Source organism: Camellia sinensis, unplaced genomic scaffold (assembly GCF_055761805.1).
Source record: "Camellia sinensis isolate YWXY unplaced genomic scaffold, ASM5576180v1 Unanchor11, whole genome shotgun sequence".
Taxonomy (NCBI): Eukaryota; Viridiplantae; Streptophyta; class Magnoliopsida; order Ericales; family Theaceae; genus Camellia; species Camellia sinensis.
The window spans coordinates 569098-641186 of record NW_028128989.1 but is presented as its reverse complement, the minus strand read 5'-3'; the positions used below and the strand labels follow the sequence as shown (position 1 = coordinate 641186).

General features: G+C 42.7%; 1 protein-coding gene and 1 pseudogene across 1 annotated transcript; one reads left to right on the top strand and one right to left on the bottom strand.

Moving 5' to 3' along the window:
- Nucleotides 1–55460: 55460 nt before the first annotated feature.
- Nucleotides 55461–61127, bottom strand: LOC145814489 (dirigent protein 21 pseudogene; annotated as a pseudogene).
- A 3773-nt stretch (nucleotides 61128–64900) lies between these two features.
- On the top strand, nucleotides 64901–68650 carry LOC145814488 (pleiotropic drug resistance protein 2-like). Its single transcript, XM_082911318.1, has 8 exons — nucleotides 64901–64927; nucleotides 65320–65403; nucleotides 65500–65637; nucleotides 65743–65969; nucleotides 66089–66286; nucleotides 66351–66624; nucleotides 68280–68338; nucleotides 68486–68650. Exons 1-8 carry the CDS (start codon nucleotides 64901–64903, stop codon nucleotides 68487–68489), a joined length of 1011 nt encoding a protein of 336 aa, XP_082767444.1. The 3' UTR covers nucleotides 68490–68650.
- The last annotated feature ends 3439 nt before the right edge of the window (nucleotides 68651–72089 follow it).

Genomic DNA, 72089 nt, shown 5'->3' with positions numbered 1-72089 from the left:
TAAATGGAATGGTGACTGTTTAGTTTGAATCCAACAGGTATGGTACCTGTTTGATTTAAATTTAAATAGATACAAATCTGTTTGAATTTAAATTAAACAGGTAAGGAAGTGTTTGGACAGATTTGAAATCTATATAGAAATTTGCAAATTTTTGAAACAAAATTTGAGTTTAAACGGTCAGATTTTCATAATTAATTTCCAAATCCTAGACAGATTACGAAGCTGATGTGAACTCTGAGACCACGGTGCTTCCCCGAGCACTCCAAGCACATGAACATGTCGTACGACACTGACGCCCATTGCGGATTCTTTTGAGCATAGTCGACGCAGATCTTGTTCCCCGATTGCGCTTGTAGATCTCGGAGGCGTCTCGATGCCGCCATTTTCTGATTCCGATCAGATCGTAGATAATTAAGAACCCTCTTCAATTGAATCTACAGAAACTGAAATCAAACATTGAAATTGATGTGTGTATAGATAAAGATTTGAGGTGATCAGATCACATTTGGATTTATTCTAGAAGAGAAAGAGAATGAGAGAGAGATTACATCTAAAGGTGGAAGTGAAAAGTTTAGAAATGTGTTCATGTGTGTCGAAGGAGAAAGCAAGAGACTGGAATTTCTCTGGATATATTGGTGTAGGATTAAGGGACCTTAGATATCACAAAATAATATTGTGGATCTCTTCCATCACCAAAACTGAAAGAGCGATCTTAAACTAAGTTTCCCAAATAGTTATTGGAAAATAAAAAAAGTAATCAAAAAAAATCTCTTCAAGTGAATACAAAATGGTTAAATCTCAAATTATCAAAACGAAAAATGATAATAATAATAATACCTTGTCAATTATTTTTTACTGAATATAAAAAAGATTTCATCATTAAATTTACATTTCTTTCATTTTCTCGGTAAAAATAATAAAATAAAAAAATCTCTTTATCAAAATTGTAGTACCCATCAAAATAATCAAAATTGTATGGGGAAATAACAAATTAGGGGCAGTTTGAAAAAATAATTACCAATTCATAAAAAAAATTATAATTATAATTATTAATATTTATATGATTTATCACTGATTGGTATTAATTTTTTGCAAATATCACTGATGTGATATTTTGACAAACTGTATTATACTTTTTTTTCCCAATGTTTATACGGGTTTTTCTCATGTTGCTTCGAGTTAACTAGAAGTCTAATGGAGAATCAAATTGAGTTGGTCGGTTTTGGAAATCTTGGACCCAAAACTGAATTGAGCCCATGCAAAACGCAAACCAAATCAGCCCAACCCATAAGGGTTGGATTTGATTTTAATATGCAAGTGTATCAATTCTATTGTGCAAGCTTTTTTTTTTTTTCTTTTTTTTTTCTTTTTTTCATATGGAAATTCATATTAGGGTAAAAGAATATGTGTTACTCACGACTCGTTTGGAAATAGCTTTCATAGTGTTTTTTGATTAAGTGTATTTTTTTTTTTTTTGGGTTGTTGGGCTTCACACTGGTATTGATTTGGATTTGGGAGGCCTTGTCAAAGACTGGTGAAACTCCTTATAAATCTTATTTTAATTATTTAAATTGTTTATTTTTAAGGCTTTTTACGTATATCATCCAAAAATAAATAAATTGATTGAATAATTTATACAACATTTTTATTTTATCATACTTGGTTTAAAAAATTAAAAATAATTATTTTTAAAAATAAACCTTTCCATATCATAATTATAGATGCAATCCAAAGTACAGCCACACCTAGTTCCAATCCTTGGTTAAGATTTTTGGATAAACTATCAATAGATTCTAATAGTTGAACTTAATTCCCATCAAATCTTATTGAAAATAAAATTTGATAAATTGTCGCTAAAAATTGACAATTAGTGACTTTTTTATCATGACTTTTATAAATTATCACTGAAACTTATAATTAATGACTTTTTTATGACAAATTTTTTTCATAAGACCTATTAGACAATAAGTCCACTAATTAATACCTACACGTAAATACCCCAAATTTCTTTACGCTGTGTTAAAAAGTAAGATAAATGTAAATAAAATATAAATTAAATTTTTCCTCAATTTTCATCTCCTCTATCCAAATCTATGATTTAAAGACAATGGTAGCAAGTTAGATTTGAATCATAGAATTTGATATAGATTTAAAAAGAGTAGAAAAGTAAGAGAAATGAATGAAAAATTTAACTTTAATTTTTTTCACTTTTTGTAAATTTATTATCCAAACACAACCTTAAAAACCCTACAATAAAAATACAAATCAATCAATCATCTCTGAACAAAACAATTAAATATGAAAAATGATTGAGACACCTAATTTATCACTTTTAAAAATCACTTCTAATGATGCGTCTGGCAAGTGTCAAATTTGATTTATCAAATATTTCATCATTTGAGATCTAACCTCCATACTACATCATTAATGTTGTGTTTGGTTGGAGGATTTGGGGAGGGATTTGGAAAGGGAAAGGGAAAAGGTGTTTGAAACTAGGTGAAATGTAGGTATATTTTATTTACATTTCACCTAACTTTTTCCTTTCTCTTTCCAAATCCCTCCTCAAATCCTCCAACCAAACACAGCATAAGGGTGGTCTAGGGATGGTAAATTAAGGGAGGTAGCATTGTTGTTAAAAGAGATTGGACTGCCTCTGGTCTGTAATCAGACTTGACCATCCAACCTAGCCCATTGGGTCTCCTTTTAGGTCTTGTTTCAATAATCCAAATCGTTCACATTTTAGAATTCATTGAGTACATCATTTTTACAAAAAATCAATTCGATCGAATAACAAAAACCATGTAACGTCCTGCCGAGGTCGAGGCCGGCTCTGAAGAAAACTCGGCTGACAAACGGCCGCGTTTATAGGAGCGGATGTGGTTGTGCCTTTCGTCTTTCAACCAAAGATAAAAAACACATGCCAATCTCCTCTGACTCGTCGGCTTTGAAAGACCCAGTCGTGGCGTTGAGCATGGCTTCGTCGATCTCATTGCCGGTTGACAAGGCGGATTTCCAGGCGAAGCCAGATCTGTTGGCTATTGCATTGGCCACTCAATCGGCTCTTCTGGTATATAACTTGATCTTGTCTTTCCCTTTTATACATATATTGTTTTGGTTTTAACTTCCTGTTTTGCAGACGGTTGGAAGGATAGCCGAGATAGGCCGTCGCCAGCATGACGCCATCGAGCGAATTGGCCATTTACAAGCGGAAGTTGAGGGCCCGAGGAGCAAGGCCGAGTTCGAAGCAGCGAGGGTGAAGATGGAAGGCGCAAGGGCTGAGGCTGAGATGGAAAGGGCGAGAAATTCAGACCAGCTCAGGTTGGCTACCGAGGAGAGGGCAAATGCAAGTGAAGAATTGCTCAAGTTAGCCTAACAGGCGATTGCCAAGCCGGAGGCTGAATTGAAAGAATCGAAGAAGGCGAAGGAAGTAACCGACCCTGAGGCTTCCAAGGCGTATGAGGCTGGGCAAAGCGCTCCCCTCACAAATTATGTGAAAAGAAGTCTCCAAATTTGAGAATCGGGGATTCAAACACGGCTGGCTCAAAGCCCTTGTTGTTGCTAATGTGGCATTGGCTATGCCGATTCCATACTAGCAAGTGGATGTTGAGCTGCTGGAGTCTGACTCCGATGATTGATTAAGGCGACACTTTAGTTATTTTTTATTAGGATTTTGAATGTATTGGTGTAACTTTTCGTTTAATAGTTTTCATGTGTAAAATGGCTATAGTTTTTAAGTTTTTGCTAGGCATTTCCATGCAAACTTGTAGCTTTTCGTTTAGTAGTTTTCACATGTAAAATGTCTACAGTTTGTGCCCAATTTACTAATGAAAATTTCCTTTGTACTTTGCTATTATTTGTGTTTGATTTTGCTGCTGATGAATAGTGTTGCTTTTCACTACTTTGGATAAAACATTCATGTACACTTGCTGATTAGGTAACTAGGCAATTTAGTAGTTTAACCTCGTTGAATAGCCGATCGGATTAATAAATCTGCCCTTGCCTTAACCATTGCATGAACTCTAAAAGTCGAATATCATTAGTTCATCCGGTAGCTGCGGCACAGATCGATAGGCACCGAGCCTAGATATTTGGCCGATCAGATTAACAAATCTGCCCTTGCCCCACCCAATGCATGAACTCCGAAAGCCGAATATCATTAGTTCATGCGGTGGCTGCGGCACAGATTGATCGGCATCGAGCCTAGATATTTGGCCGATCAGATTAATAAATCTGCCCTTACCCCAGCCAATGTATGAACTCCGAAAGTCGAATATCATTAGTTCATGCGGTGGCTGCGGCACAGATCGATCGACACCAAGCCTAGATATTTGGCCGATTAGATTAATAAATCTGCCCTTGCCCTTCCAATGTATGAACTCCGAAAGCCGAATATCATCAGTTCATGCGGTAGCTGTGGCACAGATCGATCGGCGCCGAGCCTAGATATTTGGCCGATCAAATTAATAAATATGCCCTTGCCCCAGTCAATGTATGAACTCTGAAAGCCAAATATCATTAGTTCAAGCGGTGGCTGCAACACAAATCGATCGGCACCGAGCCTAGATATTTGGCCGATCAGATTAACAAATCTACCTTTGCCCTGCCAATGTATGAACTCCGGAAGCCGAATATAATTAGTTCATGTGGTGGCTGCAGCACAAATCAATTGGCATCGAGCCTAGGCAATTTAGTAATTTAACCTCGTCGAATAGCTGATCAGATTAATAAATGTCGATCGTCATCGGCCTTTTGGAGCAGCATTAATGAAATAGCCTCGGGGGTGCTCCATGCATTAGGAATAAATACGGTGAGTTCTTCGCACCCGTAATTCTACTTATTGTGTTCAGACTCAATTTAAACCAGTTTGTTGTGGAAGGTTAGACAAGTGCGAATGTCAAATAGACTGTTCCTCAATAGTAGAGGAGAATGACGGACATTGGCTAAACTTGACGCTGAAATCAATCGTAACAACGAGCCCACACGCACGGGAAGTAGGACGTCCAGGGAACGGGAAAAACGTCAGCCACCAAGTCGTCGAAGCAGGTCACCCTGAAGGGAAAAATAGCAACGGGGCAGCTCCCCTCGACCGCGACCGAGAAATGAGTCCGATGCGACGCCGCGACCTTTGAGCTTTGCGGTTTTTGTAGGGAATAAATCGATGATGGAGGTGGATTCTATTTTTAATGACCCAGGTGTAGCAGTCGAGTTCGCTCAACAGATTTTTCTACCGGAAGTTCAGCAGTCGATGGTTTGTCGACAGGATTTCAAAGTTTTTCGGGAGGGCATCCATGGAGCGGTGAGAGGCCTGTATACCGCCTATGAAGTTGTCATACGTCTGCGCGCCACGCAGCGGGAAATAGAGAAGAAGGACGAACGAATTTGACACTTGGAGGCTCGTGCGGAGAAGGCCGAGCGTGAGCTTAGGAAGGCCCAAACTGCCGAGCCGCGTGCAGCCGGTCAATCTAACCCGGTCGTGGAGGAGAGAGTGACCCAACGGCTGATAAGTCATGTGATTGCCAATCGAGATACGGCAAGCATGTTTGCCATAGAAAATGTAAGGTCCATGGGTTATGAAAAAGGCTTCCACGATGACCGAAAAGTTGGGATAGACAAGACCAAAGATAAACTCACAGAGGAGGTCTGCTGATGCGAGAACCGGGGCTTTAGGCACAGGTGGATTAAGGCCCTTCAAGCCGCAGAGGCTCTCCAAGAAGTAGGAGTTGAATCGGCGTCGCCATTATACCAACGTCATCATTTTTCTTTTGGCGCTTTTGAAATTGAGAAGAGCGATGATGAGGATGACGCTGAATAGAATTGAACGTATTGTAAACGCTTCAACGCAGATTGGGCGTCAACTATGTATTTATTTGTTATATTGATTAATTTAATAAAATACTATGTTTTAAATGTTTGCGTGTTTGAAGCATTTAATGAAATACAGTTTGTGCCAGCTCAAAGAAATTAAGCATTTCATTTTGAACGTTTGCATGCTTTAATGTGTATATAGTTTTTGCTGACTCAATCTTAATGAAGCATTTCATTTTGAATGTTTATGCTTTAATTTTCACCGTGTATTACGAAGGACGCTCTGAATCTGGAGTCTTTTTGTCTTGGCCAATCGTGATATCCACGAAGGGCGCTCTGAATCCGGAGGTTTTTTGTCTTGGCCAATCGTGATATCCACGAAGGGCGCTCCGTATCTGGAGTCTTATTCGGCAAAACGCGACCTGCACAGATGGGGCTCCGAATTCTGAGGCTTTTTGTATTGGTCAATCGTGATATCCGCGAAGGGCGCTCCGAATCCGGAGTCTTATTTGGCCCAAACGTGACCTGCACGGGCGGGGCTCCAAATTTGAAGGCTTTTTCGCTTGGCCAATCATGATATCCACGAAGGGCACTCCGAATCCGGAGTCTTATTCGGCCCAAACGTGACCTGCACGGATGGGGCTCCAAATTCGAAGGCTTTTTGTCTTGGCCAATCGTGATATCCGCGAAGGGCGCTTCGAATTCGGAACCTTATTCGGCCCAAACGTGACCTGCACGGATGGGGCTCCGAATTTGGAGCCTTTTTGTCTTAGCCAATCGTGATATTCATGAAGGGCGCTCCGAATCCGGAGTCTTATTCAGTCCAAACGTGACCTGCACGGATGGGGCTCCAAATTCGTAGGCTTTTTGTCTTGGCCAATTGTGATATCCACGAAGGGCGCCCTGAATCCGGAGTCTTATTCGGAAGGCTTGAAGTGAATACGAAACTTTGCATTGCAAAAGTAAAATCTGTACATAGCGAATCATTCGAAACGAACATCATACCCCACAGGTCGGGTCTAATGATAGAATTTACGCAAATGGGAAGAGTTCTAATGGCGTGGCAAACTCCTGCCAGACATGTTTTTGAGCCGATAAGCCCATGTTCCCGCGATTGAGTCGATCTGGTAGGGGTCGTCCCAGTTAGGACCCAATTTTCCATCAGCTAGCTTTCTGACAGCTGGAAGCACCTTTTTTAGGACTAATTCACCTGGTAAATAGTGGCGTAGCTGTGCGCATTGTTTATACGACTTAGCATGCTGCTGCTGGTATCGTGCCATGGATGCAAGGGCACGGTCTCTTCGTTCTTCAATTAGGGTCAAATCCAAGGCCAGCATCATGTTGTTTCGGCCCATGTCAAAAACTTTTGATTTTAAGGTTGGGAGGACGATCTCCAAGGGGATAATTTCCTGCGTTCCGAAGCACAAGGTGAACGGCATTTCTCCGGTGGACTGTCTCGGGGTAGTGTGATGAGCCCACAATACGCTCGGCAATTCCTCTACCCATCGGCCTTTTGCCTTCTCTAGCCTCTTTTTGATACCGTCTAAAATGGTTTTATTGAAGGCTTCGGCTTGGCTGTTACTCTGTGGATAGGCTGGGGTGGAGAAGTAGGGCCGAATACCATACTTGCTGCAAAGCTCTCGATAGACACTGCAATCGAACTGGGTGCCGTTGTCTAATATAAGTGCTCTTGGAATGCCGAATCGTGTTATGATATTTGTCCATACGAAACACTTCACGTCGGTATCTCGGATGTGTGTTAGTGCCTCCACTTTTACCCATTTTGTGAAATAATCTGTCGCTACAATCAAAAATCGCTTGTTACCCAGGGCACGAGGCAGTGGTCCGACGATGTCAAGTCCCTATTGGGCGAACGACCAAGGATTGGTTATAGAGCTTAACTCTTCAGCAGGCAAGTGGGTCAGAGGGGAAAAGTTCTGGCACTGTTCACACTTCTTCACATAGCACTCGGCATCGGCCTTCATTGTTGGTCAGTAATACCCCTGTGTCATAGCTCGATAAGCCAAAGAGCGCCCGCCAGAATGGGCCCCACAACTGCCTTCATGTATTTCAGTTAGAAGTTCGTCGACTTTGTCCAGATGAACGCGTTCCAGGTATGGACCAGAAAGGAATTTTTTATGAAGTTTTCGTTGTGGATCCAAATAGTATCGCAGGGCTTTGTTTCGCAACTTGTGTGCTTCTTTCTTGTTCGCTTGGAGCTGTTCGAAAGACAGGAATGCAGCAATGGGGTCCATCCAAATTGGTCCTGACCTTATGACATTGACCTGGACTTCCACCGAAGGGCCAATGCTCGACTCCGGGATGAAACCAACTTCAATGGTCCATTTAATTTTTGAGTTAATGGCGTAGGCTAGGCAGGCTAGGGCATCTGCATGTGTGTTCTGGTCATGGGTTATTTAGTTTAATTCATGGTGGTCAAATTTTTCCAACAAGGAATTTGCCGCTTTCATATAAGCTGCCATATGGTCATTTTTGGCAGCGTACTCCCCCTTTAGCTGATTGATCACCAACTTTGAATCGCAAAATACAAGCAAACGCCGAGCACCCAACAGATGTGCATTCCGCAAGCCAGTTAGCAGGGCTTCGTATTCAGCCTCATTGTTCGATACTTTGAAGCCGAGTTTAATGGCCTGCTCAATTATTGCTCCGTTGGGAGACATGATCACTACCCCGACTCCACTGCCCCGTTTGTTGGATGACCCGTTGCAATACAACTTCCAAATGCCGCCAACATAAAATCTCCAGTTTGGCTTGGGTTGAATTTGTTCAGACTTGAAGTTGGCAAGACCCCCCGTGAATTCGGCCATAAAATCAGCAAGCACTTGCCCCTTGATCAAGGTTCTAGGCAGAAACTGACCGAGCTCGAGAGCTCACTTTGAAACGTGCCCTGATGCTTTTGCACTACATAATACTGACCGGAGAGGATAATCTGTTAGTACCCTGATGCTATGCCCTTGTACGTAATGCATCAGTTTTCTTGCTGCCATGACGAGGGCTAGGATGAGTTTTTCCAATGGAAGGTAACGTGTTTCGACATCAACCATTGCCTTGCTCACATAATACATGGGTCACTGCTCCCCAAGCTCTTCCTTTAGCAGTATGGCGTTGACGACCCGGTCGAAGACGGCTAGATATAAAATGAGCGGGTCGCTTGCCAATGGTGTTGTTAATGGTGGAGCTGATCGGAGATAAGCCTTTAGACCGTTGAAAGCGGCTTTGCACTCAGAGGTCCATTCAAAAGCTTTACCCTACCGTAGGGTATGAAAGAATTGTCGGCAACGGTCCGTGGAACGACTGATGAACCTATTGAGTGCAGTGGCCATCCCTATCAACTTCTGAACCTCCTTGACCGATCGGGGGGAGCCGAGTTCCAAGATTGCTGTGATTTGCCTCAGGTTTGCTTCGATTCCTCGGTGGTTGACGATGTAACCCAAGAATTTGCCAGAGCCGATCCCAAACGCGCATTTGGAAGCGTTCAGCTTCATCCGGTATTTGCGTAAAATGCCGAATGTCTCTTCCAGATCGGCTTGATGAGTTTGCTCTTCTTTGGATTTGACCACCATATCGTCAATGTACACTTCCATAGTGTGGCCGAGTTGCTCCTTGAACATGACTGTGACTAGTCTTTGGTAAGTTGTCCCTGCATTCTTCAGCCCAAAAGGCATAACCTTATAGCAATATGTCCCTCTTGGGGTGAGGAATGCAGTTTTGTCTTGGTCCTCCGGGTGCATGGCAATCTGATGGTAGCCTCTATAGGCATCGAGGAAACTCATACATTGATGACGTGCCGTCGCATCTATAAGTTGGTCTATTTTGGGGAAGGGAAAACAATCTTTGGGACAAGCTTTGTTTAGGTCGGTGAAATTGACGCAGACATGCCAAGTCCCATTTTTGTTCTTCACAACCACAGTATTCGAGAGCCATGTAGGGTAGGTCACTTCTCTGATTGCCCCGGCGTCAAGCAGCCGGTCAACCTCTTGAACAACGGCGGCAGTTTGCTCTACGGTTGACCGCCGACTTTTATGTATAATCGACTTACATTTGGGGTCAACATTTAAACGGTGCTGTGAGATAGATGGATCTACCCCCGGCATTTCATACGGTGACCATGCAAATACATCCATATTGTCGAGCAATAAGGTAATTAGCTGCTTTCTATCGACTTCATTTAGGAAGGCACCGATCATGAAGAACCTGTCATGATTTCCATCAATTTTCACTCGATCCAGGGCTTCTGTGGCCTTTTTGCTTGAAAGCCGTCCAACTTCGTCGAGGCTCTCCCGATCTAGAACCTCAATATAATTCACTTCCAACTCTCTTGGTGTCTTTGCGGCAAGGAGATAACATGCTTTTGCCGATTTCTGGGAACTGCAAATTTGTTCAACGCTGCGATCAGTCGGGAAGCGGAGCAATTGATGATAGGTGCTCGGCACGGCTTGCATGGTGTGCAGCCAAGTTAGTCCCATGATGAGACTATAGCGAAGGTAGCTTGACAACCAAGAATTCCATGTCCACTGTTCTCAAGCTAGCTCGAACTGGTAGTGTGATTTTGCCCAACTGGCCGAATAGTGGATAAGGAGTTGGGGAAAGATCAGATTTGGTGAAGCCAAGTTTGGTGAATGTCTTGTAATACATAACTTCCAATGTGCTCCCCGGATCAATGAGTACGCGCTCAACGGTGAATCCGTTTACGCGTAACTCGATTACCAAGGGATCGGTGTGAGAAAGTGTCACTCCGGCCAAATCTGAATCATCAAAAGCAATGCTCGCAGCTTCATGGAGTCGTTTGGCCAGAGTGAGTTGATTTTGAAGGTTGGGATGCGACCTAATCGTATGCACCGCGGAGGCCATTGGAAGGCTGTATATCATGTGGATCACGCCGAGTGGAGGTGAATCCTGCCATAAGGCTATTACTTTGGTTGATTTACCTTTTCGGACATACTGTTTTAGCCGTCCGTCTTTTATCAATTCCTCCAAGTGATCCTTCAATGCATAACAACTCTCAGTATCATGGCTGTGATCTTTGTGATACTAGCATCGTCTATCCCATCGTCTCGTGTCGAGAGGTCCCACCATTTTGGATGGCTACTTGAAGAACGGAAGGTATTGGACTTTAGACATAATCATGTTGATCGGCTCTGACAACTCCGTATATTTCTTGTCCGCGTGCCTTCTGCGCCTGCTATCTACTTGAAGTTGTTCACTAGCTCGGTGGGAACATTGGTCGTTTGATCAGCGTGAATCCCGTCTCCTGTCTCGTTTAGCCCGATGCCGCGGTTCGGGGCTTCGAGGGGGTACAAAATTCACTGGCAGAACAATTTCTGAAAGGGCAGTCTTGTTGGCGTTGTTCCCGGCTTTAACCCACAAGGCGTCATCTTCCATTTTGCAGTATTCCTTGACTTTCTTCATCAACGACCAGAATGTTTTGGGGGGCCTTCTGGTCAAGAAACAGCGGAGAGCACTATCAGGATGCAAACCCATTTTAAAGGTAGTGATGGCCATGGAGTCGTTGCAAGCATCATCGACAAGATTAAAGCACTCCCAATAGTGCACCAAATACGCTCTTAAGGTTTCTCCTGGCTGGATTTGTATTGCCCAGAGAGAGTTGGCTTGCTTCGGCTGAACCTCGTTGGTGATGAATCTTGCCCTGAAGGATTTTTGTAAATGATGGAAACTCTTAATCGATGCCGGTTCTAACTTATAATACCATCTGACGACCAATGGTCACAGACTGCTTGGAAATATTCTACACATGAGAGCCTCGTCATCTGCATGCAGCGTCATGGCTTGCTTATAATGACGGATATGATTAGTGGGGTCTGATTTTTCATCGTACAGGGTGAGCGACGGGGCCTTGAACTTCTTGGGTAATACTGTCTTTGCGATCCATCACACAAAGGGATCATGCTGGTCTTCTTCGTCTGAACCATTTCGTCTTTGCTTGTGCCTTACACGTGGACTCTCTTCTGAGGAACTGGTAGTGTCGAGTCGTCCATTCTTTTTGGGCTCTGGGAATAATGAGTCAGAGTCACTGTCACTATCTTGTCTCCGAACTTGAGGTCTTTGATCATCCGCTCTCGAAGGTAGTCCCGAACCTTGGCGCGTGACTTGTGTAAACTTTGCCACTTCCAAAGCCAAATCCTGCCAGAGGCGCTCATTCTCAGCAATCATGTTTTCCAACCTCTGTTCGTTTTGCTTCGCCTGTTCCATGATTGCTTGCATTGTCTCATGTGCTGAAGTTGAGGGTGAGGTATGGGCAACGAGGTCAAAGTTCAAGGCGCGTCTCGCGGTGATGTTCTCCGGTCCCAGCATGTTCATTCGAGTGAGGTCATCTCTCTAGTTGGTTTCGTCAGCGACTATCGAAGGATCTTCTGTTACGCCCGCCATGGATGTAGTTGAGTATTCCCACAGACGACACCAATTGTGGTGATGTGGTTTGGAAATACTCCCTGGATCTAGGGAGACGCTCGTGATCTTCAGTTGTTAACCTGATAAAGAATGAACACTCTGGCCGGCGGTGCCGGAATTAGCACTCCGACGGATAAGTTAGTGTATACTCTCTTGATTGCTTGTATCATAAGTTAAGCACACTAATTCTCACATACCTCTCTCTGGATGATGTCCTTCTATTTATACCTTTTTCTTTCCTGGGCTTCAGGGTTGGGCCCACCTTCAATTCGTCGTATAACTATTTACTCGACTCCTTTTGTTACAAACCGCTCCTCACTCGGCCCTTTACTCAACTGGTTATTTGGCCGAATAGGGTACTCCTGGATGTGTATGTATAAGATGGGGCCAAATGCGATATATCAATTTCGACTCTCCAGGTCCAACTATTCGGCCTCCTTGTGTGTCCCAGTATTCGGCCCCTACAGTTGTAAGAAGTGTGTGTGTGTGTGTGTGTATGTCTTCCAACCCCACGTCTTTGTCCCTTTTATTTAAATCGCTTTTGATGGTTAGATTAGGGACATATTTCGATTAGCATATCTTATGCTTGCATCCATTCATTCGTATTGCATGCACCGAGGCTCGATGCATCATTCAAACTACATTGTCATTTCAATATCTTATTTGAATACGTGTTTAACCGCATGTTATCAAATTGCTTCATATGTCATATTAGTAGCCGAGCATATTAATTGCATATTGTATGCATTGCATTAGACATCTTGTATAGTTAGGAATCATGCATATTTTTCTGACTCATATCTTCTTAGCTTGGAGTACTAGGTGAGTTTTATGCTTTAGCATACTCTCATGAATGTGAGCGTTTCCATGATTAGCATGCTTGCCATGAGGCTAAATGCTTATTTGATAAACTGCTTTGAATGCCTATGGATGAAGGCTTGTTGTTTGAATAGAAACGATTCAACAAATGTAAGTTTTAAGTCCACTTTGTTAAGTGGCAAATCAGTTTTAAGCCCACTATATTTGGTGGCAAATTCGCAAACTTTAAGCCCCCTTGAGGTGAAAAATTCAACCCCTTTTCCAAAACAAACATGAGTTGAATTGTTCCAACTTGAGCAAACTAGTCTATACTTGCTTGTGAGCATCACATAATAAAGCTAGCTTAATAACCAGAACAAGAGTATATAATGTAAATAAAAATCATATCATGATTAGTAGAGTCCAATCTTTGATCGGGTGAGCGGGGTTGCTCAATTCATGACCTTCTTCTCTCGTACCTAAGTTCCCGAGCCAAGGCAACTTTGGTGATGACGGACATGTGGCCTTTGGCACAAGTCATGGGTTTCCTAAATTTTTCCAAAAATAAAATATTTAGGTGGCGAGTCTGTATCTGGCAAAGCAATCCAATTTTGGCACTTTTTTATTCAAAATCGATTTTCCAAAACGATTTGCCGGACTTGGACTCTTTGGTGATTATCAGTTTAACATTGCACTTGTGAGATTAGATTCAGAACCACGGGAGTCCGAATTGTAGGGCTTCTTTCAAGCCTTCCAAAAGGGGGTACGAAAAAGGCGAGCTACACTATGCTACCACTGGTGGTTGCATTGGAACTGCGCACAAAAGGCCCTTTTGCTTGCTCTTTCTTATTGGTGATCAGCCCTTGTTTCATGGCATCTTCAATCTGAACCCCCATTTCATGGAGCTCGATGAATGTGAACAGAGGTAGGACGATCATTTTATGTATCAACTTCCCGTGTAGATTGTGGACTACTATCCTTATCTAGTCTTTCTCGGAAGGTCGTGTGGTCATCATTGAAGCCTTAGCCCTCCACCTCGTCACAAATTTTGAAAAGCCCTCATTCGGTTCCTGTCGCGTTACCTCAAGATCACGGGTTCTGACCTCGATTTGTGTGTTGTATGAGTATTGAGCAACAAAGGCCTCAGCCATTTCCTCTAAACTTTGCTTCACAAAATCTTCTAACTTCACATACTATATGGCTGTTATTCCTGACATGGTTCGGCCAAAGAGAGAGAGTTTCTGCAATCTGGTCAGGCCCATCGGCTGCAGGATGTCTAAAAATAGTCGAAGATGAACCATGGGATCTCCAGAGCCATCAAATTGATCGATGTGTGGCATTTTGAACTGATCTGGCAATGTCACTACAGAGTCGGTATACCCATCTTCTATGTCGAGGATGGGTTTAACACCGTGTGCTCTCTTGAATAGCTTCTCCAGCTTGTTAACCTTAAGTACAGTTAGGTCAACCTCAAATTAAAATGGAGCCTCGATTTGATACACAGGTGTTTTGGTGGCTTGTAGAGGGATCGACTCCGCCAGATTACCCTGATTTTCAGCATGGGTAGTGGCTTCGGGTGCTGGAATACCTGTAAGAGGTGCATGAGATGTAGAAGCTGCTGCCAGCTGCGGTTGTTGTTGTTGCAGCCTGTTTATTACCTCAGCCTGACGAGCTGTGACCTCGGCCTGTCGAGTAGCGCCTTACTGTAGGGTTTTGACTGTTTGTTGAAGGTGATAAATCAATTCCTCCATACTGACAGGGGGATACTGCGCCATCATAATGGGCGAATGATCTCGTACTAGACTAGATGTAGAAGACTGTCCCTAAGCCTGACTAGATGCAGGCGAAGTGAGGGATGATTGTTGTAGAAACTGGACTGCTGAACTCTGCCTGACTCTCCTCCGTCTAGTAACCGATGGGAGCGAAGTAAACACGGGCTGTTCCCTAACAAGATCTCCAGCTTTGCAAAGCTTTATGACTCGGATCCAGAGCACTTGGGGGATATCCGAACTTTCCGAAGCTATGTTGTTAAACTACCTAGCAAAAAGAAATAAAGCAAACAGAAAACAATAATTAGAAACCGCACAGTACCTCAGCTAATGATGTTACCAACAAAGATGTAATCAAAGTTGTAGGACTACACTCAACATTGAATTATGCCCCTAAAATGGATACTCAACTTGCAACTGATGCACACATTCCTGTACAGTTTCACTGTAAAGCACATACCAGTTAAGTGAGAGCCAAAGCACCCCTATGAGAGGGTAAGGTTACCCTGTCCTAGTTTCGTCAGGAACTAGAGTTCACTATTCAAACAAAGCGGTTTCACACAATCCTATATTCGGGTAAGCATCTTGTCTTAGTTTGGTACAGTCTCTACAACTTTTCGATATGTAACTAGGCCAAATGGTTGAGAGGGTACCTCAGCAAGACTACCTAATATACCTCTTACACCTAACACTAAAAATTGAAAGGAGAATCAAACAGTACAGCGATAATCCAGATCCAAGGGTTGTGTTCTCATCGTGGCAGAGCCCGTGACCGGCTACCTTTTTGGCAAGCTTTTCAGGCAAGCCTCCGACAAACCGTCCAGGAATAGCAGATGGCAAACACAATGACTTAAACGTACCAATGCAAAGGAACATATAAGTGTAGATAAACTTTCACATCATCAAGTTCAAGTCAAGTTCTTTAATTTCTCCATCCTGAATGATTAGGATGCCGAATCTGTTAGTAAGGCCGAATATCAAGATATCCGTAGATCCGAATAAACATGAACATAGTGAGTAAAAAGTAGGCCCTGGCCCCGAGGCCCAAAAAACCAGTATAAAGATAAGGACTATAGATTTAGAAAGGAAGGCAACAATCACTTTATTTAAACTTAGAGCATAAGCTATCTTGAGCAGAAGGACTGACTTGGCCGTTGGAGTGCTAATTCCGGCACCCCCGACCGGAGTATTTATGTCCTTTCAGGTGACTAGCTGAGGACCATTGGCGTCTCCCAGGATCAAAAGAGTATTTCCAAACCACTTCTCCACAATTGGCGCCGTCTGTGGGAAATACTCAAATACATCCATGGCAGGCGTGACTGAAGATCCTCCGATAGCCACTGACAAGACCACACAGCGAGACGACCTCACTCCAACAAACACGCTCGAACCAAAAGCCGTCGCAGTAAAACCTGCCTCAAATCTCTGCTCATCTTCAACTCCAATGCAAGAGACAATACGAGCGACCATGGAACAAGCCAGGCAAACCAAACAGAGTTTGGACTACATCATCGCTGAGAATAAACGCCTTCGTCGCGATTTGGCCCTGGAAATAGCAAAGTTCACACAAACAGTTCGCCAGGCTTCTGAGCGAGCCCCGAGGGCAGCTAATCGACGATCTTGAGCTCGACTGCGAGACACTGACGGTCGCTATACCTCAGCAGACCACCTCGAGGAATTGGCAAAGGATGGACGTCTCCAGCAGTGCGTCTGGGGGACTGTGACCGAAACACCTTCCCTTCTGAAGGATTCACTTCCGCTCAACACCGTCCACATGATATACAGCCTGCCAGCAGCCCCGGCCGTGCATGCAATCCAATCACTTCCAAGCCCCCGACAGCAGCACACACCAGCAAAGTTGTCCCGGGAAGCACCAAGTATCACCTTTGACTACTCTGATCTGATCGGCGTAACACTCCCTCACATCGATCCATTGGTTGTTGAGCTATGCGTAAACCGGTTCACTGTCGAACGCGTTTGTAGACACCCCATTTTTGACCGTCCTCAAGACTTGGACGTCACCGTTTGAACACTCGGTGATTACCCATGTTTGTGTTCGTTTGGAGTTCCCGGAGGTCTCGGCTCGCGCGCCCCGCCTCAGGATCCCCGAACTCGACCGTTTAGTGTCTGGTTTTGCACCAAACACTTGCATCTTGCCTTTGAGAGGCAGGGTGGGGCTTGTAGACCATCCCCACCCATCACCGGCAGTGGCTAGATGCCACCGGCTGGTTTTTGCTGCCACCGGCAATATAGTTTGCCGGCCGGCACTATTTGTTGCCGGTCAGCACTATTTTGTGCCGGTCGGCACTTTGTTTGGCGAAGATGGCATTTTTTGCCGGCCGATTGCTGTTCATCTGCTTTTGCAGATATTTTTGGACAGCTGTATAACTTTTGCTCCCCTCCATACACGTGTATGGAGGGATCTCCCTCTTGCAAAGCTTGTCTTGTAAGCTTTACAAGAGGCATATAGAGAGGAACTCTCTCTAAGGCAAAAAGAGAGGCTTTAGACATTTTTGAGAGAGGAAAATACAGAGGAGAGCTCTGGTTTTCTAGGGTTAGGGTTAGATACACTCACCTATCTCTCTTTCCCTCTCATTTTGCACACTAGGTGTTTTGTGTCTCACTATTGCACACAAACACCTAGTGTTTCACCTTCCTCTAGGAGCTGAGGTTCTAAAGAGTGTGTTTTGAAGTTTTGGTCTTGGATTCAAGCTCAAGGAGGCCATTGGAGCATCTTTGTTGAAGAAGGCATCAAGCGTGAGAAACTAGTCTTTTTTTTTTCCCCTTTTTTGCATTGATTTTCTACTAGTCTTAGAGCTGTTTTTGTGATTATTGTATAACATAAAAAAGTTCTATTTTTAAGCCCTCTTTATTGTTTATTAAGAGTGTTTTGTTGTTTGAGGGTTGTTGACCACCCTTAGGCCTCAAAAGGCCTCATTTTGAGCCATTTTGTGCTAGCTCCGGGATTTTGGTGTTGAGGTCTCTTCACCAGTGAAATCTTGAGGGATTTCAGTGGTGAAGATGATGCTTTGAAGTCCCAAGAAGGAGAGGGCCACCCCCTCTCCTTGTTGTCCTTGAAAAGGGCATATTTTGGCCTCTTAAGGAAGCCTATGCTTGAGTGTGTGTTGAGCATGTTTGGTTTGTTTTTCATGCTTATATATCCATGATATAACATGATTTCAAGTTGGTTTTGGAACTTCATGCATGTTTAGCATAGTTGCCATGTAATGCCTTGTTTATGCCTTAATGTGCCTTAGGTTGTTAGCCTTTGTTGGAGCATGTTTTAGGCTTAGTCTTGTGAAGATTATGTCCTTATTTTGCCATGTTCTAGGTCTGTCCATAAGTATTTGGGTTGATTTTAGCATGCATTATATAGCTCCTTTGTATTTGGGCTTGTTGGCCTTGAGTATGTGCATGTGTAGCATGCCATCTTTGCATTGTTTTGGTGATTTGGGATCATTCTATATGTCATTTCAGTCCCATTTCCATGCTTGTTTGATTGCCTTGCATGTCTCTTTAATGCTTTGAAAGCATGTGTTGCAATGCTCCATGTTTTGGCCATGGTGTATGCCTTTGTATTTGGGCCATTTAGATGCCATCTAAGGAGTCTTTTGGCTTTGTTTTAACATGCTAAAAATCTGTTTTTAGTTGTTTAATGCATGCCATGTTTGGTCATGATAAGTGTAGTTCAATGCATTATTGATTTGCCTTGAACACTTGGACTACTCTTTGCATGTTTTGGCTTGATTTATAACTTGATTTGGCATCATTTTATAACATAATTTTAGGGCTCATGTTGCATGCTAATTAGTCCATGATCCCTCCTTTCAAGTGTGCTTGAATGTTGTTTGATTTATGCTTAAGTGTTGGTCCTTATGTGCATGTGTGTGTGCATGCCATTTAGCCCTCACCTTTTAGCACAATGGCTACTGTTTTAGGCCTATTTTAGAGCTGCCTAATTCATGTATAAGTCCATCTTGCCATCCATTTGCATTGCCCTATGTATGCTTGCATGATTGCATAAGTGCATTGCCATGTCATGTTGCATTCCTAGCTTGTATGCCTAGGTTGCATTGCATCTTGCATGCATGCCTTGTTCCTTGAATTGGTGATAGGAATAGGGCCTAATTTGTTTGATTGGTTTGCATGCATTTGAAATCAAAGTTGCATACTTGGTTCCTTGGGCCATCATGCATGGAAATGCGTGATTGGTGGTCCGAGAACCGAGGCACATGTCCCTTTGAGTCATCACAATGATAAGAGACATGGTTGATGCATACATGCCTTGAAATATGCTGCCATGCCTTGTTTTGCCCTTTGTTGCTGTGAGTTGCAGGTTCTGCAGGAATACTCTGCCGACCGGCAGTGTAATGTGCCGACCGGCACAATTTTCTCTGCCGACAGACCCTATTTTGTGCCGATGGCCATACTACACTGCCGGTGGAAGTTTCATTCAGCCGGTGATGATCCCCTCTGTCCAAGGATGCAGTCCTGAGGCTTTGACAGCCTCCAGAGGAGGAAAGGAAGGAAAACAGAGGCAGCTTGCGCATGGTGGCACGCTTCCCGAGGCGTTTTCCTGCTTTAATTAATTAGTTAATTTGTTAATTAATTAATTTGTAATATTTAATTAGCTTGCGTAGTTAATTAATTTGTAATATTTATTTGGTCCCTCCGAGCGAGGGCAAATCTGTAATAAGTGTGTGTGGGTGGTGTGAATGTCTTCCAATCCCCACTTCTTTCTTCCCTTTTACTTACCTGCTTTGATGGTTAGTATTAGGGCACGTCTAATTTAGCATACCTTATGCTATGTATGTGTGCATCCATGCATTTGTATTGCATGCATTAGGCTCGGTACATCACGCTAATTGCATCAATGCTTCAATTCCAAACTGAATATGTGATAACTGTGCATTTTCACATGACATGTTTAGGATAGCCGAGCCTATTCTAGCAACATTTTGTATGCGATGCATTAGGCACTTCACATGGACTTGGATCATGCATGTGTGCTAACAAGTTCTTTGTTTTGGCACGGAGTACTATGTAAGTATTTCCGCTTTAGCATATCGCATGAGTGTGAATGTTGCCATAACAGCATGCTTAACATGTGGCTAGATGCTTATGTGTTAAACTGTTTTGAATGCCTGTGGGTGAAGGTTGGATTGTTTGAGTTGGAAAGACTCGTTGAAATCTGCATTTTAGCCTACTTGCGAGTAGCAAATTCCAAAGCATTTTCAAACCGAACGGATATGCAATGTTTATTTCCAAATTAGGCAATCTAGTCTATACTTGTTTGCTGTGTGCATAACATAGTAATTCTAGGCTGATAATGGAATAAGAACACATAAAGTTTTCAAAAACGGATATCACGGTTAGTAGAGGCCGGTCTTCGGACCGGGCGAAAGGGGGTGCTCATAGCTGACCTTCCCCGATCGTACCCAAGCTCCCGAGCCGAGACAACTCCGGTGATGACGGACGTGTGGCCTTCGGCACCGAGTCAGGGTTTCCTAAATTTCCCATTTTAAAAAATATTTAGGTGGCGACTCTGTATCTGGCAAAGCAGTCCATGTTTGGCACTACTTTTTCAAAAATCTGTTTCTCAAAACGATTTGCCAGATTTGGACTCTTTGGTTCAGATTAAGAACCGTGACACAAATCGAGAGTCCGAACTGTAGTAGCATCGAGGTCCCACGCGGGCGCTGTTACAGTTTCTGGCGACTCTGCTGGGGAGATTTAGAGAGTTTGACTCGAACTCGTGATATCCTGTTTTGATCTCATTTATGTGTTTCTTTGCATTGCATGTGCATTGGTGCGCCTAGGAACACAGTGTTTGCCATCTGCCATTCCTGAACGGTTTGCCGGGGGCTTGTCTTGTCAAGACATGTCCATAAGGCTGACCGGCTATGGGCTCTGACAGCATGGGAACACAAACCCCGGTTTTACCGGGGCACCCATTTTGACCATTCGACCTAGTGCATATTCGGAATCCGTAGTGACCATTCCAAACTAGGACAGGTTGCTTACCCGATAGGTTGTTTGAAACCGCTGTGTGCGTAGTGAAACCCTAGCTCCTGACAAAATAGGACAGGGAAACCCTACCCCAACATAGGGGTGTTTTGTTCTCTTTACTTGCTATGTGCTTTTAGAGTGTTGCTCTACAGGAACGCACATGTCAGTTTGCAAGTTTGAGTATCAAACCTGGGGACATCAGTATCAGTATCAGTTGTGAGAATCAGTTATCCGCGGGTATCGGTTCAGTTTTCGGGAACAGTAATTTCTGGGAACAGTGATCAATAGAAGGGTACAGTTGTGTAGCTACACCCGTGTTTGATCAGTTTGGGCTGAAATGCTGTCTGTTTTTCCTTTCAAGGTTCAGAGAGTTGCAGAGCTGATACAGAATAGCCAGTGTTTCCCCTTGCTGAGGCAAGATTTATGGCGGCACAAAGTTCAGAAGAAATTGTGGTTATGACAGCCGCACCAGAGCAGGGGACCGCTCCGCAGAGTGAGGCCAATATCAGTATGTCACACCCGCCCAGGATGCCCGTTGTGCACCCGGTTTGGGCTCCCCAGTTATATCAGGCTCGTGAGCCCACCACCTTCGAATTGATGGGGATGATAGGCGATCTCCAAAGGTCTATGGCAGACCTCGCCTATGGAATGTCGGCTTCACCGCCAGCGGCGCCGTACGCCGGGAATTTTGTACCACAGGAGCCCCCGCTACTGGGGCGGATTGTGATAGAGCTCAGCCAGCCAGAGGTGGCTTCCGGCTATAGCTACGACATGTCAGCACCAACCCAGACCCTCGATCAGGCTGAGGCCAAAGGAAAGGACAAGGCAAAGGTAGACGCCGACCCTATTGAGCAACTGCTGTGGGCAGTCGAGGCTTTGAAGGCCAGAGGGATGAACAAGCAACAAACATCTGCAATAGTGACCAAAGCTGTAGATGATGCTTTCCCCGCTCCAATCAAAGGCAGTTCAAGCCAGACAGAAAACCGGGATGGGCCCCGTCATGCCCAGACAATTCCAGTAGCTCCCACCCCTGCATCGGGAAAGGTTCAAAAAGCCAAGGCAACGCCAGCTGATCCTTTCGCCAGCGCATCTGGCAAGAATCCTCAAACTGCAAAGTACCTGCCCCGAGGACGCAGGGTTTTTCATGACCTCCACATGCCTTTGTCTAGGGCATTGCTGATATTGGCAAAGAATGGGCATCTTAAGCCTTTGGAGCCCCGGCCACTCCCGAAGAACCTCCCCGCCACTCATGATGCTACCTTGTACTGCGCGTACCATCAACAGTCCGGTCACGGCACCGATGGATGTTCCCGCCTTCGTCATGAAGTGCAGGATTTGATTGATAACAAGGTTATCCTACCACCCACCTCGGGCAAGCCCGTCACCACTCAGTTGCTGGATTTCGAGGGCTCAGATACTGCGAGTATGTAAAGTGAACCGCCTGCGGGCAACATTTGGTACATTTTTGGATGAAGCGTCTGGCACGCATTTTTGAGCATCGGTGAAACCGAGTTTTTGTAAATCCTGGCTTGGATATCGAGTCGGTCTTTTGTTTTGAATCTGTCTCTTTGTCTTGAGTCAGTCTTTTTTGCTTAAGGGTCTGTCTTGTTGTATCGAGTCAGTCCCCGTTGTATATAATACCAGGTGATTCTGGGGTTGTTGCCTCGAACACCGTTTTGTTTTGTAATTATCTGTTTTTGTTTTGAGTCTGTCTCTACCGAGGGGCCAGTTGCACCAACAAATCCGAATGAAACAGCTGCTGCTATCTCAAACGTTATGCTTGCTTTCAGCATAAGTGCCAGAGAATTTGATTGGGCTGACAGTACATCTCGCCTGCTCTCCTGTGCGCCAAACTCATAGCATTAACCTGAGTTTTTCAAAAAAAAAACTTTTGAACACTGCGGTGATAAAAACGAAGAGGAAGGAATTCCTCGGGTTTTGCAAAATTTTGATCATTTTGAGAGAAAGAGAGGCGTGCTAAGCCTTTTTATGAATAAAACCATGCTTGTCGGCGTGAGTACTGAGAAGGACCCTGGCCTGATCCAGATTGGTTCCACACTATCTTCGGCGCGAGCGACTTCTCGCTTCCTTAAAAACTTTCAAAAACAAATATTTTACGCGGCCCTGCGAAGACCTGTGTGGAATCGCTCTTGAGATTGCGCAGCCTAGGATCGCTCTCAGCCTCAAGATTCAACCTATTTGTTTTCCGAGTCTGAACCCGTTCAGAATGTTCAGAAAGTTCAACGGACAAACGCCATGGAGGCCTGTGTGGCCAGTTTTGAAGTAGCCTTCGATCAAGAAGCATCAAAGCCGAATCAGAAGGAGTAGATCTCGCCGGAAGAAGCTCGTGGAGTAACCAGGATGGATTCTCCGCAAATCAGTGCAACAGCCGTTCTCCTAGACACAGAGAGGCTTCAATTTCAAAAAAAAACCATTTGGAATGGACTCGCTACACTTTTACCCTTTGAGAGGCTCGCTGGGTCGAAAACCCGGAAGGGCGGCCCAGGCAAAAGTTAGAGCAAGAGAAAGATACAAAAAAAGAGAAAAATACAAAAAGAAAGATTGAAAAAGAAAAAAAGAAAAAAAAAGCAAAGAAAAAAAAGAAAAGAAAAAGAAACGAACAAAAGAAAATGAAAAGAAGCTCGCAAGGTCGAAAACCTGCATTGGGCGCCTTGGCAAAAGTGAGAGCCAAACAAAGTGAAGGTTAAAATACCCGAGTGGACCTTAACCGGAACTACGTAAGGCTTGATTCCCATGTTTGGGATACGTAGGCAACTTCATCATGAAGTCCAGCCCCCAACGCTTTCATAAGCATCTCAGTCCATGCAATGGTTTCAATTTCGTTCCAAAGTCCAGTGGCCAACACCCTTCAAGGTGATTGTGTCCATATATGTGTTGTAACCGTCTTCGTCATCTCTGTGTCCAAGAGCTCGACCACCGCCGATGAAGACTGTCTGCGGATTGCTGCGGCACCATCCCAAACAAAGGGCAACTTTCCGTTGCCACCAGCCGCCGTGAGCCGCCATTCAAACTAGGGGCAACTTTCCGTTGCCTCCCACCCTCCTTCAAACCAGGGGCAATTTTCCATTGCCTCCGATCCGAGGTTGCGCATCTCGAAGGGTAAGTTTCATGCTTGTTGAGCATCAGCTGTTTGAAAAATAGTTTTTGAAAATTTTTACTGAGGTTGACTATTTTCTCGAAAACTATCTCATTTTCCAAAACTAGACCATTGTCTTGGACCCAAAAAGGAAAATTTTCAGTGCTTGCTGCCTGACTTGCATGCTTTTCAAATCAAAAATCGAACAAGTACGTTAATCCGACTCTCGTTTTGATCAAATCCGTTTTAGTAGAAAGCAAAAACGAAAAAATGGTTAAAATGATGAACTAGGGGCACAGTTGAGTCAGGCGCTCTCTTTCCCCCGTCATCAACGTACTTGCCAGAAGAGCACTCTGCCTGCCGGAAGAATAGCTGTGAGCTAACGGCATCGGGCGTGAACCCACACCTTGCTATTTATCCATCAATCACCCCGGGGAGGGATGAAAAATGAGAGAATGAAGAATAAAGAGGTGTGAGTTGAGAGAAAAGAGAGGAAAAGGGTTTTGAGAGAAAAATCCAGCTTGAGAGTCGAGTATTGTGAGGATCACAAATCAGAAAGGGTGGGAAACAATACCCAGATTGAACTGGCTCCTCGTGGTCCGAGGTCCCCCATCTTCGTTTACGCGTCTGTGTGTCGTGTCTCTTTCATTTGACGGTCTCGTCTTTTGTTTTGAGTCTCTCCCGAGCGTGTCTCGTTGTGTTTAGGTCGTGTACCTCTTTGTTTAAGTCCTCCCCGCTGTGTTCAGTGGTAGGCTCGATATCCCGGTTTGAAAAACCCTCATTTGATTTCAAAAATCATTTATGCTCAGAATGCTGTGCCATTCTCTACATTCGAGCGTGTTTCGACTCCAACCGGTTCCGTCTTTGAGCTCCGTCTTGTCAGATTGGGCCGTTTGTTCAGAGTTTGCTGTGTGTAGAATGAACCGAATGCTGTGTTTTGGGCTGTATGCAGATCAATCCCCAACAGAGTAAGGGCTGTGTGTTCAAGAATCAGGCAGTGGGTTGCTTGGGTTATTTTGCTGTTGGCTGTTTAGTTATCTGATTATTACAGTGCAAGTGTTCAATTTTCAGACAACCAATCAATTCCATTTACATTGAGGTGTAACATGATGAGATGCGATGCAACGCATGAAATGTGTAAATGTAAACCCTTTTTCAGATAAAAAGGCTGTTTCATTTCACTATCTTTTCAAATGTACAAGCTTTGGAAACAAAATCTGCCTGCAGCAGTACAAGGTAATCTATCTACCAACCAAAAAGAAAAGTACAAGGAAAGAAAGAAAAGGTAGCAAAAATCTGCATCTATGTCAAGCACCCCAAGGGCTGTCAGTCGGTCCTGGTCCTCTTCCTGGACGAGGGTCCAGGAGCATCATCAGCAACGTCGTCAGAGCCAGAGCTAGAACCGTCTCCGGTCTCCTCCTCCGATGACCCTGCCTCCGCCTCTGACTCCTCGTCGTCATCATCGTCCGAGGCTGGAGCTCGCGAGCTGCTCCCGACGTGAGTACGCCCACCCCTAGTGCGGGGAAATATCCTGCCCTCCTCGTCTCTCCCCCGAGCAGGGACATCAGGTCTAGCTGGAGCACCTCCTGCCATGGGAATCTGGAAAGGAGGCTGAAAAAGTGCACAAAAGTGAAATGCATCAGTATACTGTAGACAGTTTATCAGTGCAGAATGCAATGTTGAATACAGTGTATGAATGCCGTGAGCAGTTTATCAGTGCAGAATGCAATGTTGAATACAGTGTATGAATGCCGTGAGCAGTTTATCAGTGCAGAATGCAGTGTGTGAATACAGTGTATGAATGCCGTGAGCAGTTTATCAGCACAGAGTACAGTGCAGAATGTAGTGTATGCAGTGTATCAGATGCTGCGAGATCAGTATGTCGGGTGTTGTGCCGTGCATCAGATTATGTGAATCAGTGTATGAATGGTTTGAGGCCAGTGTCAGAAGGACATACCGGTATGCTGTAGACAGCCAGGAGGTCAAATGTCCGCTGGAGCATCCCCATCATCGAGGCATTCATCGCCAACGACTGACGGGTGTACTCAGAAGAAGCCTGCAAAGGTATCAGATGCATTAGTATTCTGTGGAATATCAAGTAAACTGAAATGAAATAACTGTACGAAGTGCAGTGATACATACCGGCGGAAGGTCGGGGATGTCAGTGAACTCATGCCCAGCCGGTGGAGGGGCGAAGGGGATCTGATAGGTCGCCCCACCCTGCCCCTGGAAAGTCAGCACAGCGGGTAGGGCAGGCCACCCAGCTCCTCGTCCACCCCGCACTCCGCCCCTGCCACGGACTCGGGCCCTCCTCGAATATCCGGCCCCTACTCCTGCTCCGGCCCCAGCCGCTGATGCTACAGACCTAGCCCCCTCTGCTCGACGGCCGCTCAAAGGTCGCATCAGGTATGTCCGCACGTACTCCTGATAGTCGCCGGTGCCTCGGAAGCCGGCCTCCTCCCAGCCGATGGAGTAATCATCCAGCTGCTCAGGGGTCAGCCCCTCGGTCTCCCTCATCTCTGCAGGAGGGTGAGCCGGGACTATCTGCTCAGGTAACCCGCGGGTCTGGCGTAGAAAACGCTCCCCCAGGTACCAAGCCCGACAGACCGGGCCCTCAAGCAGAATCCGGAAACGCGAGGTCTCCTCAGCACCAGGGAACCGACCCCGCATCGCCGACGGCAGCAAAGCCCATGGCCGCCATGTGATCTGAAAGTGGCAGACAGCTTGTTATCTACTGTTATTGAAATATGCAGTGGGAAAGCGAAGCCTAAATGAACTGTAAGTAAAGCATACCTCAGCCGGGGTGATGGTGTCGAAATATCGGCGGAAGAAGCCGAACGTCTCCCATGGTCGCCGGGTGCATCTCCCGTCAAAACGACTCGAAAAGGGAACAGCCGGAGGAGGCTCCGCAACTGGCACGGGTGCAAGCCTAGGGAAGTAGGCGTAAACCCACAACTGCAAAACAGATGTCAGTATGACCATCAGATAAAGCAGGATATACAGAATGAAGCAGAAATAGCAGAACCGTGTGTTGTGCAGTGTATTGTGTACAGTCTACAGTGTGAGCAGTGTACAGTCAGTGTAAAGCAGAATGTATGTGTGTGCCGTGTGTACAGTATACAGCAAGTGTAAAGCAGACTACAGTGTGTGCAGTGTACAGAGTACAGAAAGTACGAGACAGAAATGAAAAAAGTGGAGAAGAAATGTACCTCCCAAGCCCGCCAGTAGCCTCCGAGCAGCTGGCCGCTGCCGCGAGAAGCCGAGCTCATATAGCCGTACAGGGTGGCCAGAGCAGCGCCGCCCCAGTCATAGTGCAAGATGTCTCGGACGTCCACCAGTGCGCTGAGAAGGCAGAGAGGCACGGTGTTCGCCCGGTCGGCGAAGATAGTAGTCCCGAACAGGAACATGAGGAAGCCGCGGGCATACCTCTCCACGTCCTCCTCGGTCATCTGAGTCTCCTCCCCCAGTGCGGGCTGGACCCTGAACTGTGCCTCGAACCAGGAATATCGGACGAAGCCTGGACGAGCTAGCGGTGGGGCCTCCCCCAGTAGATGGACCTGAGCTGCGGTCCACTCATCCATGTCGGTGTCGAAGGGGATCGGATCCCCCCTACCCCGATGCCTGTGAGCATCGAGAAGTCATAAGGGGTCATCGTCATATCCCCCGCAGCAGAAAAGTGGAAAGAATCGGTGGTGTCCCACCACCTCTCCGCCAGAGCGGCAAGAAGAGGTCTGTAGGTGGACAACCTGGAGAGCCCTCGGCAGAAGGTGCCGAAGCCCGCCCGATCCACGATGCGCTGGACCGCATCAGGGAGCTCGTCATACCACTCCCGCGCACCAGTATTCCCATACCCGCGAATGGTATGGGAACCCTCCTGCAAACAGAAAACAACAATTGCAAGACAACATTCAAAATGCAGTTTTGGAAGGACAGATATAGCATGTATGCAAGTTTGTCAGATTCAGGCAGATACCGGGTGCCGGTGTGCTTACAGTAAAATACGTGTGCTGTGTCAGCATGTTTGGGCGTTTCAGAACAGATATGGCATGTATGCAAGTTTGACAGATTCAGACAAATACTGGGTACCAGTGTGTGTGCAGTAGAATACAGTGTGTGCCGTGTGTTTGGGTGATTCAGGGCTAGTGCAGTGTGTGTGCATGTGTCAGTCTCAAGCAGATATCAGTTGTATGTATGTTTACAGTCAACTACGGTCTACGGCATATCAGATTTCAGCAATTAAAGAATACAGCTAACTATGGCAGTTTTGTATCCTACATTGCAGAAAGTAAAGCAGAAGATGAAGAGTTACCTCGGGAGTGCCGAATGAAAGGTGGGAGGTAGGCTCGCGTAGTAGTAGCTCAGGGGCCGCGTACCTCTCAAAGCTCCGGAACTGACGCAGGCCGTCTGGGGGCAGAACGTGGATCGCCGGCCGGTAGGTCGCCGAGTCGAACGGGCGCTCGCTCAGTGGTAAGAGCTCGACCCCGGGATCCATCTCGTGGTCCGGGGGAGTCCCGACACGTGGAATGTCATCCGCCATGTAGAGAATGGTACGAGAATGGCCGGAAAAGGAAAACCGAGCCGGAATACGAAGAGTCAACTGAAAAGTCAACTCCCGAGAGGGTCGGAAATGGCCGGGAAGGCCGGAATGTGAAAAGGCACGGAAATGAAGAGGAAAGTGAGGGGAACGAACCCCGAAAAGGCAAGAACGCCAAACGAGGCACCGAAATGAAAAAAGTGATCGGTGGAAAACGTCCGAAACGCGAAGAGAAACGCGAATCCGACGACGAAACGGGCGTAGAACGCGAAGAAACGGAGAAACGGGGAAGAGAAAAAGCTCTAGAGAGAGAGAGCAAAGGATTTCGGCGGTGGAGAAGTGAAGAAATAGGGCTTGAAGCCCTATTTTATAACACCCGAGGCGAAAAGACAAAACTGCCCCGATTCAGCAACTGTTTGCCGGTCGGCACCTTTTTGTGCCGGTCGGCACTTTTTTGTGCCGATGGAATTGTTTTTGTGCCGATGGCCAGCCGGTGGCCTCCCCTTTCGGCCGGTGGGGTTCCCACAGCCTTGTTTAGGCCATTTGAGTTGTTTTTGGTCTTCATAGCTCAAGAAAGTGCAAGAAAGTGCATCCCCGATGCCCAACCGACCTCCGTTTTGACCGCAGGCCATGTCTCCAGTGCGTGGCACTCGAATTCATGCAAGGTGTATCCTTTTTGTATCCTTTTGAATTCAAAAGTTACCCCATGTGTGTTGCACAAGTTCATCACACTACTTCGGTGCATTACATCGCGCTGTCGCGCGCCACACATTTGCATTGTTTTGCATACTACATGCGTTGTATCACGCACCCCTTGCATTGTCGTGCACATTTTTCATGCATCATCATTGCATTTCCATTCTATGCATTGTCATGCATTCCGGAATACGTGCGTTGTTGCGCATTTAAGCCCGTCTACATTCCGTGTGGCATGCGTGTCACACTTAGCCTCGCACTGTTTTGTGCATTGTATCGATCGCACTGTCTTGTGCATTTCAAACCATCGCACTGTTTTGTGCATTTCAAACCATCGCACTGTTTTGTGCATTTCAAACCTCGCGCTGTTCTGCGCATCGCACTATTTTGTGCATTTCAAAATTGTTCGCGCTGTTCTGCACATCGCACTGTTTTGTGCATTGTATTGTCCGCGCTGTTTTACGCATCGCACTGTTTTGTGCATTGTATTGTTCGCGCTGTTCTGCGCATCGCAGTGTTTTGTGCACCTCAATTGCATCTAGCATGTATCCCCTCGCGTTATCTTGCGCGCCTCACTTGTACTTGTTAGTACATTGCATTGTTTTGCATACAAACCGGCTTCACGTAGCGTGTAAGTCCAATTTTCAAAATTTCACATTTCATGTGGCATACGTGTCACACTTGCATACATTCTGCATCACGGTCTGGCGAGACCTTAAACACGCGCGCCGGTCTGGCGAGACCTTAAACACGCACGGTCTGGCGAGACCTTAAACACGCGCGCCGGTCTGGCGAGACCTTAAACACGCGCGGCGGTCTGGCGAGACCTTAAACACGCGCGTCGGTCTGGCGAGACCTTAAACACGTATGGTCTGGCGAGACCTTAAACACGCACGGTCTGGCGAGACCTTAAACACGTACGGTCTGGCGAGACCTTAAACACGCACGGTCTAGGAGACCTTAAATCCTTTGGAGGTGCGAAACCTTCAGCGCATTGTCACGCGTCTTGTAAATACCCCAGTGGTCTGGCGAGACCTTAAACACGCATGGTCTGGCGTGACCTTAAACACGTACGGTCTAGGAGACCTTAAATCCTTGGAAGGTGCAAGACCTTTATTGCATTGGTGTGCACACTATTGCTTCGTACATATCTTAAGCCGCGTGTTGCCGCGCATCTCATGCAACATGCATTTCACTTGCAACATTTGCATTTCAAAAAAAAAACAAACAAAAAACATGCATTGTCATGCATACATTTTGCATCCCGGTCTAGGAGACCTTAAATCCTCTGAAGGTGCAATTCCTTCGGTGTTCGTCGTGCCTGAACGACTTTTCGGTGGTCTGGTAAAGCCACCAGTCTGTGCTTGCGATGAGTTCCTAGAAGACCAACTGGGACGGTGGAAACTAGAGTTCGAACGGCTTATGCCTAGAACGCAAAGGTTCGGGAGTTCCGAGACTAAAGTCTGGTTTAAATACCCAGAGGTTTACCCTCGGCTTGAAATCTGTATGGAAGCCCCAAAGGTTGAGGCGGCATGTCTACGCCTCAGTTCTGGATACTGAACCAACCTAGTATATCACCCTGTTGGTAAGATAGGGAAAGTTGCAATCATAGTCATTGCATCATAGTGCATTGTCATGCACTTGCATTGTAGTTTGCATGCATTCATCGCATCACCTTCCATCCATGGCTTGCGCCTTTCCGGGTTGAGCTTGGTCTGGTATGTGTCCTTACATTTCATGTTAAAACACAGTTCTGCATGTGTATCGCGCCGATTCCACGCTGATATGTTGGTTGAGGGTTGCGGCACCTTTTCTGTGTTACACATGGCTCGTATGTATACATGCCTTTCCTAGGCAAGATTTGGTTTGGCTTGTATGCCATATCCATTGTATCCATTCCATTGCATATTTGTAAATATTGCATTGTAGATTGCATGCATTCATTGCATCACCTTCCGCCTTTGGCTTGCACCTTTCCAGGTTGAGCTTGGTCCGGTATGTGCTCTTACTTTTCATGTTAAAACACAGTTCTGTATGTGTATCGCGCCGATCCCACGTTGATATGTTGGTTGAGGGTTGCGGCACCTTTTCTGTGTTACACATGGCTTGTATGTATGCATGCCTTTCCTAGGCAAGATTTGGTTTGGCCTGCGTGCCATATCCATCCATTACATTGTAGTGTAATTTTTGCATCCGGCATTAGGATCGTAGTCCTTCCTCCAGCGGGTTGTTTCCCCACTTATGTCAATTCCACCCAATGCTTGTTCTTGCGTCTGTCTACAATACTCATAGTTCAGTTGACCGTTCTATGGTAGACAGACTTGTTACCTCCATCAATCTATTTGACATAGGTGTGGTTTCGAACCGCTCGTGATTGGATCACGATCCAAATGCTTTGCATGTAGCTTGCATTGTTTCAAATACATTGCATCTTCATTTGCATTGTTTATACATTGTTTTGTATATATTGCATTTCATTTTGCATCCATCTTGCATTGTCATGCATGTCGCTAACCATATTGTACCTGTTAAGTTTGTTTTCTTTGCAGGCACGATATTGTATGTACGGTTCATTTGAAGCTGGTGCGACCAGACGAACCGGACAGGTATTGTATCTCCCGAGTGAGACATTTTGAGAATTCCGTAATTCTCTTACATCCTTTCTGCATTATAGTGTAGTTTGGTATGCTAGCTTAAAACTGTTGCATGTTTGCTTCGTTACAGCTTTCTTTGCATGATCATAAGTTATGCTCGGCTCCGTGCATTGTCTTGCATTTTGCCCCTGCCTCCGGGCGCATATCTTATTTGTATTGCATGTTTGTCTAAGTCTTCGGCCTTGTCAAAAATGGGTCGTCTCTGGGCTTTGACATTCACTCCCGTCATTGTTATGACTTCCGAGTTCTGTCAAAGAGGGGCAACTGTAGACACCCCATTTTTGACCGTCCTCAAGACTTGGACGTCACCGTTTGAACACTCGGTGATTACCCATGTTTGTGTTCGTTTGGAGTTCCCGGAGGTCTCGGCTCGCGCGCCCCGCCTCAGGATCCCCGAACTCGACCGTTTAGTGTCTGGTTTTGCACCAAACACTTGCATCTTGCCTTTGAGAGGCAGGGTGGGGCTTGTAGACCATCCCCACCCATCACCGGCAGTGGCTAGATGCCACCGGCTGGTTTTTGCTGCCACCGGGAATATAGTTTGCCGGCCGGCACTATTTGTTGCCGGTCAGCACTATTTTGTGCCGGTCGGCACTTTGTTTGGCCAAGATGGCATTTTTTGCCGGCCGATTGCAGTTCATCTGCTTTTGCAGATATTTTTGGACAGCTGTATAACTTTTGCTCCCCTCCATACACGTGTATGGAGGGATCTCCCTCTTGCAAAGCTTGTCTTGTAAGCTTTACAAGAGGCATATAGAGAGGAACTCTCTCTAAGGCAAAAAGAGAGGCTTTAGACATTTTTGAGAGAGGAAAATACAGAGGAGAGCTCTGGTTTTCTAGGGTTAGGGTTAGATACACTCACCTATCTCTCTTTCCCTCTCATTTTGCACACTAGGTGTTTTGTGTCTCACTATTGCACACAAACACCTAGTGTTTCACCTTCCTCTAGGAGCTGAGGTTCTAAAGAGTGTGTTTTGAAGTTTTGGTCTTGGATTCAAGCTCAAGGAGGCCATTGGAGCATCTTTGTTGAAGAAGGCATCAAGGGTGAGAAACTAGTCTTTTTTTTTTTCCCCTTTTTTGCATTGATTTTCTACTAGTCTTAGAGCTGTTTTTGTGATTATTGTATAACATAAAAAAGTTCTATTTTTAAGCCCTCTTTATTTTTTATTAAGAGTGTTTTGTTGTTTGAGGGTTGTTGACCACCCTTAGGCCTCAAAAGGCCTCATTTTGAGCCATTTTGTGCTAGCTCCGGGATTTTGGTGTTGAGGTCTCTTCACCACTGAAATCTTGAGGGATTTCAGTGGTGAAGATGATGCTTTGAAGTCCCAAGAAGGAGAGGGCCACCCCCTCTCCTTGTTGTCCTTGAAAAGGGCATATTTTGGCCTCTTAAGGAAGCCTATGCTTGAGTGTGTGTTGAGCATGTTTGGTTTGTTTTTCATGCTTATATATCCATGATATAACATGATTTCAAGTTGGTTTTGGAACTTCATGCATGTTTAGCATAGTTGCCATGTAATGCCTTGTTTATGCCTTAATGTGCCTTAGGTTGTTAGCCTTTGTTAGAGCATGTTTTAGGCTTAGTCTTGTGAAGATTATGTGCTTATTTTGCCATGTTCTAGGTCTGTCCATAAGTATTTGGGTTGATTTTAGCATGCATTATATAGCTCCTTTGTATTTGGGCTTGTTGGCCTTGAGTATGTGCATGTGTAGCATGCCATCTTTGCATTGTTTTGGTGATTTGGGATCATTCTATATGTCATTTCAGTCCCATTTCCATGCTTGTTTGATTGCCTTGCATGTCTCTTTAATGCTTTGAAAGCATGTGTTGCAATGCTCCATGTTTTGGCCATGGTGTATGCCTTTGTATTTGGGCCATTTAGATGCCATCTAAGGAGTCTTTTGGCTTTGTTTTAACATGCTAAAAATCTGTTTTTAGTTGTTTAATGCATGCCATGTTTGGTCATGATAAGTGTAGTTCAATGCATTATTGATTTGCCTTGAACACTTGGACTACTCTTTGCATGTTTTGGCTTGATTTATAACTTGATTTGGCATCATTTTATAACATAATTTTAGGGCTCAAGTTGCATGCTAATTAGTCCATGATCCCTCCTTTCAACTGTGCTTGAATGTTGTTTGATTTATGCTTAAGTGTTGGTCCTTATGTGCATGTGTGTGTGCATGCCATTTAGCCCTCACCTTTTAGCACAATGGCTACTGTTTTAGGCCTATTTTAGAGCTGCCTAATTCATGTATAAGTCCATCTTGCCATCCATTTGCATTGCCCTATGTATGCTTGCATGATTGCATAAGTGCATTGCCATGTCATGTTGCATTCCTAGCTTGTATGCCTAGGTTGCATTGCATCTTGCATGCATGCCTTGTTCCTTGAATTGGTGATAGGAATAGGGCCTAATTTGTTTGATTGGTTTGCATGCATTTGAAATCAAAGTTGCATACTTGGTTCCTTGGGCCATCATGCATGGAAATGCGTGATTGGTGGTCCGAGAACCGAGGCACATGTCCCTTTGAGTCATCACAATGATAAGAGACATGGTTGATGCATACATGCCTTGAAATATGCTGCCATGCCTTGTTTTGCCCTTTGTTGCTGTGAGTTGCAGGTTCTGCAGGAATACTCTGCCGACCGGCAGTGTAATGTGCCGACCGGCACAATTTTCTCTGCCGACAGACCCTATTTTGTGCCGATGGCCATACTACACTGCCGGTGGAAGTTTCATTCAGCCGGTGATGATCCCCTCTGTCCAAGGATGCAGTCCTGAGGCTTTGACAGCCTCCAGAGGAGGAAAGGAAGGAAAACAGAGGCAGCTTGCGCATGGTGGCACGCTTCCCGAGGCGTTTTCCTGCTTTAATTAATTAGTTAATTTGTTAATTAATTAATTTGTAATATTTAATTAGCTTGCGTAGTTAATTAATTTGTAATATTTATTTGGTCCCTCCGAGCGAGGGCAAATCTGTAATAAGTGTGTGTGGGTGGTGTGAATGTCTTCCAATCCCCACTTCTTTTTTCCCTTTTACTTACCTGCTTTGATGGTTAGTATTAGGGCACGTCTAATTTAGCATACCTTATGCTATGCATGTGTGCATCCATGCATTTGTATTGCATGCATTAGGCTCGGTACATCACACTAATTGCATCAATGCTTCAATTCCAAACTGAATATGTGATAACTGTGCATTTTCACATGACATGTTTAGGATAGCCGAGCCTATTCTAGCAACATTTTGTATGCGATGCATTAGGCACTTCACATGGACTTGGATCATGCATGTGTGCTAACAAGTTCTTTGTTTTGGCACGGAGTACTATGTAAGTATTTCCGCTTTAGCATATCGCATGAGTGTGAATGTTGCCATAACAGCATGCTTAACATGTGGCTAGATGCTTATGTGTTAAACTGTTTTGAATGCCTGTGGGTGAAGGTTGGATTGTTTGAGTTGGAAAGACTCGTTGAAATCCGTATTTTAGCCTACTTGCGAGTAGCAAATTCCAAAGCATTTTCAAACCGAACGGATATGCAATGTTTATTTCCAAATTAGGCAATCTAGTCTATACTTGTTTGCTATGTGCATAACATAGTAATTCTAGGCTGATAATGGAATAAGAACACATAAAGTTTTCAAAAACGGATATCACGGTTAGTAGAGGCCGGTCTTCGGACCGGGCGAAAGGGGGTGCTCATAGCTGACCTTCCCCGATCGTACCCAAGCTCCCGAGCCGAGACAACTCCGGTGATGACGGACGTGTGGCCTTCGGCACCGAGTCAGGGTTTCCTAAATTTCCCATTTTAAAAAATATTTAGGTGGCGACTCTGTATCTGGCAAAGCAGTCCATGTTTGGCACTACTTTTTCAAAAATCTGTTTCTCAAAACGATTTGCCAGATTTGGACTCTTTGGTTCAGATTAAGAACCGTGACACAAATCGAGAGTCCGAACTGTAGTAGCACCGAGGTCCCACGCGGGCGCTGTTACAGCGTTCTTATAGACCAGGGCAGTACTTCGGAGGTTATGTACTATAAAACCTTCATTAAACTTGGGTTTAACGAATCAGACCTGACCCCGGCTCCTTATCCGCTATTCGGCTTCAACGCTAACCCAGAGTACCCATTGGGAAAAATCAACCTACCCGTTCGAGCAGGTTCCAGAACGGTGGATGTGGATTCCTGGTCGTCAGGTTGCCATCGCCGTACAATCTCATCATGGGACGATCTTGGTTGCACACCTTGCAGGCAGTCTGAAGCACCTATTATCAACTGTTACGTTTCCCAACGGAACACGGCATTGAGCAAATTCGGGGCTCCCAGAGATCGGCGCAAGCATGTTATCTCCTTGCCGCCAAAACAATAAAGGAACTGCGAGTAAATTCCATTGAGGTGCCGAATCGAGAGATTCTTGATGACGTTGAGCGGCATCCAAATGAAAAGGCCACAGAAAAATTAGACCGGGTTGACATCGATGGAAGCCAGGAAAAGTTCTTCATGATCGGCGCCTCCCTAAATCAGGCCGACAGGCAATAGCTGATCTCTTTCCTACTCAGCAACCTCGACGTCTTTGCGTGAACTTCGTACGAAATGCCGGGCATAGACCCATCAGTTTCTTAGCACCATCTGAATGTCGATCCTAGATGTAATCCAATCATTCAGAAAGGCCGACGGTCAGCCGCGGAACATACCGTCGCCGTTGTTGAGGAAGTTGACAGACTACTTGATGCCGGGGCAATTAGAGAAGTCAACTACCTTACGTGGCTATCCAATACAGTCGTGGTGAAGAAGAAAAATGGGACTTGGCGAGTGTGCATCGATTTCACGGATTTGAACAAAGCCTACCCCAAAGACTGTTTTCTTCTACCCAGAATCGACCAACTTGTCGATGCGACGGCACGGCATCAACGCATGAGCTTCCTCGATGCTTACAGAGGCTACCATCAGATCGCCATGCATCCAGATGACCAGGACAAAACTGTATTCCTCACCCCAAGAGAAACCTACTGCTACAAAGTTATGCCTTTTGGTCTAAAGAATGCGGGGGCAACCTACCAAAGACTGGTCACTGCCATGTTCAAAGAACAAATCGGCCACACTATGGAAGTATACATCGATGATATGGTGGTCAAGTCCAAAGAAGAACAAAATCATATAGCCGATCTAGAAAAGACATTCAGCATCTTATACAAATACAGAATGAAACTGAACGGTTCCAAGTGCGCGTTCGGAGTCGGCTCTGGCAAATTCCTGGGTTACATCATCAACCACCGAGGAATTGAAGCCAACTCGAGGCAAGTCACAGCAATCTTGGAACTCAGCTCCCCTGGTTCAGTGAAAGAAGTCCAAAAGTTGATGGGCATGGCCGCTGCAGTCAACAGATTCATCAGCTGGTCTACATATCGCTGTCGACAATTCTTTCAGACACTACGACAGGGTAGGGGCTTCGAATGGTCCGCTGAATGCGAAACAGCCTTTAACGGACTCAAGACCTACCTCCACTCAGTACCTCTCTTGACAACACCCGCCGCTGGTGGCCCTCTCATTCTACATCTGGCAGTTTCCGATAGGGCCGTCAGTGTCGTTCTGTTAAAAGAAGAGGAGGGGGAGCAACGGCCAGTGTACTATGTGAGCAAGGCAATGGTTAACGCCGAAACACGCTACCTTCCGCTAGAAAAACTCATCTTAGCCCTAGTCATGGCGGCAAGAAAACTGATGCATTACTTCCAGGGACATAGCATTGGGGTACCAACAGATTATTCCCTCCGATCAGTACTACGGAGTGCAAAAGCATCAGGACGTGTTTCAAAATGGGCTCTTGAACTCGGCCAGTACGACATTTAGTTTCTACCAAAAACCGCAATCAAGGGACAGGTGTTGGCCGACTTTGTTGCCGAATTCACCAGCGGGCTTGCCGACCTAAAACCTGACGAGTTTGGACCAAAGGCTGAAGTCCGACCAAAGCTGAATTGCCGAATTCTGCACCAAGCTGGATGGACCCCATTGTTGTATTTCTCTCTTCTGAACAACTCTCAGAGGACAAAAAAGAAGCCCACAAGCTGCGAAATAAAGTCCTGCGATACTATCTGGATCCGCAAGGAGGGTTTTATAAAAAGTCTCTCTCTGGTCCATATTTGGAATGTGTGCACCCGGACAAAGTGGAGGAGCTTCTTACTGAGGTACATGAAGGCAGTTGTGGCGCCCATTCTAGTGGACGCTCCCTGGCCCATCGAGCTATAACACAAGGGTATTATTGGCCGACAATGAGAGTTGACGCGGAGAGTTATGTAAAGAAATGCGAACAGTGCCAAAAGTTCTCCCCATTAACCCATCTGCCTGCCGAAGGGTTGAACTCTATCACCAGCACCTGGCCGTTTGCTCAGTGGGGACTTGATATCGTAGGGCCATTGCCGAGAGCCCCAGGCAACAAGCGATTCTTAATCGTCGCGACAGATTACTTCACAAAATGGGTTGAAGCGGAGGCTCTAACACATATACGAGATGCCGACATCAAACACTTTGTATGGAGAAACATTGTAACTCGATTCGGCATTCCAAGGGCTCTCATCTCAGACAATGGCACCCAGTTCGATTGTGGCATATATCGAGAGTTATGCAACAAATATGGTATTCGGCCTTACTTCTCTACACCGGCGTAGCCCCAAAGCAACGGTCAAGCCGAAGCCTCTAACAAATCTATCTTGGACGGCATCAAAAAGAGGCTAGAAAAAGCTAAAGGTAATGGGTCGAAGAATTACTGAGTGTATTGTGGGCTCATCGTACTACGCCGAGGAGATCCACTGGAGAAACGCCGTTCGCTTTATGCTTCGGAACCCAGGTAATCTTACCGCTGGAAATCAGCCTCCCAACTCTAAAATCGCAAGTTTTCCATACGGGCCGAAATGACATGATGCTTGCCCTGGATCTAGTTCTAATCGAAGAACAAAGAGACTGCGCCCTGGCATCCATGGCGCGGTATCAGCAGCAGCGGGCTAAGTCGTATAACCAATGAGTTCAGTTGCGCCGCTACACGCCAGGGGAGTTGGTACTGAAGAAGGTACTTCCAGCCGACTGGAGATCGGCTGATGGAAAACTGGGACCGAACTGGGACGGCCCCTATCAGATAGATTCCATTGTAGGAACAGGGGCATATCGGCTCTCAGACATGTCGGGAAGAAACCTGCCACAGCCTTGGAATTCAACGCATTTATGTAAATTCTATCATTAACCCAACTTGTGGGCTTGATACTTGTACATATTTTACTTTTGGAATACAAAATTTTCTCGTTTTCTCATGCTCGAGCTCCAATGCCATTAGGACCGATTTAAGCCTCCGGATTCGGAGCGTCCTTCGTGGATATCACGATTGGCCAACTAAAGACTCCAGATTCGGAGCCCCTCTGGTGCATCACCTTAGGGCCGATTAAGCCTCCGGATTCAGAGCGCCCTTCGTGGATATCACGATTGGCCAACTAAAGACTCCGGATTCGGAGCCCCTCTGGTGCATCACCTTTGGGCCGATTTAAGCCTCCAGATTCGGAGCGTCCTTCGTGGATATCATGATTGGCCAACTAAAGACTTCGGATTCGGAGCCCCTCTGGTGCATCACCTTAGGGCCAATTAAGCCTCCGAATTCGGAGCGCCCTTCGAGGATATCACGATTGGCCAACTAAAGACTCCGGATTCGGAGCCCCTCTGGTGTATCACCTTTGGGCCGATTTAAGCCTCCGGATTCGGAGCGCCCTTCGTGGATATCATGATTGGCCAACTAAAGACTCTGGATTCGGAGCCCCTCTGGTGCATCACCTTAGGGTCGATTTAAGCCTCCGGATTCGGAGCGCCCTTCGTGGATATCACGATTAGCCAACTAAAGACTCCGGGTTCGGAGCCCCTCTGGAGCATCACCTTAGGGCCGATTTAAGCCTCTGGATTCAGAGCGCTCCTTTGTGCGGGATGCATTCGGACCACGTAACTAGTCGAATAAATAATCAGCAAGAATTGTTCGTTCCTAATTGGAGCCGGACAATGCATATTTAAAACATTTCTACCACGCAACACAAAACTTGCCAATGAGTTGAAAGAAGACGTGTAATTAAGTACATAACATTTCAAAAGTAGTTATTTGCATTGAAAATAAAAGAAATTCTTAAGCTCGCGCCCTAGCCTAGGCAAGGGCAGATTCATTAAGCTGGTCGGCCAAGTACCTAAGCTAAGTAGCCGATCTAACCACAACTGAAAGCAATATCATTCATCAACAAAATTTTCATTTGCGAGATTAAGCACAACTCACGAAATTTTATATAAGCAAATTACTATACAAAAAACTATAAGCCCGCATAAAAATGCCCAGCAAAAAGAAAAAATACATTAAAAAATCCTAAAAACTACGTCAGTCGCCAGATCAGCCCTCGGAATTAGACTCCAATGGCTCAACATCCACTTGCTCATATGGTATTGGCACACTCAATGAAACTTTAGCAGCAGCAAGGGCTTTGTGCCAGCCATGTTTGAATCCCCTATTTTCAAACTTGGGGACTTGGTCCAAATACTCGGTGAGCCCAACATTTTTCTCGCCCTTGAATACTTTGGAAGCTTCTGAGTCGGCTAACCTTTTCCCCGCCTTCAATTCAGCCAACTCAGCCTCCAGTTTGGAGACCGCCTTCTGGGCCAATTTGAGTGCGTCTTCGCTCGTGTCCGCCCTCTTCTCAGCGTCCGATCTCAACTGATCCACACAACGAGCCCTCTCGAATTCGGCCTCGGCCCGCGAAGCTTCCCTGTTCGCCCTCGAAACTTCGACCTCGGCCCTTCTCCTCTGGCACTCAACTTCCTTTCGTAACTGACCAATCTGTTTGACGGCGTCGAGATGGCGACGGCCCATGTCAGCTATCCTTCTAACGGTCTGCAAAACAAGAATTTAAAACCATAACTTCAACAGCATTTGGCTAAAGTGAAGAAAAGTCCGAATATGTACCAAAAGTGCCGATTGGGCGGCCAGTGCTGTAGCATTCAGATCTGGCTCCAACTGAAAAGCCTCGTTGTCAGACGGCAACGTCACACGCGTAGCCACGCTGAACGCAACTTCTGGGTCTTTAAGCGCCGAAGGATTAAAAGAAACCGGCGTGTCTTTTATCGTCGGCTGAATGATGAAAGGGACGATCACATTCGATCCCTCCAACCGAGGACGTTTGCCGCCTTGCCCTTCCGAAACAGCCTCACACTCGGTAGGGCGGTTCTCTGCCTTTTCCTCAACTTCGTGACTGGCCTGCACGACCACAGTAGCTTCGGCATTATGATTTTTTTCCGACTCCTCCATAGTGCGCAAGGATTCTGATTCGGTAACAGGCAGGGAAAGTTGAGATTCGGTGAGGGGTGGTACTTCAGACGGAAGGGCCTCCACCCTTCGCCGTGTGGCTAATCTTTCCGCATTCGCCTTCCTGGCAAGTTCTGTCAGGCTTAACCCAACCATGTCTGCGGGGCCTGCGGCGGAAAGATCCTCTAAGTTGTGAAACACATCGTCAAATGAAAGATCCCCTCGGCCCGAAGTGGATGGAGGATCGGCCGAATGCAATACCTTGTCAGATTCGGTTTTGGACTCTTCTGATTCGGCAGCATCAGCTACCTCATCCCGCTTCGAATCTGACCCTTCAAAACCAATCTGCCTCAAGTTTTTGAAGTCAGTCAAAATAAGAGCGATAAGAGAATCTTCGCCCTTCGGAACTAGGATATTTTTTGCCGCCGAGAAGGTCGTATATGTCGGCTCGTAACGAAGTAGAATGTGGGCCGCCCTCCCCTGTCTCTGAAGACTTCGACGGTCGAAATACTTGAGAGCGACCTTGATATTCGAAAGAACAGCGTCGTTGGTTGAAGATAGGACTTTCTTCAAATCGTTCCCTGCGCAAGCCAAGCCGTAAGATTTCGAAGGAGAGGCTTTACAACAAAAAGCAACAAATAATAAAAGCAAGAAGGTAATCGGCCACCTGGCTCGCCCCTCCGCCTAGGAATAGGGTTGACGTGATCCTCCCCTTTGCCAAATTACCAGTTACCCTGGACAACGACCATAACATCATCAACTCGTTTTCCAGAACTTGAAAGCATAGTGATTAGCTGATGGTCAGTATCTATGGCCCTAAGGAAGTAACGACCGCGCCGACCAGAAGAGTTAGCCAAGGCATAACAATGTCGGATGGCAGGAATGCCAAGGTTAATTCTAAGGCGGCGGTTCAACACTATAACCCCTATTACAATTCTAAAGAAATTCACATTGGGTTGGGAAGGGATTAAACCCCAATGGCGATGCACAGCCCTTAGAAACGGGTGAAGGGGAAAACAAACTCCACCCTCTGTGATTGACAAGAGAGGAAAGACAATCGTGGTTTCGTCCTCCCTCTCCATATCAAGAGTGTCGTCTGCCACAAACGATAGACAGACATCATCAGGAATGGAAAAATGGCGTCTGAAGCCGGTAATTCGATCTGGCGAGAGGAGGTCTTTTAAATGTCTCGCCATACCCTACAGTTTATAAGAATATGCCAAGGAAGAAATAAAGTAGAAGGAGTTTTCGAATCAAGGTAGGAGAAAACTTACAAAGGGCATAGAGGATATCGGAGAAGAGAAAGTTACAGGAACGATTCGAAAGGCAATTCAGCGACGAGCGTCATAAGATACATATTCAAAAGGACGTTGAAATTTCAAATTATAGTAAATAGACACGTACGAAGGGGCGGGAAGTCGAGACGACAGCCAAAATGGGTGCGCTTAGACATCCGTGTGAGGATAAGGCCAACTGCCCAATTTTGACTCTTCAAAACTTGGAACCAAGCACTCCAGCCGACTGTTGTTGGTAAAGTGCTTGGGGGGCAATTGTGGGAGCCGAATAAATAGAAGAGTCGAAAGGTACGTATCTCTGAATTCAGGTACTAATCGGCTCCATCCTGAATGATTAGGATGCCGAATCTGTTAGTAAGGCCGAATATCAAGATATCCGTAGATCCGAATAAACATGAACATAGTGAGTAAAAAGTAGGCCCTGGCCCCAAGGCCCAAAAAACCAGTATAAAGATAAGGACTACATATTTAGAAAGGAAGGTAACAATCACTTTATTTAAACTTACAGCATAAGCTATCTTGAGCAGAAGGACTGACTTGTCCGTCGGAGTGCTAATTCCGGCACCCCCGACCGGAGTATTTATGTCCTTTCAGGTGACTAGCTGAGGACCATTGGCGTCTCCCCGGATCAGAAGAGTATTTCGAAACCACTTCTCCACAATATTTAAACTAAACAGGCTTGATATGCGAGAAATGCTCATGTACGTGCTTAGTTTCCACCTAAAAAGGCCATTGTTTTGCTTCCAGAAGGTCTCTGTTGCACAATAGAACACTTACACTTTTGTCCACCTCCAGAATGGCTCTGCTCTGCTCAAAAAACACACTACTGGATTTTGCATTAGTGGCTGGCCGGCCAGGAGTGAGGGCTTGCCGGTAACCAGTGATGGCCTGTCGGCCACTGCTGCAGGGTTTATTTTGCTGCAACAGAGAACAAATAGAGCATGCACAAGGTATTCTCAAGGGTTGTCTGCACAACTCACCCCTCCTTATCATGAACAAATCAAATGAGGGACAAAACTTGGTCCACCAACAGCCAACTCAAGCAATTTCATTGTATGATGGTTTATGAACCAAAATGTGCAAGTTAAATAAATGCAACAAAACAAGACTCAAACCTCCTCCCTTTCATGAATTGATCAAGGGAAGTGGTAACCTTGGAAACTTGAACCATTTCATCACTAATGAGTATGAAATGCCTCATGCTTCCATGTGTTCAATTAAGGTCCGATTGAACACAAAACCAAATTCTTATCTTGTACCATTTTAGTCTCATTTTGATTAATTCATTTTAATTACCAACCATCCTTTAATTCATGGAGTCCAAGGGTGAGTTTAAGTCCTCTAATGGAAAGAGGGCTCAAACCAAGTGTTGTTTTAGGCATGAAATAGACATCATACTGTTGGTAATGAATCCCAAAGGGATTAAACCACTTTCAAAGCAAAACAAAAGCCAAGAAAGGAGGGAGGTTGCAGAGATGATTAAGAGTGATCACAAGTATGGAAAGCCATAAATAAACACAATCAACTCTAATGAGATGGTGTCCAAGGCCTAAAACACCAAACTCATGAGGATAATTACACTACAAGCATGCAAAACAAAGCTCACATGCAACAAACACTTAAAAATAGTGATGAAATAATGTAAAACAATCCCAAAATATGCTAGAACTAAGATAAAAATAGCTAGATTAATATGCTAAAACATAGTACAAGCTAGGCTAGTAAGCAAAACACAAGGAGGGGAGGCTAACCCCTCCAATTTTGGACTTCAAAACATGATTTTAGCCACTGAAATACCTCTGAAAAATAGTGTTTAAAAGCTCAAAAATAGATAGTAAAAGGATGGGAAACACAAGGGAAAAGGCCTTCAAAACGAGGTGCAAATAAGGGTGAACCACCCCTCAACCTTTAATGGCCTTAAAGCCCAAGTTTCAGCCCAAAAATACAGAGTTTTTATAGCCCAAAAATAGTTGGAAAATAGCAAGAAAAAGAGTAGATACAAGAAGTAAAGAGACAAAGCTTTATAACTTTGAAGAGAAAAACACTTTCTAGGCAATAAAACAAGGCCAACACACCCGTAAGAGCTCAAACAAAGCTCTAAGGTATCTCAGCTCAAAGATGAAGAGGTTTGGTTAAGAGTGTATAGGCGAAGGATATGTAAGCAAGGGTTAAGAAATTTGTAAGAGAGAGAGAGAGAGAGAGAGAGAAAGAGAGAGTTGTAGAGAGAGAGAGAGTAAAAATTTTGCTCCAAAATTTTTCTAGCCTTGAAACATGAGAGGAAGGTCTCCTATATATAGAAAACATGAATTTCCCTCAAAAACATCCAACCCTACATGTGGGAGCAGATGTAAGCATCTGTGCAAACAGCTGGCACAACTGTCACAAAATATCTGCAAAAGACACTAGTGGCCGGCCAGCCATCACTGGTGACCGGCAGGCCACATCAATGGTTGACAACCAATAGTGATGGCCGGTAGGCCACCATAGGTTGCAGGCTTGAAGATCTTTGGGTTTGGTCCAAAAAAAAGTGGCAACAGGTGTACAAGGTTTGAAAGGCTCAAAACTGTGGCATTCCGCTGAGGACTTTGAGCACTTGATGAGCATATAGACTCATCATCGGGTGTGCAAGCGATGGCATCCAAGTCGTAATGGCCGTGAAAAATGGGGCGTCTATAGGTCCTTAGCTCATAAAATCCTTCGCACGGGTTACTTTTGGCCCACACTCCACCAGGACGCGACCGACTTTGTATTCAGGTGTGAAAAATGCCAACACTTCACCAACATCCCCCCCGCCTCCAACAGAACTGATCACGCTTAACAACCCCTATCCTTTTGCCAAGTGAGGAAACGATCTTGTTAATTCGTTGCCGATCGACAAAGGCCAAGCAAAGTTTGTTGTGGTCGCCATCAATTACTTCACCAAGTGGGTGGAAGCGGAGCCTCTTGCTAAGATTACCGAACGAAATACCAACAAGTTCATTTGGCAGTCCATTGTGTGCCATTTCGGGGTCCCTCAAGCCATCGTCTCCAACAACGGCAAGCAGTTCGACTATGCCAAATTCAGAGAATTATGCGTTGAGCTTAACATCAAGACCTGTTTGTCCTCTCTTGGCCACTCCCAAGCTAACAGGTAGGTTGAAGTCACCAATCGCTCCCTATTAAAAATAATCAAGACTAAGTTGGACGCCGCCAAAGGACTCTCGGTAGACGAACTCCTAAATGTGCTCTGGCCCTACTGAACGACAACAAGAGCTCCCACCGGAGAAACCCCTTTCCACCTAACATACGGCGCCGCAGCAATCATCTACGTAAAAAGTGGTCTTCCAACCCCTCGGATGATACACCCGAATGTAGAACTACACAACAAGTTGCAACAGGCCAAACTAGACTTGATTGAAGAACTACAAGAGTCAGCTACTGTTAGGTTGGCCTCTTATCAACATAGAATGCGGAAACATTATAACCGCAGAGTCAGACTCCAAGAATTCGTAGTAGGAGACTTTGTCTTACGAGAAACCATTCTCGCCACCAAACACCCGACCGAGGGCAAGCTAGCAACTAAGTAGGAAAGACCTTACATCGTCAAAACTAGACCCCACCCAAGCACTTACCGTCTCCAAGATATGGCGAGCAGAGACCTCTCTCATCCATGGAATGTCGAGCACTTGAAGTGATATTTCCAATAAAACGACCCCTTCTGCTTTTTGTATGTTCCAATTACTTTGTGGTTCACTTTGCTGGTCGAAACACTTGTAACGACCTCCTCTACTTTTTGTATGGTTCAATTGTTGTGTGGTTCACTTTGCTGGTCAGAACACTTGTTCAATTTTTCCTTGCCATACAATGTATAAACTCATGATCTCGGGACTATTCCTTAATGACAAAAATTTTCAGTCCCCATTATTCGTGTTGCACTTTCTTGAAGAGCTCAACTAAACTGACTCAAGTAAGCCTTAGCTAGACTGAGCATTACAAGTCTCAACCAGAGCAAGCCTGAAGAGCTTAGCCAGACTTCGTCAAGTAAGCCTCAGTCAGACTAAGCATTGCAAGTCTCAGCCAGACTGAGACAAGTAAGCCTCAACCAGACTGAGCATTACAAGTCTCAGCTAGACTGAGCCTAAAGAGCTCAGCCAGAGTGAGACAATTAAGCCTCAGCCAGACTAAGCATTACAAGTCTCAGCCAAACTGAGTCAAGTAAGCCTCAGCCAGACTGAGCATTACCGGTCTCAGCCAAACCGAGCTTGAAGAACTCAGCCAAACTAAGCCAAGCACACCTCAGTAGACTGAGTCTCAGGATTGGTCTGGCCAAGTCCAGTAACCCTTAATCCAGTTAAGCCTACCATAATTAATTTGATATAACCATGATTGTTTTCAATAATATGATTGTTTTACAAATAATTTTCTTTATTTCAAGTAATACTCCTTTTCATACAACACCATGCACATAGCTAGTTCGCCTATACAAACACTAATAACAATAATCACACAAACAATATAACATTAACACAACAGCTATTAGGTAAACAATCTTGGTAATTTAAACACAATTTTTCACACAATTTCTCCACTTCAATTATTACAAGGTGCTATTTCAAAAAAAAAAAAAAAAACAAAAAAAAAAAACCAACAACGACAACACAACAACCAAACACCTAAGCTTAGGTCCAATCTTCACGTTGCTTCGTCTTCACCCCCATCGTCTTCGCTGGATGCGAAATCTTCGTCTTCAACGCCCTCATCCAGTGAGGTCTAGGCAATGTCCTCCTCTCCTGGTCTCACGCCACGAAAATCAATGTCTGGAAATAGCTCTTGTGCCCTGTACTTAAAGCTCGTCCATCCACTATCCCTATACATGCTCATTTCATGCTTGTAGTACTCCAACTTCTGGAAGTTTTGTATTATCTCCCCTTTTGTCTGTCCTTCCACCAACTCAGCCGTTGTCGTACTTGAGGGCCCAGCTTCGTCTCCTTCTCCTCTGGCCAGACTTGTGGCAATAGCAGCGTCTATTGCTATTTAGAACTCTCGTGTATGTTTCTATTGCTCCACAGTCGCACTATACATGTCTGGGTAGGCTGCCCTCTCTGACTGTAAAATCCTTGCCAACTCCATTGATTTCCCCCTCTCTTCCTCTAAGGCCCCTTTTGCAATGGCCAGCGCTTTCTTCAATTCAGCTACTTGTGTATCGATTTCCTTCCTCTCTTTCAAATCCAAACCACGTAGCTCTTCGTTGTTTACAAGAGCCTCCTCTAACCTCTCATTAGCAATGGCACAGGCTTGTTGAGCTTCCTTAGCCCTCCTCTGCTTACTCGCCAATTCAAACTCCAGCAACACTGCCTTATGACGTGTCGCTTCAAGGTCTACCTTGACCACTAACAGCTCGACAGCGACCTCAGTTTGGCCTACCTTGGCGTGCTCAGCCAGATACCCTTACACCACTGCTAACACCTCCATCTTCTTCGCCCTCTGAGTGAACGCTAAGCCCTTCGTGCCGCCTTCCTCTAGCCTATTATCTCCGTCCTCACATTCTGCAGCTGTGCTCACGCCTCCTCTAATTGGGCCTTAAGTAGTTTCGGCTCCACTTGTGCCCCTACTCCCTTGCCCAACAAAGCGGCTGTCAAGGTCACCGCTTCCATCTGTGCAGAACAGAGCCCTCTCATGAGGTCTGTCTTTGTGTATTGTGACACCCCTCGCACGGCTGCATCTTCAATGGCCCCCAACAAGTGGTTTGCAGCAGCCCTGACCTCACATCTCTCACCCACCATGTAACAACCCCGATCCGCATTTAGCTGCTAATCCGTAATTAAGGATGTTAATTAAGTGGATAAAATAAATTATGGGTTTATTATGTATTTTGCATGATCTTTGGCTTTCTATATGTTACTTGTGAAAATATCTGTCTGGAATTCCACTTTAATATGAAATTTGAAAGCCTTATCAACATCCGAAATTGAAATTAGTTACATTAATATGTTATTTGGAATTTTTAGAATCATTTGGAAATTTTTATTAAAAGTTTATTCAGAACGATTAATTAAGTTGTGTTTGGCAAGCCTTATGTTTTAATTAATGCATTATGGCATTAAAACTATATATATAACACATTAAGCTCACTTGAGCTCATTTCTTCAACACTTTGAGCTCCCAAATCTAAATCAATATTTTAGAGAGAGAGAGAGAGAGAGAGAGAGAGAGACTCCATTTTAGAGAGAGAAAGTGTAGATTCAAGGTAGAAGTTGAGAATTTTGCTAGAGTAGCTCAATTTGGCAAGAACCTTGTGTAATTAAAGGCTTTTGGTGAGCATTTAATCCATAATTCATGAAGAATTTGTGTTATAGAGATGCATTCATGGAGTTTTCATGGTCATTTACATGTATTTCACATGAGTTTGTCATGAAGATGAAGAATTTGCTCATGATTCTTACATGCATGGAAGTATGAGTGTTACATCATCATTTTGATCATAAGCTTTATTATTATGTTGAATTGAGACCATGAAATCAACATGCATGCATATGAGAACAAGTTTAGTAAGCAAAATTCCATGTTTGAAGAGTTTTGACAAGAATTCTACATACATGTTGACCCTTGTCATGTTAGGTTTGATAATGAGCACCTAAATCATTATTGTAAGCTATTTGACAAATGCATGTTTGAATTATCATGTTTTGAACGTTGATTTCATGTTTTGAAAAGGAATTTCTTACATACATGGAGCTTATAAGCTTAATTTGCTAACTTCATGAGTTTTGGAGAAAAGAGCATGAAAGGTTTTACATGCATGCTTTGTTTCTTAAGTTTCAAGATGAATCTCGAACTATTGGCAACTCGTGGGTCATGATTTCATGAAATAATCTTTAATTCATCATGTTTTTCAAGTTTGCAATGTTATCTCAAGTTTTGGGGCCCAAGAGATGTGTTTTGGAGAGTTGAATTCGAGTTTTGAGCTTGGAAGTGCAATATGAAAATTCCAGATTTTGCTTCCTTGCTCGAGCGACCACTTTGTGATCTTACACTTTCGCTTGAGCGACCAGAAGTCCGCTCGAGCGTGAAATGCAAGCTCCCAGAAGTTTCATATCTTTGCAAACCGCTCGATAGAAGGAATCTACGCTTGAGCGACCATTCACATTTTGCATGTCTGCTCAAACGAGAAAAGCTACGGTCGAGCAGGGACCCTGTTTTCAGAAATTTGACTACGTGTTTTCCAATGCATTTTGGCATCCTCATTACATCTTAGGCATCCCTAAGCCTTAATTAAGCCATAGTAATGATGTTATGACGTAGAAACACACTAAGAGAGGAATGTACTAAGTTAAGAGGTTGCAAGAATGTGTTTTAAGCAATGTGATAAGAAAGAACAAGAATCAATGTAATGAAAGCTAAGCCATGATGGCCACATGAATGCGTAATGATAAGCTATGTTTATGTTATGTACCTTGTGGTTGTAGGTTAAGACTCAAAGACTGATTGACCGTTTACAGGAACCACTGTGAGTCACGTTATTGTAAAGATATGTTCATATAAATTACGTTCCAAATGTGATATGTTAAGTCATCATTTCTGAAATGATTATTTACGTGAACGAATGTCCTACGTTTGAAATCTATTATGGCATCCATAGATAGTCCCAAGTCATGGGGGACGGCAAGTAAATGCGGGTCCATGACATAGATGTGATTACGAGATCTCGTTAGCCACTTCATTGTGGTGATATGTCTTTAATCGGTATTCGGAACCGATTACTGTAGTCGGAAGATGATATGTGAAGTGTTCTATGGAATGTGCCATTATTATGTTCAAATACGAGAATGATTATGCTATGATATGTTTTACGCTTATGATATGTTTGGATTTCGTTCACTAACCTCTTTACCTTAATGTTATTCACTGGGCTTTAGCTCACTGTGAGTATATATATGTATAGGTGAGCGTTTTGGAGATCGAGCCTGAAGGCTTTGTCTAGATCTGTGTTCTGTTGTCAACCAACCACCGTGCCTCACGTGGAGGTTCTTAAAGTGTCACGTATTCCTGGATGTTTATGTACATCAGACTTCGTTGTTTTTGCTGGCTATACTTAAGATGCTATTACAATGTGTGTGGGTATAATGCAAGGTTGACTTTTGGATATGTATATAAAGTTTTAAATATTCTGTTTCATATAAGTCAGCACAGCTCATTGGACAATTATATTTATGTATTTGCTTCCGCTAGCCCCTATTTATATGTTAATCTATTCAGAGGCCTTTGGTAATCCAATGATTATTGGCCGGTTACGATGCTGAACCTATGGGGGCAGGTTTGGGCCGTGACACACCACGCGGTCGACCACAGCGTGCACATGATAAGTGGCGGACCCCACTGATGAGGGCACCCTCCTTACGGGCAGGTCCACCAACTGCTCAACACTTGGCATCCTTTCTTTTTCTTCCACTCTTCTCATTGCTTCGACAACCGAGGGCTCAGCCAAGTCTTCCTCTGCAACCAAACTTGTCCTGGTCTCCTCCCCTCTCACTCTGAAGGACATCTTCCCCACCTCCTCTTTCATCTTCTTCCCCAAAGGCCCTCCATCCCCACCCTTTGACATTTCATTCCTTTTGTTTTTCTTCTTCAACGTTTGCTCAACCTCCCTTGCACTTCTCACCTTTAGTGGATCCACTGGCGCTCGCAAGGTGACAAAGTCTGTTAAATCCTTTTCTTCCAACGGCTTAGGCCGTGGTCGGACCGACCTCTTGGTGACCCACTTCGGCGCTAGGCCCAGCCCTTTCTCCTTGTACTTCTTTTCCATCACCAGCACCCGCCTGTCCTGTGCTTCCTACGCCTGTCTGACCACTTCCACCTTCTCAAGAGTAGAGTCTCCATCGATTGGCTCAAGCCCCAGCTTCAATGCAAACAAGGCAGAGGGTTGAACGAGTTCGTCCCATTTTAGCTCCACCTTTTCCCTCCACTCCTTCACCTGCTTCACCCTCTCCTCTGCCATCACTTCCAACTTTGGCCCCAATAATTTGGTAGGGACTGTCCACATCCTGCACACTTCTATCCCAACACTTGTCGACACGAAAAACCATTTTGGCCTCCAACCCTTCACTGAAGACGGCAACCCTGCCACCAGTCCTCTCCCTGCTACCGCCTGTAGGGTTACCCATGTTTCCTGTTGCCTTGAAACTTTGTAGCATGAAAAAAATTCATCTATAGTCATTGCTTCCCCACCAGTTGCCCATGGCCACATGATCGCGCAGACCAATAGAATCTTCAATGTAGTCGGCATTAGTTGCCCTGGAGCCACCTCCAGATGATTCAACACATCCACCACTAGTGGGAGTAGGGGTAATCTCAAGCCCCCACGAAGCATCTTCTTTTTCAGCACGAACTCATTCGGTTGTGCATCAAACACCCTTTCCTTTGACGTCGGCAACATTAACTCTATATCTGCTGGAATCTGATACTTGCGACGCAACTCTACCAAGTTCTCCACCAATAAAATGGATTTATTCGCCTTGGTATGGCAATGGTCTGGCGACACTTGGCTAATCGGCTGGGCTGTCGAGATCATCGTCGCTAGGCGGGGTCGCGCCAGTTGCGCCACTCCTTTCTCTTCTAACTTCTCTACTCGGTACTGTTCTGCCAAGGCCACTCCATCATACTCACCTAATGCATCAAACGTTATGGCCGATGCTTTGTCTTGAGCCATCTCTTTTACGTTTTTGTATATTGCTTGGATAGCAGGGTGAGGAAGTTTGCAATATGGCAGAGGGGAGAATCACTCGAGACGAACACAGTAAAGTCTGGGATGTGTTGGTTTCTTGCAATAAGGTACGCAAAATGAATAAATCCAAATTCCTAGGGTTTGCCTATGTTTCCAGGGTCGCTGTTAAACTTCGCCAGTTTGAAAATCAAACGCAAGTTAAAATTCCAGCCTTTCCTACGTCACCCCCTACACAACCCTTTCACTTCTTACTACCGCTTCATATCCCTTACCAGTGGCCCAGATTGCCCCACGTATACCGCTTTGATCCCTCGTCCATTCCACTTCACATCATTCGTGATTTCTTGTCCCTCGAGCCCCATGCACCATAAATGCCTTTCTCAACGGTCGATCCCTTCCGAGGTTGACCACTACGCCGGTCGGTCACCACATAGGTAGGTCACCTCCCTCAATGGTCGATCCCTTCCAAGGTCGACCACCACGTCGGTTGGTCAGCACATAGGTCAATCACCTCCTTCAACAGTCGATCCCTTCCGAGGTCGACCACCATGTTGGTCGGTCGCCTCCCTCAATGGCCGATCCCTTCCAAAGTCGACCACCACGTCGGTCGGTCACTACGTGGGTCGATCACCTCCCTCAACGGTCGATTCCTTCCAAGGTCGACTACCATGTCGGTCAGTCGCCTCCCTCAACGGTCGATCCCTTCCAAGGTCGACCGCCATGTCGGTCGGTCACCACATAGGTCAGTCACCTCCCTCAACGGTTGATCCCTTCTAAGGTCGACCACCTCGTCGGTAGGTCACCAAGTAGGTCGGTCATCTCCCTCAATGGTCGATCCCTTCCGAGATCGACCGTTGACTTCAACGATCGATCCCTTCCGAGGTCGACCACCACGTCAATCGGTCACCACGTAGGTCATCGGTCGGCCGCCTTCTTCCATGGTTGACCACCACACAGGTTGGTCGACCACTACACTAGTTGGACCCCCTCATCGACGATCGGTCACATCCTCGATCGCCTACTAACCGCGACCACTCTTAGTCATCGATCCTCTCTTCTTTCTTATTCCCTTCGTTGGTCTAAACCTGCACTTGGGAATGAGGGACTACTGATACTGATGGGCACCCAAGGGGGCCCAACCCACGGCTCATGGCCCAGCTCATGGCCCAAGTGTTAAAGCCCAATAACTTTAACAAACCAATGTTGGCTCAAGACCAATAGCATCCAAACACTTGTCAGGCAGGTAATCAGCCACGTGAAGCAAACAAAGATCTTGTAAAGTTGTTGCACCCACACATCATCCATTTAATGAGGCCACTATAGCATTAAATGCGGCAAAACCCCTCACGCTAGAGTATACTGAATCACTACGAACAATGTTGACTAGGCCATAGACTTCCAGCCAACAATACAACTTAGAATCACTACAAGAAAAAACACTTTCCGTGACCAACATTTTGGTCGCGAAAAGTACCATATTTGGTCGCTAAAACCTTTTCGCGACCAAAATATGTTGGTCGCGAGTTGGTCGCTAAAGCCTCGTCACAAATAGTTTTCTGCGACCAAAAAAGCCTTTGGTCGCTAAAAGTGACCATTCGCGACCAACTTTTTTGGTCGCGGAAAGTCCAATTCATATTAGCCAAAAGTAAACTTTTAGCGACCAAAGATAAGTTGATCGCCAAAAGTCAGCGCCTTGACCCAAAAAAAATAATTCTTTTGTGCTCCCTGGGACTTGAACTCCCGACCAAGGAGTCACCATGCACTCAATCCACTTTGCCACTCTGCCAATAACATACTTCTTGTTTATATTTGGCAAAAAAAATATATAACCCATAAAAATTGGGTTATTTATTATTTTATAAAACTTTTAATGCCTAAATAGAAAAATAACATGTAATTACTGTAGTATCATTTTTTTTAAAATTTATCCCGCCATAACTTTTTGCGACCAACTTTTTTTTTTGGTCGCCAAAGGGTAATCTTCCGCGACAAAAAAAGCCTCTGGTCGCCAATAGTAGACTTTTCGCAACCAACTTTTTTTTTTTGGTCGCCAAAAGGTGATCTTCCACGACCAAAAAAGCCTTTGGTCGCCAATAGCATACTTTCCGCGACCAACTTTTTTTTTTGGTCGCCAAAGGGTAATCTTCCGCGACCAAAAAAGCCTTTGGTCGCCAATAGTATACTTTCTGCGACCAACTTTTTTTTTTGGTTGCCAAAGGGTATACTTTCCGTGACCAACTTTTTTTTTGGTCGCCAAAAGGTGATCTTCCGCGACCAAAAAAGCCTTTGGTCGCCAATAGTATACTTTCCGTGACCAACTTTTTTTTTTAGTCACCAAAAGGTGATTTTCCGCGACCAAAAAATTCTGGTCGCCAAAAGTTAAATTTTAGTCGCAGAAAGTGGACTATTTGCGACCAAAAAAAATAGGTGGTCGCCAAAAGTGTTTTTTCTTGTAGTGAATGGATATGGAAATGATGAGTAAAGGATATAAGAAAGCTTTCAAGATACGTTAGAGGTAAAGTCTTCACCCCCTTGCTTCTCCCTCGCTCTCTCTCTCTCTCTCTCTCTCTCTCTCTGGCTCTCTCCAAAATCAATTTGTCCTAACCTAACTTGATCGTTGGAGTGTCTGTCGGGGGTCAATTTCCCCCTTTGGACCTTTTTGCAGGCACACTTCGAGGACACCAAGGCCAGCAGACCCGTTGGAAGCGTGGATCAATCCGACCCATCTTTCATTAAAGAAACTACATTATCACTTGTCATGTACCTAATAACACAAAATACAGTAAGATATAATAGCCATATTTTAAAAACTTTTTCCAAATTAGTTCAAGATTCCATAATACCATATTTTATTCTGATTTGACCGTTCAAAGTGGGAAGAAATTCTAAGAAAGAAAAGAAAAGTATAAAAAATTAAATTAAAATATGCATTTATCTCAGTAAAGTAATAGCATAAGAATTATGAGCAATATTATGGTACATACACAAGTTATGCTATTTGTAAGTTTAGTTATCACAAATGGCAAAATTTTTATTATAATAGTCATAACTAAATAATTCTTAGATCCTAATCAAAATAATATGATAACCGATAATATCACAATATGTCATTACTAATAACACAGTACATCATAACTATTGATATAAAAATCGTGAACATAGAATTTCCCAAGAACTATTAATCATTTATTATTGAAAATTGATATTAAAAAAAGGAAGGATTTCAATCGCAATATTGAAGATTGATAAAAGCGAGACTGATTCGATCATAGTCTCTTTGTGAAAAAAAAATTATGTGAAAATAACACAGCACCATAAAGTGAAAAACACAAACTTGGTTGGTTACTCAATCGAAGATAGCTTAATAATGAATAACTACAACATGGTACTCAACCACAGCGTTATTCGCAGCAGTATCGAACGAAAAAGTCTTAGCGGTTGCGATTCCTCGTGCGAGTCGAAACTCACCTGAACCACCTACGACAGATATCTCACGGTACTGATCTAATATTGGGTCGCGACCAACGATCGCAAGAGTGCTACCATTAAACTCTCCTTCTGTGAAAAACGGGTTCATAGCAATTAGTAGACTCTGTGGTCCGAGCGAAGAAGCAACAAATAGACCCTGAGCCCGGTCGAGCTGCTTAGAAGTGATGTTAGGGCCTACTGTTATTGCGTTATCGAACATGTTGATTCCACCGAAAGCAGCTGCGGATGTGCTGTTATTGTTGGGTACTCGAGCAACTTGAATGGAAATTATGTTGCTTCCGCTTTCGATGTCATGGAAGTAGAAGTGAAGCTTTGTTAGCTTTTGTTTCTATAAATCACAGTATTATATTACAGCGGGAAAAAATATCAGAATCATACCTTGTAGCGAAGAACCTCGTGGGTAAATCATGTGCTTCCAAAATCTAAACAACGAACCCAGCAGTGGAGTGATACTACAAAATGAGTATCACCCACACAAGTCACAGTGCAAAATGACTTGATCGTTGTTTTAAGGGAGAGAGTCAGAGAGACAGTATGGGAAAAATGGTTATGGGTAAAAATCATATAACGTATATCTAATATACGTATCTCATAGATTAACCATATAATCTGATATATAACCACATATATATCAATCTATCCATCTATCCATATCTATTGATATGATAGATATAGATATCCTGAATGGTTATCCAAATAAGTTTTGAATTCTAATTCAAACTTATATGGATAAGGTTCAAAAGGTTCAGGTTCAAAGGGTCATGCCGCATGGGCGCCCAATTTCTAACATCTCCCACTTGCATATGAGTTGGCATGACACTGCCACATCTCTTATCTCAATCTCCCCAAAAAAGAACAATCTCATACTAGCCAATGCACCGTGCGACTGTTGAGAACACCTGCATGTGGGAGCTCTATACTAGAAACTCAAAATGAGCCAGCATAGAGACATCAACCCAAAAAGAACAAAAATAGTGTCTCATATACCCCAGACCCATCTAATTACACCGGTCCAAAAAAAAAAAAAAAAAACATCTCTAATCTCTCAAAAAGAGCATGTTTGACCCTCTCAATTCTTGCAATATATTCACACTCATTCCGTCTCTCATACAGAGCAATATGAGTTGCCGGCAGTGAGTATACAACAGTGGTGTAATACTAGATGATCTTTCCTTTGCCCTCATGCCATTTAGTTTAGGATTGACCGCTTTCCCAGTGATGTCCCTTAAGGCCGAATCATACATGACCGCAGGCAACATACTAAAGTAGCAGAACATCAACCCCTTACCTTATGACATAGTCAAAAGTCACAAAAGGATACATAAATGAAAGTCATATCAATAACGACACGTAAGACTCACACGGTGAGGAAACAGGGATCCATTCTCTCACCTCATTACTCGGTCGCCAAGCACATATAGTATGAATACATGCTACGATGGAGTAACTCTTCCATAAAGAGTGACGTCATACTCGATACACTGTACAGATATTAGTCTAGTCGCTTTCTAGCGTCTAACCCGAATTCTCTATTTGCTCGCCTTCCAGGCGCCAAATGAGATCTCGCATCTGGCTAATCATAACAGGCACAACATGGAAAGTGGGTACTAACATCCATGTTTGGTCCTTAACACGACCTCATCTTGGTTGTAACTAAGGCGACATGCATAGTAGATTATTTAAGCCTCTCTTGGCTCCAAATAAAAATAAATCACTAGTCTCATCCTTGCTCGCTCCCAAGCGCCAAGGGCGATTGCTCGTGTGAGTGAGCCAATCTTGCCTGCTGACATCATCATCTGCTAATCATTATGACACAAACCATAATAGTGTCAACATCCCATCATCTCAAAACAAATAAGTGCTCGATTTAAAAAAAAAAAAAATAAACACAACCACAGTCTGCGCAATTCTAGATTCCAAGCATAACCCTTATCAGCAGCTCTTGCGATAAGCATATACAATAGAATCCACCATTTGCACCTCATATGAAGTGGTTCAAGATCACTACCTCTTGCGCAATTACCTCTCTAAAGATATTTTGGTGACCAATTTGCGTTCATTCTTAATGCGCCCAACTAGCGCAGATGCACCAAACTAGCGCATTGAATCTTACATGGAGCAAATTAATATACTACTAGTAAAGCATTATAAATTAACGCAGCGGATAAAAATAATTCGTATTGGGATTAATTTGATTAGCATAATATAATTTTGCCACAAAAATCTAAATTAAATATTGACAATATTACGCAAGTCGCAAGATCGAAAATCCGCTATGCTCGTAATCATCTCTTGCGCCACATGTGACAATTATCCAAAATTTAATTTCATTTATGCACAAAATATTAGTTTTTGGGAGTTAATCTACAAAGATTTCTCTCAACCGAATAACCTCCTACTGACTATGGCATGTCTAAAAGCATGATAAAATATTCTAATTCTATACAATAGCATCATAATGTCGATTCACAATCAACTCATGCTATGTTACATTTAATAACGGAATTAAAATTAAAAAAAATTAATCATGCTATTCTAATTACAACATATGCAAAAAATAACAAAATGTTGTATTTAATATTCAGATTATGCCATAACAGAAAGTATATCCTTCTGAAAGTTTCTAAAATTTTTCTGAATTTTTCTGAAATTTTTTCTGGAATTTTAAATAACTAATAAACACACATAAAAATAGAAATAAATATTCCAAAATCTGGTAAAATGCAATAACCATACCAGTAAATGGTAAACTACAACAATAGTCTATAATAAAAAATTCAGTCTCAGAAACTTAATCATGCAACACCAGATGCATTTTAAAGTAGAAATAATGAATTATTATTTCAGAAAAAATATTTTTTATTTTCTTAAAATTTTCAAAATTTTACAGAAGATAGAAAATGTAATTCTAAATCTAACAGTACCAACCATGCTTAAAACAAAGCTATAACGAATTACTTATGACCATTTAATGTAGTTCAGAATTAAAAAAAGAACAAACAGAGCCTTAGAACCAAGCCAGCTGGGAAAAACGGAATGGCTCGGCTCGTGCCGCTCAACTCAGCGCAACTCGGCGCGAGGCGGCTCAATGGCGGCGTGGCGTGAAGCGGCGAGGCTAACGCGCGCGTGGAAAGGGTGCGGACAGCGCGTGCATGGAGCACGTGGGAAGAGCGTGAGCGCCCGTGGTGGCGCCTCGAAGCGCGTGGAACCGCTGAGCGGCGTTATATAGCGCGTGAGGCACACGCGCCGCATTCACATTGTTTTCTGGTCTAATTTTGGTACTGCCGGACTCCACTTTTCACAATAAATACATTTATAGTCTCAAAAATGACATTTAATGGACATAAAAATGAGATGTATCACATTCTCAATCTAATTTTCATGCAAATAATATGTATGTATATTTGTATAAAATTATACACATATTTTATCGCATACAACTAAGCACGAAAATACCCATATTAGGTTCTGATACCAATGTAAATCACAGTATTATATTACAGCGGGAAAAAATATCAGAATCATACCTTGTAGCGAAGAACCTCGTGGGTAAATCACGTGCTTCCAAAATCTGAACAACGAACCCAGCTGTGGAGTGATACTACAAAATGAATATCACCTACACAAGTCACAGTGCAAAATGACTTGATCGTTATTTTATGGGAGAGAGTTAGAGAGACAGTATGGGAAAAATGATTATGGGTAAAAATCACATAATGTATATCTAATATACGTATCTCATAGATTAACCATATAATCTGATATATAACCACATATATATCAATCTATCCATATATCCATATCTATTGATATGATAGATATAAATATCCTGAATGGTTATCCAAATAAGTTTTGAATTCAAATTCAAATTTATATGGATAAAGTTCAAAAGGTTCAAATTCAAAGGGTCATGCCACATGAACGCCTAATTTCTAACAATTTCGAATAGATTAGGTTTTCGAACCATTTTTCAACCGATTTTGGATCTTGGGCTATGCCGTGAATTGCCGGCACGGAAATCACCATTATTGAACATAGAATCAGAATTCCAGATAGCTTTTCCATCTCTCTCTGTGTTGTTTGTGTGCAATCAAGACACCATGGAGAGGCTTTTATGTATGTATTATATCATGTATCTAGAATTTGGTTAACTACGACTTTAATTATATATTCATTATTTCATGTATTTGTTATAATTTTTTTTTTTTTTTGTCTTTTTAGACATTACTTCTCTTGATAATATGTAGAAGACTTTACACAAAATCGATATATATATATATATATATATATATTTAGAAATTGATAGTAGATAGACAGAGTCAAAATATTGGATTTCAAATAAATATATGCTTTGTTTTGCTGACGCAATAGACGTGGGTGTAGGAAATTCTATTTTTTAATGTAATGGTGATGTTAATCATATAATATTACTAGTTTGTTATTTTATTTTATTTTATTTTTTATATTTATACGTTATAATATATAAGGATTTTAAAAATTAATTTTTTTTTAACGCTAAAAGAAAATGGTACAAAGCTAACCTTAATGTCACAACAATTTACCCAGACGAAGCAAACAAAAGAAGAATAACATAAATAGAAATGAAACAAACAGGACAGAAGAAGCGAAGTTAAACTAATGAGCATTGTTATTTATTAAGAAAAAAATAGATTTAATTCTTAAATTCAGTGAGGTGTGAATCAATTAGAATATTAAATATGAATAATACTATATGTATCAATTAATGTACACACTAGTTTACTAACAGATGACGTGGCATTATTTGTATAGTTTTAGGTATTTGTAACTTGTATAATAAATGTGGTCAATAATAATATCATAATACTAATTGGTACACTAGTGTGTACATTGATTGGTGCATATAGCACCACCGATCATGAATAATGCTATATGCATAAATTAGTACACTAACTAATGTATCAATTGATGATGTGACATAATTTAAGAAATTTTTGGTAGTTGTAATTTGTATAATGAGTGAGATTAATAATAATGCCATAACTAGTGTTAGTACACTAGTTAGTACCCTAATTTGTGCATATAACATCACCGTTATATCATTTATATATTATTTGGTCTAAAAAATATGTTTAAAAAGTGAGTTTGTATTTTATTTTTCTGATTTGATAATGTTGAACAAGAACAGTGTACTCGACAGTGGTATTACCCACGGCAGGGTTGAAAATATAGGTGTTTATAACAGAGCAACACCACGGGCCATCGTGAAAACACTGGTGCCTCCGACAATCGTCAATTCACGTTTGGGCTGCAACGTGGGGTTGATGCCCAAAACAGCGAGAGCGTTTCCATTATAGTATTTTTCCTCAGTAAAGACCAAGTTCATGGCCATAAATTGACTCACTTTTTCCTTGAATGTCAAACCAAACTTTCCCTGGGCTCAACCGATCACCTTGGAACTTTGTGAAGGACCACCTGTCAATGGGTCATCCTTCATGGGGTTGGTTAGGCCAAAGAAGGTGGGTGATGTAGCGGTGGAGTTGGCTTGAGCCACCGCCATGCGTGGTGATAAACCTCACGTCTTGGAAGTAGAAGTGAAGTTTGGTCACCTTTTTTTCTAATTTGTTCTTGCTGTGCTTGATGAAGTTGCGTCGACTTCCAGTAGAAATTAACTCTACTAACTTACTAATATCTTACTCGCGTGGCGAATTTTTTTTTTTCTTTTTCTAGGTACCATGACAATTTATTAAGAATTTCACTATGGAATTGAAGCGTAAATAAGTTTGTCCACATATTTAAATTTTAAATAATTTTTGAATAATTTTTCTAATTATAGAACACAATTATTATACTATATTTTGCATGAGGACTAAGTAAAATGTGATGCTTACAAGTGAGTGAAGTAAAATGTGGTGTTGATGAAGGAAAAAACATCTAAAATGGATTAGAATTCAAATTTATACTTGGGCCATTGCATAATAGCCCTTGGGTTTTTGTCACTTGGTATGTCATTTATTCTACTAGAATTTTTTTTATCTGCAAAATAAAATTTATTGACACTACAAGAAATATCTGTTTTGGAGGCGTTTTTTTAATGGCGTTTTTGAAAACGTCACTGTTTCAAATATTTAATGACATTTTGTAAACGTCACCTTTTCGTTTAATCAAAACGGCGCCGTTTCATGAATAGAAGATGCTTCTGAACGCCTTCAAATGGTGTTGTCCCACGCGCTCTTTATCTCCGTCTTTTCAACCTTTATTTTGAATATAATAAGCTATTTTGATCTGATAAGCGAAAATGAAAATCTCGAGCTCTCTCTCTTTGCGCTGTCTAAGATCTTTCAAAATCGAAGTCACAGCCATTTCGAAGATCTTACATCGGTGATTCATCAGAGCCATTTCGAAGTTCTCTCTCAAAATCGATTCAGATCGGTGAGCTCTACTGTTGTCTAAACCCTAATGATCTCAAAGATTCAGATCGATGAATCGATTCAGATCGTTGAGCTTCACTGCTGTCTAAACCCTAATAATCTCAGGGATTCAGCTCGGTGATTCAGAGATTCAGCATGGTCTCAACGAAACAGATTGGTGATTCATCAAAGCCATTTCAAAGTTCTCTCTCGAAATCGAAATCGAAGTTCATCTCAGCGATTTAGATCGGTGAGCTCCACTGTCTCTGTCTCTCTCTCTGTCTCTGTCTCTGTCTCTCTCTCAAGCTGAACTGATGGTGCAATGTCGATTTGGTTATTGAAATCAATCCTGTGAATTCTATGAATGGTTTTGATATTTGAATGTTGATGCCCTGTTGTTTCTTCTCACTGAACGTGCTAATTGTTTGTTGGTTCATATTTTGTTTCTGAAAATATTTCATTTTATGCTGCTTTTGAATGGTTTTGATATCCTTTATGCTTGTTCAGTATGGCTGTTATTCTCTAGTTGGGATTTCAGAAGTGACAAACCTGCACGATCACACCAACACAAATTAGTGTTATGTTCAGATCATGGATTTATCAAGTGGAAAGTAAAAAAAAAAAGAGTCTTATTTCACTTCAGTTTCTTCTTGACTTTTCCCACCACAAGTCAATGATCGAAATATAGCCCAAGGAAAAAGCTGTTAAAATTGATTGTAGGATCTTAGGCTTGTGGCAAGAAATTTCTGATAAACTTGTTCTCTAGGAATAAGAAGCTCTGTTTCATCAACTGTTAGGACAATAGGATGATGAGTGTTTGTTTTTACCATGAATGCTCTTTCTTTTCAAAGCTATCTGCTATGTAAATATACCAAATATCTACGATTTTTCCCTTTCAAGTAATGATGTGGCTATGAATTATTTTAATGGCACCCCACGTTTTTCTCTATCTACATGCTTGTATTGCATGTTCATTGAAGCCATCAGTTGACTGGATTGCAGCTTCAGACCTTGGAGATGAAACTGCAAAATTGGCATTGGGCCTTTACTAGTTGTATGTTGGATATTCTATCAAATGTTTTTGAGGACAATGTGTTATTTCATTGTTCCTTGTGCAGGCACCAGAAGATCATGCTACTGCATGAGAGGCATTGAAGGTAAGTTTTATGGAATCTCTCTCTTCTTCTTTTTTTGCCTTAGTTTTTTGGTGTGTGGCATCTTCTTTTTGTTCTTATATTTTTCTTCCCAATAGGTCACGCATCTTCAATAATTTGTTTGTATTCAAATGGGAACTCTCTTGTTTTGCGAATCACATTATTTAAAACATAGTTTACATAACATGAAAAACCAAGTTTTTAAAGACCTTCTAGACCAGATCATTGGTTGAATTTTTTGTTGACTGATTGTGTGTTGACTCTGGTTGCATATATGGTTCAAGATGCACATGATATACAGGTGGCATTCATGTAGTTGGGTCATGGGAATTGTTGCCTTGAGCCTTACTCAATATGTGAATTTTGTAGAGTCTTTTGATATCAGAGGTGATATATATGCCTTTATTTTTTCGTGTGTGTCTTTTCCTGATTTGTTTTGTTTTGTTTTGTTTTTTCTTCTTTTTCTACATGAGTGGCATCCCCATTGATTTTTTTTTTCTAATACATTTTTTTTTAAAGAAGAAATGGATTTTGAAATAGGAAACTAGTTCTATGTGGATGAGGTGACCAGTTGTACAAAAAAGTGGAAAAGTATCAAGATGGTTGTGTGATTGCACGATTCCTATTAAGTTGAACATGTGAATTGAGGAGTAATTTGATCCATGTGGAGGGTGATTAAAAAAAAAATAGAGGAAAACCGAGGAGAACCTGAGATGTGGTGATAAGAAATAACATGATTAACTTAAATTTAATTGAGGATATAACTTCAAATAGAATCAATTGGAGGAAATAATTGACCCCAAATAATTGGGATATTGATTTGTTGAGTTGAGTACTTTTCAGAAGAAACAAAGAATATACACACACCTCACATAATTTGTCTCTATTTACATTATTTATTTTCATGATTACAGAAGAACATTATTGGGAATTTTCTAACCTCTTTGTATTCGTTGTTGGCTATATGGTCAAATCTTCTGATTTTCCTCTTTCCCAGCAGTCTTCTGATTTGTTTGGAATTTGGTATAAATAGGTTTGTGATTGTTTCACTGTTTCATGTTTCTTCCGTTCACGCCATGTTATTTTTTATACCAGGATACATGTTATCTATAGATGCATGTTTATCTATAGATGCATGTTTTTCTTACTTCCTTTTATTTTTATTATATTTTTAATCTTTTTGATAGTTGAGTGTTGAGCATACTATTTGTTCAAACCTAAGCAATGACCATCTTGATTGTTCTTAAGCTAGTATTGAGTAGGACTGCCATTAATTTTTTAGTTAGAACATTTTCACCAAATCAACTGAAAGAAAATTTTCATTCAATCTTCAACCTCAAATACTTCCAAAAGCCAAACAAAATGGGTCACAGCAGAATCGAACTTTACATAATGTAAGGCAGTTCTAGCTTTACGTCCACTTGAGGATGCTTGGGGATTCTACAATGTAAAGTAGTCTCCAGAAGAGAATCAAACTTTACATCCACTTGAAGATGCTTGGGGATTCTGTAATGTAGTTCTAGCTTGTTTATTTTGTGAAGTGATTTATTATCTAAAAAACCCATTATATACATTATTTGTTTGCCTTCTTCAATGTAATCATGCTTTTTATCCTCTTTTTTTTGGGAGAGTGTAGGTGTAAATCATATCATTCTTTGTCTAACAGTTAGTTTAACTAATTTTTCCAGGCAATCACAGGGTATAAGATTTTGTTGAGATGTGAAAAAATACGAAACACATTGGAGTCATGTTTAAGCCAAATTCAAAATATGGTTCATCCAGTTATGGCTGCTCAGGTTTGTCCTACTCTAACGCTATAGCCTTTTCTTGTTTATGTACCCTTCAGTGCAATTTGGTGTTCCAGATGTTCTGTCATAAGCTAATGTCTGAGCACTATGTGCAAGTCCAGCTGTTTCTTATAGTGAGCAATGTCTGTATCACATTTCTCCAGGGCATGCAAATGTAGCTTTTTTTTAATCCTTCTAGGAGGAGTGATAATTTCTTTTGTTCCTCCGTTTGTGAACCATTTTGCAAAGTTTAACATTTAGCTTCTTTAACAGATATCAGACGGTGTAACCACAATCTTAATTTGATAGAGTTTGTCCTTCTTTCCATAATATGTTAAGAGTTTGCCTCCATATGGAGTTTGCATTCTTCATATATTTGTACGAATTTTTCTTCCTTGCAGCTTCTATTGATGAAGAGAGGAGGGAATGTGATATATGATGGACCTCTCGGGCGCCATTCTCACAAGCTTGTTGAATATTTTGAGGTCAGTTTTCATTTTCCTTCATAGCTAGTTTCTAAAGAGTCATCTATTATCAATTTGAAAGTTCGAAATATGATGAATCAATACCTTCTGCTGAAGGCTGTTCCAGGGGTTCCTAAGATTACTGAGGGTTACAATCCAGCTACTTGGATGTTGGACGTCAGCTCTACTTCAGTTGAGGCACAACTTGATGTTGACTTTGCAGAAATTTATGCCAATTCTGGCCTCTACCAGTATGTTTATAGACAGTACTGAGTCCTTTACACTTTATCACTGTCTCTCTCTCTCTCTCTCTCATTGTCCGAGTGCGTGCTGATATTTCTCATGATTTTCTTTTCCAAGAGAAATCAGGAACTTATCAAGGAACTAAGCACTCCAGCACCAGGTACCAATGACCTCTACTTCCCTACCAAATACTCGCAATCCTTACTAACTCAATGCTTGGCTTGCTTCTGGAAACAACACTGGTCATACTGGAGGAACTCACAGTACAATGCTATCAGATTCTTCATGACAATTGTCATTGGTATTATTTTTGGTGTTACCTTCTTGGGCAAAGGAAGCAAAATGCAAGTCTATAATTTTGGCATTTACACTCTAGTTATCACATTTGTGGTAATTATTATTATTATTATCAATTGACGTCAATACTAACATGAAGATCAATTGTATAATTTTTGGTCAACAGACACCAACAACAAGACTTGCTTAATCTGCTTGGAGCTACCTATTCTGCTGTCCTTTTCCTTGGAGCCTCCAATGCTAATGCGGTGCAAATTGTTGTAGCAGTTGAGAGAACAGTATTTTACCGTGAAAGGGCAGTTGGGATGTATTCAGAGTTGCCTTACGCATTTGCTCAGGTAAAGGATAAAAGACATTACATCACATCTCTCTCTTCTTTTCGCTAAGAAGAATGTGTATATATGGTCTCCCACATCCAATATTTACACGGTACTTTTTCTATTACAGGTGGCCATAGAAACAATTTATGTTGTAATTCAGACCTTTATCTATGCTTTTCTCCTTTACTCGATGATTGGCTTTGAATGGACAACAGTCAAGTTCTTCTATTTCTACTACTTCATATTCATGTGCTTTACCTACTTCTCCATGTATGGAATGATGGTTGTGGCTTTGACTCCTAACCATCAAATTGCGGCTATTGTCATGTCCTTCTTCTTCAGTTTTTGGAACTTGTTCTCTGGTTTCCTCATCCCCAGGCCGGTATGTATCTATAACGTGAAATACTACTTTCAACGTCACATATATACCTGTATGAGGAGTTTTGTTATTGTTTTTGTCATACCACATATATCTTTTTACTTGAAATCATGTCATTATTATCATAATTATGACACTTGTGCTCTCTAGACACATAAACGTTGTCTTTTTTCATATATATATATATATATATTCTTTAATTTTATAATAAATTATATTAGCCTCTCTTAAAGTTTAACAAAAACACACTAATAATTTAGAAAAATCTGGGTATGTAATCTAAGCATCAATTTACTTTAAAATCTTATTGGATTCAAATCAGTGGCGACTCCAGGTTTTTATAAGGATGGGGTTCACTCCAAAAACTTAAGTTCCCCAATTTTTATGAGAAAAAAAAATTAAACTAATTAAAATTTAAACTTCTTCAACTTCAAGTAAAATAAACTTTTAATAAAATACTAGTGTCTTAACAAATCAAAAAAATATGTAAGCTTCTACAATTACATTCAATGAGGTGCCATTTTTTGAAATTTTTGCATGATAAATTCATTGTCAATAGTGTCAAACACATCATTTTCTATATATATTATCAAGCAATCATTCAACCATTGATTTGTTGGGGTCAATTGATTATTAAGTAAAACATTTACCATTAAAAAAAAAAATCAAAAGCTTTTGGCAAGCTGATGGGGAGATGGCTCCCCATCAGTTGCTTGGTAGAGTCGGCCATGATTCAAATTGTTTGATTATTCTTTGAGTATTTATTTTCTATTGTGACTGTACAAAATGTTTTAATTATAGAACTTGCACTTGCTTGTCCTGTCCTTATACTGAAAATTGGGTAAGCATTGAATCTTGTTGCACATCCTACTACAGTATTCTTCCATATTTTTTTTCTTCATGAATTGCTAGTGGCATTCAAGTTTTTGAGACATTTATTTATGTACAACGAGTGATGGGCATGCTTACTCTTCTATACCAATGCTGTAGATTTTCCATTTGTACCCAATGTTTATTCATGCAGAGGCATAAGGCTTTATTTGCTCAGAAACTATTGTTGGGTGATTTTAATCTATAGAGGCATTTGAAACCTTGTAAACCATTCTCCAACCAAATTTTAATGTCTCATAAAATTCTACATGTTCAAGCATCTCTTGGAAGAAAAAAAGAAGGAAAAATTAGTTGGGAAAGTGGAAGGGTTATGTGGATTTACATTAAGATTTTCTCAAGTATATTCCTTGTTTTGTTGGTCCAAACCATCTGCCTGTACTTGTGGTTGAAGTGATATTGGTGTGTTTAATGCTTGTAATTTTATCATCTCAGTGTTGATTCCTCTTTTTTTTTTCCCCATAAAAATGGAGTCAAAAACAAAAGGAACCCACCTCCTCACAAAAGGGAAGTAGAATTTGGAGAAAACAAAGAAAAATTGAACATTTAGAGTTTCAGATTTATTTTAGTGCTTTTAGATGGCTACATGATTTTGTTAGACTGCTATTGGACATGTTTCAATTGATGTCGAAACCTGTATCATAGCTAGATAGGGGCACTTTAAATTTTACATATACATGTGTGTGTGTGTGTGTGTGTGTGTGTGTGTTTATGTATTTCATAGGTAACAGAGACTTAATAAGGCTAATTCTTTTATGTGTATTTCATAGGTAACAGAGACCACATGGTGGGTTGGGTTAAGTCACGGTTCCGCAGCCTTCTTGTTAAGGTTAGTGTCTTGATCTCATTTTAGATTATTAACTTCTTGTTGATAACTACTGTGATTGTTTAGGCAACTACATTTGTATTCTCTGTACTTACTGGTTGTGTGGTAAATTTTTCCTTGTTAACACCTATTTTGGTGAATGCTTGGTAGGTGACAGCACAAGATGTGTCAACCATGCTGAGATGTGAACAAAGGACCATCATCTTCCTTATAGAACCCGGGAATTTTTGTTTCTTAGTAGATGCTTTCATAGTACTTGTATGTATAATTAGTTTGAATTGCATCTTTTGTGCCGATTTGTTTTGTAATAACTTTCAACTTATCACTAGGTTAACTTTATTTCATCTTGGAATTGAAATATTTTTGCGTATTGAGAAGCATGAATTGATCTAGTATTATGTTTGCCTAAATTTAGTCAATATATTGTATATTTTTCATCTTTATAAAAGGGATTTTTTTTGGGTTAAATTTCACAGAATTAGCACAATTTATTATTAATTTTTTTTAAAAAAATGAAGTTATAACAGCGTTTTTAAACGCCACTGTAGAATACTAACGGTTATATTTTTAAAATAAAAATGATCTATCACGGCGTTTTTAAAACGTCGCTAAATGTGGAGTGACGTCATTGCATCATTCTGAAGCACATTTAGCGGCGTTTTTTAAAGCGCCGCCTATACTGATATAGCGACGCTTTTAAAGCGTCATAAAGTTACAGCGACGGCCGCATCTTCGGCGTTTGGTACTAAACGTCACAAAAACAATTAGCGGCGTTTTTGATAGCTATAGCGGCGTTTTTTAAACGCCACTAAAAGCTTAATTTCCAGCAGTGTGATGAGAAAAGAAGTATAAGTAATACAATCAAATCACATCAATAAAATGACTCAGGATAAAAATATGGTAACTTAAGTAGAATACCCAACAAGCGAATCAAAAGCGTAATCCAAGCCAAGATGGCAAGACCATGACACCAAACCACTTAAATGAAGATAAAAGCAAAATATCAAGAGTAATGCTAAGGATTCTAAATATTTTGTTAATATTTATATCAAATGTTTCACATGAGTGCGAGATTTACATGAGACCCACATGGTATAGATCTCACACCCACAAAAGACATTTGATAAAAATATTAGTACAATATTTGAGATCCCTAATATTTTCCAAACACTAAACAAAAATAAAAGATAATGCCATTCATTCTACTAGAATTAAAGGTTGGCACGATAGAGCTACCCTACCTAACTAAAACAATTTACAAATGAATTTTTTTAATTAAACCAATTGATGTGGCAATACAATGACAGGAATTCATGTCCAAATGCGTCCTTAATTTTTATTTGCAAAAGAAGAGAAGGTCAATTAATATAGGTGTTAGATTCCCTTCGGTCTATAATTTAAATGAAGAAGTGTCATTCAGGATCGTGGAGTTCATCACAAGTCTCGATGTTTCGAACTGTTTATGTTGTCAAATCTTTCATATATATCATCTATAAAAGAAATTGGATCAATCCGATAATCGTAACTTATTTAATTTATCACATTTGTGTCCAAAAATATGAATGAAAAATGTGTTTTTTTATAATAATAAAATTATTATTATTATTAATTTTTTTTTGTGACAAATGCGATATATTGAATAAATTATGATTATTAAATTGAACTAATTTTTTATATAAATAATATGCACGAAGAATCATACAAATGAATTAATTTAGATTATCAAATAGAACTTGTGATGACCTCACGAACTAGAATGACACCCTTAGATGGAGGGAAAGTCAATTCCATTAATATATTGCTGGCTGCTAAGCGATTCATCTTAAAAAATTTAGTGTCTCTACTTCTTTAGATTTAGCCCTAGAATTTTTTTTTTTTAAAATTAATTCAGTTATCACAAGAAGTGACCATTTACAACTGTCACATTCTTTTAATTGACAATCCAACAAACAAACCAACAGTTTTGAGTTTGTTTGCTTTATGCTTGTTGTTCACGAGTGTTTAGACAATCAAAAAATTAATTGAATTGAAATGGCATATGAAGGGGCAGAATATGAAATAGGTCAGATCCAAGCCTTAGGCCGACCCAATCCACTAAAGCCCAAATGCAAGTGGGTTGGTAGAATATATGGGCAAGCCAATTAAGCCCAACTCCATGATCAATAGCCTACCCAAATCCTCAAACACTTGGGCCCAACTCGCAGTGGAAAGGCTAGCCCAGCCACGATGCTGGGCTAGGCCGAGCTGAAAGACCAAAACAATGGGCCAAACTAAAAGTGGGCTGAGCCCACACAGAGACGTCCGAATGGACCAGCCCATCCCAACAGAAGCCTGGTTTAGAGCCGAACTGGGGTACTACGATACCGAGCAGAGGGAACCTCACAGAGAAACGTGGATGTTGTGAGCATGAACATGTGCAAGTTGCCACCTTATTACAAATTCGCCCTCGCTTATTACAAATTCGCCCTCGCTCGGAGGGACCAAAAGAATAATACAATTCGAATAATGAATTAACTATCCTAGCTAATTAATTATTACAGACCAACTAAATTAATTAAACAAATTAATTAATTTAAAAAAGCAAGAAAAAGGGCCTCGGGAAGAGGGCTCAATGCATGCGTGCTCGGGTCTTGCTCGAAAGTCCACTGCCATGCGTAGGCTGCCTCTGTTTTCCCTGCTCTGCCCCTCTAAAAACTGCCAAAGTCTCAGAATTGCTTCCCTGGACATTGGGAGACACCACCGGCTGAGGAGAATGGCCACCGGCAGTAAGATGTGATCATCGGCTGTTGATGAAGCTATCGGCCACAGATTTATGGTCGGTCGGCACTGAACACTGCCGGTCGGCCAAGAATGTCTGCAGAACTTACAATTGACAGCAGTAGAGGGCAAGGCACAACATGGCAATGCATTTCAAGCAATGTATGCACCGACCATATCCCTTATCCTGTTTATGATTCAAAAGGACATGGTCCTTGGTTCTCGGACCATCAAGCGCGCATTTAAATGCGTGATAGCCCAAGAGACCAAGTTGTGCATTTTTCATTTCAAATGTAATGCAATGCACATAGTCAAACCAAGGGGCTTCTACCTCTATCATGACTCACTTCAAGAGGTGAGGCAATGCATGCACAATGCAGTGCAACCTAGGCATGCGAGCTAAGGATGCAACATGGCAATGCAATGTGTACATGCAAGTATGCAAGCAACCATGCGAGGTGAGCATGCAAACAAGCAAAGAGATGGACTTAAACATGATTAGGCAATTCTCAAACAAGCCTAAATCAGTGGTCAAAGTGCTCAAACATGGAGGCCAACACACGCACACACATGCACATGTTAAAGGGCTAATACTTAAGCACAAAAGGGCAACTCTCAAGCACACTTGAAAGAGGCATAACATGGACAATTAGCATGTAAATTAAGCTTTGAAAATCATGCAAGAACATGGTGCCAAACCAACCCAAACAATGCAATCAAGGTATGCAAGCAAAGTCCAAGATTCAAAGCAAGCTAAAGGGGTATTGAACCACACTTAACAAGACCAAACATGGCATAAATTCAATGACCCAAAACAGAGTTTTAGCGCATAAAACAAAGCCCAAAAGATTACTTAGATGGCATCTAAATGACTTGAATACAAAAGCATGCACAATGACCAAAACATGGAGTATGCAACACAAGCCTTTGACACATCAAAGGGACCATGAAATGCAAGCATACAAGCATACTAAGTGGACTGAAATGACATGGAAAA

What these genes read in the sequence shown, in the direction of transcription:
- LOC145814488 (XM_082911318.1), top strand. Translation starts at nt 64,901, where the DNA reads ATGGTTCATCCAGTTATGGCTGCTCAG. An exon ending in TTGGGCAAAGGAAGCAAAAT is followed by an intron (nt 65,970 to 66,088) that starts GCAAGTCTATAA and finishes TTTGGTCAACAG; the next exon opens with ACACCAACAACAAGACTTGC. An exon ending in GATAAAAGACATTACATCAC is followed by an intron (nt 66,287 to 66,350) that starts ATCTCTCTCTTC and finishes CAATATTTACAC; the next exon opens with GGTACTTTTTCTATTACAGG.